Source organism: Thermobia domestica, chromosome 8 (assembly GCF_964235325.1).
Source record: "Thermobia domestica chromosome 8, izTheDome1.hap1.1, whole genome shotgun sequence".
NCBI classification, from domain to species: Eukaryota; Metazoa; Arthropoda; class Insecta; order Zygentoma; family Lepismatidae; genus Thermobia; species Thermobia domestica.
In genome coordinates this window covers 155,000,015-155,072,103 of record NC_137461.1, presented here as the reverse complement: position 1 = coordinate 155,072,103, position 72,089 = coordinate 155,000,015, and the positions used below count along the sequence as shown (strand labels likewise).

General features: G+C 35.5%; 1 protein-coding gene across 1 annotated transcript; it reads left to right on the top strand.

Annotated features, from left to right (window-relative positions):
* Positions 1 to 22,275: 22,275 nt before the first annotated feature.
* Positions 22,276 to 39,610, top strand: LOC145692353 (uncharacterized). Its single transcript, XM_081767651.1, has 2 exons — positions 22,276 to 22,420; positions 38,790 to 39,610. Exons 1-2 carry the CDS (start codon positions 22,276 to 22,278, stop codon positions 39,608 to 39,610), a joined length of 966 nt encoding a protein of 321 aa, XP_081623777.1.
* The last annotated feature ends 32,479 nt before the right edge of the window (positions 39,611 to 72,089 follow it).

Below are 72,089 nucleotides of genomic sequence, written 5' to 3'. Positions count from 1 at the left end.
GTTAACTCTCGTCTCAGTTTTGTTTGATTTGTTTCAAGACGAGATGAGAAATTCCTCTTGTCGTGAGCAACACTAAACAAAACAAAAATATTCTAGCCACATGTTACATTTCTGGCTGTAATTGTATACACTGAGCGATAGTAAGCTCCTAGCTTTTAATCTTCTATGACATAATTATTATTACTATTAGTTTATTACTATTATTATCCCTGGAGATTTGATACTTCTAGTATTGAAACATCCGAGTATTCAAATATCAGAAGATAATAAAACGTGTGCCATCATCGATCAATCGCCACAAAAATATCTAATGTAAAAGAAAGTACAGGTCGTTAGTTGAGCAGACTCGATTCGACTACCTTCAAACTACTGGTCGAGCGCCTTGATCACTTAACCACGATTACTACGCAGCAATTAATTCGTCTTTAGTTTGTTTACCAGTACAATACACGCGCCATATTTGATTCAAAATAAAGGAGTTCTGTATTTTGTTTTTAAAAAGTCTGTAATGTTGATAACACTGGTCAACAAAATTTTCACTTTTTTTTTTTTTTTTTTTTTTTTTTTTTTTTTTTTTTTTTTTTTACAGAAACGAAAGTAGCCAATCTTTATACATTTCGAGGCGTTGAACACGAATATCACACTTAAAATTACCTGGTAGCTCAGGGTTACCAGTAAATGTGGAATTTAACTTTAAAAATTCATGTTTTTCACATTTATTTTGTTAGGTTTTACTCAGGAACTTATAATTACGTCCCTATTTATCCTTGTGGAATGTGTTATACCTCTTTCTATTTGTCGATGACCGTAATTTCTGAAAATTTAACAATCATTCCGGTAACCGGTACCGTTAGGAAATTATATACCCATGTATTCGGAAATATCCCTTTTTTTTAGAGGAAAATCCGATTTTTAATTTTTTTTTTACCGGAAACCCTGCAATAGTAAAATGATAATTTATATCTGAAAAGTAATATGTCAATAATGGGAATGTTTTCTGCAAAGGTCGTCATGATCAAAGCGAGCCTAACTGTGAAAAAAATATTATCCCTTGTACCAAAATGCCGAAATTTTCCCTACTTTTACAACATGTACATTAAAAATGTAATATTGACTTCCATATGCCAAATAGAGCTATAGGACAATACATTCAGACAATGTAACTATCATTTCGGTAGTCTGTACTGGGATGGGGGATTTTATGTACTGAAATATTGCACAAAAAATTCCCTTTCTGCAAAATTCCGACTTTTTTCTGCCTACAGCTGGCAATCCTGCAATAAATAACTGCACTGGCAATCCTCGGATAAATATAATCATAAAATATACGTTGACACAAACAATTTATATTCTATTTACATCCACACACAAAAAAATGTTTTTCCCATGGGATAACCGTATTGTCAAGAAATTTCGAAGGGGTAAATGTCACACGTACTTAGGATACAAATGAATTGCGTTGTTATTATAATAGCAATATACAAAGAAGTGTAACAACGGTGTTGCTGCCGTCGCTAAGCAAGTTGTACTTGTTGGATCTGGCAACAATGCGTAAAGCTCACTCATGTGCCCACGATCCAATCACCTGATCATTCGACAGGCTGAAACTTGTTGGCGGCGTGCGTGTGTGTGTGTCCGCGCTTTCTTTAACAGTACTGTTTGTGTCTTAGTTGAGAGGTGGTTCGTGGTGAATGTATATACAGTAAAGTATTTGAATTAAACTGTGAGTGTTTGTGTTATTTGAACGAGTGTCGGTTTTAATGAAAATGCCCCGCACCTGCAAGAACAATCCAGACAACTTTTGTTACATTTGTGCAGACGCTATTTGTGGTAATAGAAGGCGACCACTTACTGATGCAGTAAGGAAAGCCTATTCATTGTATTTCGGTTGTCGACTGGGAGACCAAGACAAATCTTGGGCTACATACGTGTGTTGTACGTCGGTGTTCTTCCTTACTTAATGCTTGGATGCATGGGAAAAACGTCTCCATGAAGTTTGGCGTGCCTGCTGTTTTGCGTGAACCCACAAATCATGTGTCTGATTGCTATTTTTGTATGACACCGCCCTTGAAGAAAGTAATCAATACCAAAAGGAAGAGAAATATCGAATACCCTGACATCCCATCTGTAATTCTCCCTGTGCCTCATGGACAAGGACTGCCAGTTCCTGTTCCCCCAAACTCAACAACATCAAGCAGTGACAGCGAGAATACTGATCCTACACATCCAGCCGAAGAAGTGCATCCATCCCCCAGTGTTCTTGATCATTCATTTACGCCATCTTCATCCAGCGAAACACACAAAATCACACAACGTGAACTCAGTGATCTGATTAGGGACTTAGACCTCCCGAAGTGTAAAGCTGAAGTGTTAGCCTCATGACTGCAGCAGTGGAACCTTCTAGCTGAAACAGTGCAAGTGTCAGTTTTTCGGGATCGTCAGAAAGAACTTGAGAACCATTTCAGTACTGAAGGTGACATTACATTCTGCAGTGATGTTGAAGGTTTGTTTCATGACCTACATATTTCATACAAACCAGACGAGTGGAGACTATTCATAGGTGGTTCCAAAACAAGCCTGAAGGGTGTACTGTTCAATAATAATAACGAAAGACCGCCCATCCCTGTCGCATATGCTAGTTTAACGAAAGAAACGTACTCTACGTTGAAATCTGTTTTCCACGCGTCATTAGTTACAATCAGCATGAATGGCTAGTATGTGGAGATTTCAAAGTAATTTCGATTTTGTTGGGTTTGCAAGGAGGTTATACTAAGTGTTATTGTTATATATGTGAGTAGGACAGTCGCGCAAGAGATAAACATTATACATAAAAGGAGTGGCCTTTAAGAACAGCTCTGATTCCTGGCTAAATCAATATTGTCAACGAACCTCTAGTGAATCCTCAGAAAATTGTTTTGCCACCACTGCATATTAAGTTGGGACTTATGACAGCGTTTGTAAAGGCAGTTAACACGAATGAAGCAGCATTCGGGTATTTGTGCATGAAGTTTCCACGATTAAGTACAGAGAAGATCAAACAGGGAATATTCATTGGTCCAAAGATACGCCACCTCCTAAATGACCCCGACTTTGAGGGCACTCTAACCCCTGATCAGCTGCACGCGTGGCGTTGTTTCCGTAATTTGAAAACATTGTTCTTGGGAAACAAGAGAGCCGACAATTACAGGGACCTTGTAGATGAATTAATTCATGCTTATCAAAACATTGTCTGCAACATGACACTGAAAATGCAATTTCTTCACTCACACCTCGATGTTTTCCCAGAGAACTGTGGTGCTTTCAGTGATGAACACGGAGAAAGATTTCACAGGGATATTTCTCTCATGGAACATCGATACACGGGTCGGTGGACAGCTGCAATGTTGGCTGACTTCTGCTGGACGCTACAGAGGGATGCTCCAGACACAGCCTACAAGAGGAAGGCAAAGAAACGGCGCATTCATTGAAGATGAGTGCATTCATTTATCCTAGGCAATAAATGTGTGTACAATTTACTTTTGTGCAGCAATAAGGAAGGTCCGAGGACCAATTTCTTTTTTGGCCAAAAATGAAGTAGACAGGGGAAATTTGCGGTATTTCTGTTCAAAGGATAATATTTATTCTCAGTTCGGTCTTCTTGATGGCACATAATGTTACCAGTCTTAGAATAACTTTTCCAGCATTTTTTCCAGTTATTTATTGCAGGATTGCCAGCTGTAGGCAGAAAAAAGTCGGAATTTTGCAGAAAGGGAATTTTTTGTGCAATATTTCAGTACATAAAATCCCCTAACCCAGTACAGACTACCGAAATGATAGTTACATTGTCTGAATGTATTGTCTTATAGTTCTGTTCGGCATGCGGAAGTCAATATTACATTTTTAATGTGCATGTTGTAAAGGTAGGGAAAATTTCGGCATTTTGGTACAAGGGAGAATATTTTTTTCACAGTTAGGCTCGCTTTGATCATGACGACATTTGCAGAAAACATTCCCAATATTGACATATTACTTTTCAAATATAAATTATAATTTCACTATTGCAGGGTTTCCGGTAAAAAAAAAATTAAAAATCGGATTTTCCTCTAAAAAAAAGGGATATTTCCGAATACATGGGTATATAATTTCCTAACGGTACCGGTTACCGGAATGATCTTTACATTTTCAGAAAGTACAGTCATCGACGAATAGAAAGAGGCATAACACATTCCGCAACGATAAATAGGGACATAATTATACGTTCCTGAGTAAAACCTAACAAAATAAATGTGAAAAACATGAATGTTTTAGGTAAATTCCACATTTACTGGCAACCCTGAGCTACCATCTAATTTTAAGTGTGATATTCGTGTTCAGCGCCTCCTCGAAATGTATAAAGATTGGCTACTTTCGTTTCTGTAAAAAAAATCCACTGTAGACCAGTGTAATTTAATGAATACAGTGAAACAATGCCCCCCAAGTCCTCAATTACATATTGGTGTGTTTTACCAGTCAATCTGACAACTAACAAGCTGCTGTTTTGAGCAAACAGTAAAGGCTCTTTATTTAGGCGAGTCGGAAGAAGTAACGTTTTAGATGAGTGGTTAGCCTTATAGTTTCGTAATCCGGCAATGCGTGTTCGATTCTCGCTTTCGCCGTTGAAGCTTTTAAAAATATTTTATTTACAAGGCTGAGCTCCAGTTGGATGCTGCTAAATGAAAGATAATCTGCAGTGGTGATATTCAGTGATGATGTAATAATGAAAATAAAGCAAGAAGAATGAATGGAGAAAACGAGTTACAGAGTTAATTCTGTTAATTGTTCTGTGTTTGATATTAACCGTTAATTTGGTGAATTTTTAAATGGTTGTTTATTGACATTATATTCTCCTCTTTTCTCCTTATGTCTCAGTGTGTAAATTTGCACTAATATTAAAGAAATCACGAACCCTCAGTTATATTTGCAAGCTAAGGGGAAAGACGCTTAGTACGGATAAGTTTTACATCTCGTTTAAGTGTTATCAAATTTTACATTTTTAATATTTACAAATAAATTACTGCATAACAATATTTAGCATTTTCAGAAGTCATTTAACGAATAATGAAATCAGACAAGTTGTTCTTTCGAAGTAACATTACCTGTCAATCAGTGGCACCGGAACCTAGGAGCTCAGGCCTGTTAGATCCCCAAAATTTTCATTAGGGGCTGGGTTCTTCCCCTGAATGATCACTCCATACTTTAATTGATTTTGCAGGTAGGACTACTGTTAATAGTTTTAAAACTCAGCGCAATTCTAAGATTTATTATAAGATTATTTGAGTTAATTATAATATTATTTAAGTCCCCTGACAGTTATCTTCTCATAGGCGCTTCTGTTGTATATATATATATATATATATATATATATATATATATATATATATATATATATATATATATATATATATATATATATATTTGGTACTGTGCTCTGTACTGTGATTACAAGTATGCAAGGACTCCATTCTGTCGTTTCGTCAGCCAGCGTTTTGCCTCACTCCTGTATAAAAACACTTTTTACGATTTGTTCTTTTCAACACTGGAGGAAACTGCATGCGGCTGTTCTAGCTACTCTACCAGGCGCAATTAATCTTCGAGAGGGTGTTAGTTGTGTGGTCTAACTAAAGGATTTTGTACGTCAAGAATTTATGTCGCTCACTGTACATCTTCTGGAATCAGCGGGCAATATTCCCTACTGACTTCTATATTCGTTATATTCAGTGCTGGGTAAGTTAAATGTAAAACTGTAACGCGTTAGAAGTTACTTTACTTTCTCTTAAAATGTAACGCGTTACTTGCGACAAAAAAGTAACTGTTACTTTACTTCGAAAGTAACGCGTTATTTTTAGGTCCGAAACTTTAAAATGTGAAAAAAATTATGACTTCCATTTTCCGTACTACTATTACTACCGCTATTATTATTACTATTACTATTATTATTATTATTATTATTATTATTATTATTATTATTATTATTATTATTATTATTATTATTATTATTATTATTGCACATTCTGAATCGCTTTATGTAAGTGCAAGGACAAACTTTTATTTGATATATGAACATTTTCATATAATGTAAGATTGTTAAAATGCCATACTGCGTTACTCGTAGGGATGGACACGAGCGAGTTTTCTTTGAAACTCGATTCGACTAGAAACAGACATCTTTGAGCTCGAACCGAGAACTAGGCTCGAAAAATTTCCTCCAACTCGACTCGAATTGGGGTCGAGTTTCGAGTCGAGTCGAGCCAAATCCGGTGTGTAGTTTCGAGTACATTCTTCAAGTATATTACATAGACAGTATTATCAATGACACTACTACTACTACTACTACTTATATTATTATTATTATTATTATTATTATTATTATTATTATTATTATTATTATTATTATTATTATTATTATTATTATTATTATTATTATTATTATTAATTATAACAACACTGTATATAAACATGAAAGACAGGCGGTTTGTATTTGAATACTAAAAAACTAGTTGATTGCCAACCTCGGTAGTAGTGAAGTCTAGGAGTCAAGGACATTGTTCACTAGCTTCTGAATTTGGGTTGAGGGTCTAGGTTGAGTATTCGGGCTCGAGCCAAACACTATTAAAAGTTATAGGTCACTGGCCAAATATCTTCAAAACTGCTCGGGGCGGGTTTAGAATTGTCAACGACTCGAGCAGCTCGGCTCACAGCTAATTCACTATCGACCCGAACCGAGAAGTGAGCTGAGCCAACAGCTCACCCAACCGACTCGGCTAGAGCCCTCAGCTCAGTTGAGCCGAACCGAGCAGATGGCTCATCCCTAGCAAGCCAGCTCGAGCCGATGGTTCACACCAAGTGACCCGGCTCGAGCCATCTTCTCAGTTGAGCCAAGCCGAGCTGAGATTGTTATAAAAAATCTCTTGTGGTCTCACTATCGAGTCGAGACGAGATGTGAGCAGTGTCCCCTCTCGTGAGCAACACTAAAAGTATTACATATTACTGTTTAGCTTACATTTCTCATGGCTTTCGTTTTCCAGTGTAATCAGGCCAAGATTTCAAGACGAGTTAAAACGAACGAGCCATTTATCACACTCGACTGGACTCGTAACTCAACGCGAAAAACTGAATCGGCTCGGAACTCGACTCGAGGATATTACCTTTGACTTGATTCGAACCTCGACTTGAATTCGAGTCGAATCGAGTTTTAGCTTGACTCATGCTCATCCCCATGCGTTAGAAAAAAATGGTTGCTTATTATTATTCTCCTAAACTAATTATATAATAATAAAAATGTTGTTATGTAAAATTAAAAATACAGAATAAGATTATAGAGAAACATTACAGTACAACTAATAAAATGAGAACACATGAACTGGGAGTGAATCAAAACTTGCCAGTAACTCTAAAATCGATACATACTTTTTAAAGCTAGTTTCAAACTCTATAATCAACGGGACTCTAGGATAAGAAAACTTATCTGAAAGAACTCCAATATTACATACCATCAGCAAACTATTTTCTAGTAATAAAGTAGGCCTGCTCATCAGAACACAGTTTATTCATATTGACCTCTTACTGTAAATCGTTAATTATGGCACCCTAGTTGTTGATAAATATTTTCCGCCGGGACACTTCAAACACTACTTTTAAATTCTGTCCACCATCATCCTCAGTTCTTAAGAAAAATTATTCTTTAAATTGTTTCAACGGTAAAATATTTTCGTTCTCCATCTTTATAAAAACAACACCAATCAAAGTAAAATAGACTACCGGTATCACTGCACTCCTAGTTCACTCACTGAATGTATTGATTTGGAGCTGTCAAAATCTACGACAAAATCTTTCAGTTACTTGCAATAAGTACACGTGATTTCCCTAAGGCTGTCCTCATCTTCAAAAAACAGCAAGTGGCACTACGAGCTTATCTGTTTCTCAATGTGTCTGTGACTGTCGGTCACTGACATACGTAGTTCATGCTCGATTGTTTCATTCTGAGAAATTCACTTACAGGAAAGAAACATTAGTTTCCGAAAAAAATATACATATATTGTATTTACTCCGAAATATAACGCGAAAAAAGTAACGCAAACGCCACTTCAAAATTTGTAACGCGTTACCGTTACAGTTACTTTGGAAAAAATGTAACGCGTTACTAGGAAACATTACTTAAGAAGTAACGCGTTACTTGCGTTACGTTACTTCCCAAGACTGCTTATATTAGACAGAACTAGATCTAATACAGGATTATTTTCGTTCGGCATGTTATTTAATGATTGCAGATTATAATAAGACATAAATTCATATAAATTCTTACATTTACAAGAGCTTGTTTAAAAATTAAATCACGTACCGTTTATTTCCGATAAATTGAAATTACCAATCAGGAGAACAGAACAATATTGAGAGCAATTAATTTCAAGGCGAGTAAATATGTCATTATACAATTCAATATTAGATTCCGGTGAGAAATACACAACACAAATATATATGGTTTTTCTCTCACTGTTTATTTTGGCAATCAAGCAGTCATAATTATCACCATACTTGTCCAATAAGAACATGGAATGTTTAGTTATTGCTGCAATAAGAACACCACCACCCCTTGTTTTACAAGTTTTGATAGAGTTTTTGTCTTGTCTCAGCACAGTATATCTGTTATCAAATAATTCAGCATCATAATTAGATTCGTTAATCCATGTCTCAGTGATTGCAATTAGATCATAATTATTAGTAGTTAATACACCACAAAAGAAATCACATGTTCGACCTCGCAAGCTATGAGCATTTTGATAAAATTGTTAGGGAGTCTATTATTTATAAGAAAAGTTGCTATTTTTGAACTAGACAAACACATTTCTTCGAGATCAGATGTAGATAACTTACCACATGTTCCCTTGCATTCCTTTGTTAGTAACACTGCTTCTTTGTGGGTGTGGCAAGGTGCCTGGGTGATCTTCCTTCCTCTTTTGTTATCGGACGATGAGGTCAGTACACAGGTCAGTACACTCACTGAAATCGGAGTTTGCTTAACCACCGGGATTGTTGCAAATTCTATATTCACTTTCTTGGCAATTCCCTCTTGCTTTTATGGCGTCGCACTATTTTCTTGCAGTTCTTCAAGAGTAAATGTCTTATTATTTATAACTAATCTGTTATACTGAAGCTTTGCATGGTCACCTTTGGAACTCGTATCCCACATGAAGACAGTTCTTTGCGAATTTGACGAACTGAGGCAGATAAATCTCCGGTAAGTGAGGCTGGGGTTCCCTTAGAATGCTATGCAATTTTCAATATTAGATTCTTCTTCTTGTAGGAAGAGAAATTCACAATGATGGATCTGTTATGTCCGCGGCCTAGACAATGGGCTTTTTCTATTTCACTCGCGTTCAGATCCACTTTCAGTTGCTCTGTGGCAAACTTTAAAACACGTTTCTCAGATTCTTTCAATGTTTTCGCACCTTCACTCTCGCCAATGTTTTGAAATATTAGATTTTTTCTTAGCCGTCGACTGAATTTTTAGTTCTTTATTCTCCTTTTCTACAGGATTAAGTTCATTCATCACTATTTGCAACTGATTATTTAGGTCATTAATCACACTGTATATTCCATTTATCTTTGGGTGAATTTCTTCTAGCTTTTTGTACAAATCATTTAATGACTTAGAGCCTGAATTTACTTCAACTCCACTAATTACAAGTAGCACTGCAATTATTAAACCAAAAACGAAAGTTTAAACACTGGACCACAAATTTCAGAATTTGAAACACTACAACTTATCTCTCACAGCAAATAACTCTATCCAAGTTCTCCAAGTTGAAGTATCTACTCCCATCTAGACACGGATGACTGACTCCTGGAGCGATGTTAACTCACGTCCGAACGCTACGGCTGCTATTCATTGAGTTCCTGCACGTCAAAATAGTTTGAATGAAAATGGATGCAGATAAACCATTTTTTTAGACTGGCATAAAACATCAGCTAGTTCAGTAAAAGTATTACAATATTTTATTACCTGATAAATGTAACCACACTATTAGGTATAACTTTCCGCAACGATGATGGTCTACTTTTAGAGGTGGCGTGACTGCAAGTTTGTTAGCTGTTTGAATAGAGGTTTCACACACGATACGTTTGATCGGACCCCAGGAAAATTAATCTAATGATGTAATGTCAGTGAGACAAGGGCAACATCGAAAGCAAACTACAAACGATCTACAGTACGTTCATAGTAACACTTCTTGACTTCCAAATAAAACTATGAAGATGCACTATGATGCTCGTATCTTTATCAGTCTAATTGTTAATTGTACCTTCTCTGCAAATTCTGACAAGGTAATACACAGAATTATCGAATATTTTCATGTATAAACAAGTGTAGAGAAAAGAATCTATTGTGTAATTGTTTGTTTTAAAAACACCCATCTGGAGCGAAGCATCTCAGGTTTGATCGTAGGCCATGTGCTTCTTGCTGAATAACATCACGTCTGGACATTTTCTGGACATTCCCATTTTCCCTGACATTCATATTTTTTATTTCTTGATAAACATACACTCTTGTTAATTATCTTTCTATGAGAAATCAAATTAAAGTACTCATTTTATTTCTAAAACATTTATGACAGTCAGGTAGACAATAATACACAATAATAACATGAAAATTTCGAACATCCCATAGGAGACCAGTATATGGGTGGCCAATATGGCCAACTTTCTCCCATATGTTGATGTACTTTGAAAATATTACTAAATATTACTAAATTCAATTTTCGGTCTGTACATAATATAAAAATTCAGTGCGTATAATTGCATTTTCCTTCACTATAATGGAGCTAATGTGTAGAATTCAAACCTTTCTAACTATTACATGTTTCTCATTATTAACATGATATCTCCCTTCTTTAAATATTAATTTGCTGATTAATTACACTAGTTAACAAATTTAAACTTTTTGTTTGTTACATGAGAAAAATCACCTGATCTTAAAGGAACTTTTTGCGCTGAATTCGAATATGCACTCGGTTTCTCTCCATCACGTACAGTTTTCCCGTAACAGAGGGATTTTCGGGAAATTTCCTCAAAAATTTCCCTTTTTCAGATATTTTATTCCCCTAGCTCCTGTCCCCTTACATATAGTAACATAGATATTATACCTAAGTATACCTTGATTTATATTTAATAAACCCTAAAAGTTTCGTAAAAATCGCTTTGTTCTTTCCAGAGAAATAAATATATTTGTATGTATACTGTGTGCACTGTTTATTGCACCTGATAGTAATGCTTTCAGATCTCCTGAGTTGGGGTAAGAACGATTTGCTTTATTACTACAAACACAAACATAAAAATGAATATTTACAATAGTCAACAACACACTTGTATTGCTCTCTGTAAATTAGAAACGTGTATAAAAATAGAATGTACTTCCAACGTATATTTTTTTTAAACGTACAGTATATGTATATCTTAATACATATATATACAATTCTCCAAGGTAGTTGGTATTTTATTAGGACTGCAGTGCGGTTACACGAAGTACCAATGTTTTTATGTTTATGGGATAGCCGAGCTGATGACAAACATTATGAAGTGAAGGAATGGGAACCTAGAGTGAATTACGTACCTGGAGAATGCAACGTCAAATACGCTCCTTTGGTAGATCCTAATAAGATATTACTACCGCCACTTCATATCAAGTTAGGACTTATCAAAAACTTTGTCAAAGCCATGGACACATCTGGTGAAGGTTTCAAGTATTTGCGAGATAAGTTCCCTAACCTGAGTGATGCTAAGATTTCAGCGGGAGTGTTTATTGGTCCCCAAATTAGGAAATTAATGCTTGATGATAGCTTTGACAGCAAGTTAAACAGTGCTGAGCTAGCTGCCTGGACAGCATTTAAGTGTGTTGTGCGCAACTTTCTGGGCAATAACAAAGCTGAGAGTTACACAGAAATCGTACAGGACATGATACAGAAATACAAAGAGTTGGGTTGTAGGATGTCTTTAAAAATCCACTTTTTGCACTCCCACCTCAGCTTCTTTGCTGCTAACCTAGGTGCTCTCAGCGACGAACAGGGGGAAAGATTCCATCAAGATATAATGGCAATGGAGAAAAGGTACCAGGGACGATGGGATCCTTCAATGATGGGGGACTATTGTTGGGGTCTTGTTAGAGAATGCAACATTTCTTACAAAAGAAGGAAGTAGTGTACGTTTTTGTAACCCAATGGAAGTTTCATATATTGTGATAGTTTTGATTGTCTTTTCATGACCTTTTGGTACATTTGTATTATTGTTTATTTGTAAATTGTCACACTTGTGAATTATATTGTATTATATTTTATATATGTGTTTGTGGTAATAAAGCAAAATGTTTTACCTCAACTTAAGAGATCTGAAAGCATTACTATAAGGTGCAATAAACAGTACACACAGTATACATACAAACATATTTATTTCTCTAGAAAGAATAAAGCGATTATTACGAAACTTGGAGGGTTTGTTAAATATGAATCAAAGTATACTTAGGTATAATTTCTATGTTAGTATATGCAAGGGGACAAGATCTTGGGGTGTAAAATAAACGAAAAGGGAAATTTTTGAGGGATTTTCCCGAAAATCCCTCTGTTACGGGAAAATCGTACGTGATGGAGAAAAACCGAGTGCATATTCGAATTCAGCGCAAAAAGTTCCTTTAAGAACAGGTATTTCCTTTTATGTAACAAAACCTTTGTTAACTAGTGTTATCTATCCAACTGAATGTATAGGGGAAAATATCTACACAATACACTATGAATGATTAGTGATAGAGATGTTAAATTGGACCACTTTTAAGCCAAGCGGTCTAACTTCAAAAAATGAAGTATGGTCTAATGATTTCATTCACGTCTATGGATGGGTCCATTTTCTATTTTTTCTACATAGTAAATTATGAACCCATCATAGTTACGATTTTGGTTACAAATATAACAGTAAGATACATTGTTCATATTTTGAACTTTCAATTTCACTTATGGAAGTTTTCAACTTCAGTGTTATACCACTTAACACAGAGGCAGTTCAACTTGACCTAACACAGTCAAGATTAAGCTATCCTTCTCGCGTCGAACATATTTATGTGAGCTATATTGTGTACTTAAGGAATAAGTAACATTTGTGAATTAATATAAATAAGTTATTCAACATTTAAAAAATTAAAACATTGGCCATTAAATGTGACATGTATGTTTATTGATAATAATATTTTGGGTGTTACAGAGGACAACATATTACTTTCTTTTCTGAGACAGTGTAAGTTCAGACTTGAAAGAGCAAAACAAAAATTAGACATGAATTTTACACTCAGAGGGATAATGAATGATTGGTTTGATAACGAATCCTGTTTCAAACCACCAACTAGTGAAATCATAAAAAACTGGTAAGTGTTGAAAATAATAAATAATTATTGTTAAATGTATTTACCTAATACGTTTTTAATAAAAATGGTAAAATGCTTAAAATATTTTACTGCTTGTCACTAACAATACGCATTCTTAAGGTCATTTTAATTTTAGAATTCGATAGCTAAGTAGCAACACGCTTCGACACACTAGAGTAGATATTATAAGTGGTTCGAAAATGCTGTGAGCTGAATTGAATGAATGAAGTATGTTATTTGTGTTAATGGTTATATGGTTCAGAAGTTAGGTCTTTTGGAATGACTATATTTTAGCATTTTCAAGCTCCTTCATGAATACATTTATAAGCAAGTATCACGAGAGGTTTCTGTTCGACTCGCGGCGAAGTTCATGTAGTTCTGACTACCACATTGAGGTGATTATCTACGTCTCATATAGCGTCAGTGGTGAAAGGGCCATAAACGGGAAACTAATTAAATTTACGCTCTTTCCGCATTGCTTGTAGTTATATTCAAATAAATGAACAAGTATGATAAACAGTTTCCCTGTGCTACAAAAGATACCAATATTGTGCTGAATTTTTACAAAATGGACAATTCTGCTGTCATTGACACTTCTATATTTAAAATAGTAGATATTGAAGGCCTGTGCATATTTTCGGTGTCGTGCAAGGAGGATATTGCTCGGTGCAAGGTAAAAGCACGTCATCTTTGAGTACAATAGCAAGGGCAGTACAACGTTCTGCCGCAATCGTAAATAACATAATTGTGGAATACTTATACACGGTAAAGAAGCATAATGTTCTAGTTCGTATCCTGGGTTCCTTGTGTATCACGGAAGGGCTAACAGTCGAAAGCTATATGCATTTCATCTCGTACCGGACCGACGGAAGTTTGTAATGACATTAAATGGAATAATGATGTATCAGTCGGAAACAGATAACAGTAAAGGTTGCAATTTTCTATCATCTTCGTAAATTCAGAGATCATTCTGAGTAGGTACGAGAATGTGCAAAAACTTTTCCTCCTGCTTTAACACATGCTGACCGTTACTGCTGTAATGGCAAATTTAAGCTACCCAAAGTGGTCATAAAGGTAAAATACAGTTACTTATAAGCAACCCATCAATTTCTTGCACTGTACTGTCAGAACATTACATCCATACATAGCTGTGGCATATTTCATATTGTCATTCTCTAGCATAGGATGACCACCTAGAGTATAAACATTGCGATGCATGGAACAGATTGTGCGTGTAAGGGGAATTCACGCATTAACTGATACAGTATTAATATAATGTCCCTGATGCATCCTCGTGGACTTTTTGTTTTGTATTTGCTGTCGAGAGGTAAGTTGAAACGTCAATAGCCATGCACACTATTGACTGCTTTGAAAGGTTCATCTATAGGAATTAAACATACATGCTGAAATTGTGGTTTAACAGTCTACATCAGTGGAAACTAAGATGCAGAGCGGTAGATAACCATTTTTTGCATGTCAAGCTTAACCATTTGTAGTGTCGCAGTACTTTTGATTTTGGTAAAATTACCAAATGGGCTGCCATATATCAAAAATGACTTTCTATATATAAAAATGTAATTTTAAACTACCATAACGAATTTGAACCTTCGGTCGAGCCGGATATAATACAAATTTTCTGTTTCAGGTTACAATATTTAACACATTTTCAGAAGTTAGAGGCTATGATGAGAAGCTTTTTTTGTTTTTTGCTGAACACGAAAATGACACTTATATTGACTGAAGATGCTCTTTTCGAGATAATTATATTATGTGTTGAGTGAGCGAAGTCTTTGTTGCTATAATATGAGTTTTTTTCTTTTTGCGTGATTGTCCGCCTCACAGGTTTTTGAGAAATACCCACTAACTTTTCACGGTGTTGCAGTTCAAAATGAGAAAGATTCTAACGTGTATTTTTTTAACACATGGAGAGATTCATAACCACATAAACAAATTCTCACTTTTGCTCACATATCATATACTGTTAGAAAATCTTGATAGAGATTTGCACATTAATAGAAATCAATAACTGAGTTTTTGTATGCTAAATATAAAATATTAATCTTAAGGTTTGTTCTTTTGGGCTGGTCTGGAATCGTGCAATTAGTATTGCGTTTATTTTAAATATTAAATGAGATTCTATATTCTGCAAATGATGCTTCTTGCCATCCGTTAAATGATCACGTTACACAGCAGCACTCGTTCTCATTTTCTTTCTTATCATCATTTCATTATCTTGGTATAGGGTCTAATCACTTACCATTTCCGTCGTTTGCGTCGTCAGTTTGGTACCCAGATATATTTTCAAAGAAGTACTATTTTTAATGGGTTGAAATTTTCCGCTATGTTGCTTCCAGGAAAAGAATTCGAAATGTTCTTAACATTCTGCCAAGCTTCTTTCTTTGTGGCCCTTGACATAGATTCAAACGGTTTATATTCTCTGATTTATGTACTGATAATCACGCCTACTTTAAATACTTGAAGCTGAACTAGGGCAATATTTATGTAAGTAAGTGCTGAACCATTTACATCTATGGCTTCTATAAAATTCCTCATCAGTTCTATTTCTGTATGCAGTGCAGAAATCAAAATTTTCTTTGGCTTTATCAATGGTTCGTGTACAGCATACATTTTTAAAAAAAGTGTGTTAATGATCCTCACTGCGCTGATTTTTTTCTAGCACAATGGTTGTCAGTGGGATGGATATCATAGTTGCAATTCTAACAACATGGCTGGTATTCATACTAAAGTACACATAACGGTTCACAATTTTAATTTGTTTCAGGGCCATTCAACAGAATGACACACACAGAAATAATAATCAGTGGTGTGATGGCAGGCTTCTTTCAAACCATGGGTACTGTAGACGACTCGTAATGTAATGTTCCATTCATCCACGAATTCTGTTTCGACCAACATGTAATGCGGCAAAAATGTGCTTTTTATCTTTTTCATCCCCTATCTAACAGCCGAAATACAAGAAATATGCATGTTATAAATGTGGCACAAGTGAGTACTTTGTCGAAGCAAGTATCACTCCAGAATGAACATAGCAGGTTATTTAGCTTATCGGCATTTCCGATTATGTTTCTGATTGTCTATAACAGAGGAATGCTAACTGAAATGGGCATAACACGATTGTCAAGAACGTGCTTGGAGACGTACTTGCACTATGCCATAATTACAGTACATATTTGCTTCATTAGTCATAAGTAGTGTAGCAAGATTTTTCTGGATACAAAGATACGTACACAATCGATTTTAGTGAAAATTGTTGAAATCATTTAAATAAGGGAATACTATCTGCTATAAAATATCTTTACATAAAAAAGATTAACATTTAAACTAATACTTTTCTGTTCTAAAATTAATATTTTCATAGCTACAACAGTTCACACTATTTAACGGAAGCATTGCACTGAAATCATTTTTTCCTTTTCTTCTTTGTAGGCTTAAATGATTGTTTCACCACATGATATAATTATTAACGTATTTAGCACAGTAACATAAATAAGATCTAAGGTGCTTCAAGTCTATGTCTGTGATTGGGTTTTCAATGCGAAATTTCTTGTCCAGGGTTAGAAATAACATATTCTCAGGTTTACCAAGAGGCTTTTCCACGTCGTTCATAATTCTCCGCACCGTTCGTAAACTCAAAGACTGCTGCGATTCTTTTAAAGGGGCCGCATTCTATTAAATGCATTTCCACGTATCTTTAAAATGAAAGATTAAAAAACTCCGCATTATTCTTGGTGAGCATTGGATCATCAGTGAGAAAATAGTAAATAATTAATATACTTTCCCAGTCCAAAAAAAATCGAACATTTTCTCCGTATGTAGGAGTATGATACGGATACAAACACCAGTCATAAAGTACGAATTATCCACATAAAATACGGGCTTCTGATACTCTTATTCATAACTATTGAAAATCCTCATTAAACTACAATTTAGTTACCATATAATAAGAACATGTGCACTTCCGTTGCCAAAAGTTAAGGATACCGTATTACCAAAAATATAATACGCTTTTGCAATGTTTCGAACTGCCAAAAATCAGTGTAAACGCAGTACTTTTTAGGCCGTTACTGAAATTGAAATTTTAGAGCTTGATATTAAGAGCACAGTGCTATTTTTCGTAGCAGTCACAACTCTGCCGTGAAAAAAAAAAAAAAATATATATATATATATATATATATATATATATATATATATATATATATATATATATATATTATTATTATTATTATTATTATTATTATTATTATTATTATTATTATTATTATACTTTAACCGTACTTTTGCACTTGAGCGGCGCAATTATTACATAATATGTTAATATTTCTGTAATTATTCCCTAATTTTATGTTATTACGTTTATTAGTGGACACTGATTTTCCTACAGGTCAGGTCATCGAATAAATGAATATCGGAAGGTACTTTGGTGTAAATTAAATTACAGGAAGAAGCCGGTTAGTTCCAACAATCAACCCTGAATATCGTAAAGTTTAACCTATGGTTTTAGTTGGCAAGATGGAGTTGGGGTAGGTGTCTAAGGTCGCTTCTATTTACCCTTGCACTCAATAACTAATATGCATTAACGTGTAAATCTCCCAATCATCTCCCTCCACCAAGATAAGTAACATGCTTTACCAACTATCAAACTTGGGAGAATTTGAGTGAGAGTTGGTACGCAACGTGGTCGGTCGTGTTCGAGCTATCTGTGTGTAATAATTAACCCTATAAGTTCTCTTTTTACCTTTTGGACTTGGTGCGAGGGATAGCTCACTGCTACTGCAAATTATCAGAAAGCACGTACCACAACCTACGTTCTCGCGGTATGAAGGATTGTCAGATTCAATGTTAAATGATTACGCCGGTTACATATACATTTAAATGGTAATATTTCAATCTCAAAATTATCTAAATTACATATTTCTCTAACTGCTTCAGTTAAGTCATCTCACATGCACATCAGAACACAATAAGAAATACATTGAGATTTTACAACAGGAACTACTTATGCGGCCGTGAAAATATTAAATAAACTCTGTTGTCCAAACTAAAATCTTTTTCGTTTCTTTACTTAAAGATTGATTAAACCAAAATACGTAAATTTAACTTTCGACGCAAGTAGCTTATTACACAAAATAATATGTGTAATCAATCTTACAAATTCGTAGTAGGCGTGCTGGCTATTTGAATGATCTTCGATTTTAATACAATTGAAGAAACATAACTCTCGCGAGAGATAATTCACTGAATATTCCTGTCGCTATCTCAGAACAAAATTGGCATTTTACTTAGAGCTTCATCCAGGTGAAATTCCATAGAATAACGTGTCCTGTCGAGATGTATGATGAAATGGTCCTCTGACGATTTGGTATCCTCCCAACAAAAGTTCTCTGCACTCTAAGACTACAGACAAGTGTCTTCTGCCTGATGACCAAGAGAGATACTTTCCTCTTTGTAGAATCACAAAATGACATATTCAAAACCACCAAAATAATGTTCGTCTTAACCTGTGGTTCGGCTAAACCACTTAACTTAATCTTCCACTATTCGTAATCGTCCACTCTACACAACCTCTCCGTTGTGGAGGTTTCAATGTTCGTCGCCCCAATCGCTTTGCCCGAGTTCCCTCCATGACGGAGGTTTCGATGTTCGTCATTGGACTGATTTGCGCCTATTCTGGTCACCGTGGGTCACGTGATTAGTAATCACTCACCCAATATAACATTGTCCACGATTGATTGATTACCAAAAATTGTCCAATCGAAAATTAGTTTAAATGTCACTTAGGCAAATGAGATAACTTGCTAATTTTTGTTTTCATGGGAACTGAAGTAGAAAAAGTCTCTCAGCAACGTTTCAAACAAAGAATTATTGTTCTACGCACACACATATATAAAGACAAAGTTAATTTTGGCGTCTTTAAGTCGAAAATGATGATAAGATGGATTTCACCGTTACCAACTCGTGTCTTTTTTACTAAAATTGGTTGGCAAAACTAATAAAATAAACGTTTTAATTTTCTTGCTTCGATGAGCCTACCGCTGTTGATATAAATATCGTAATATTTAACCTATGGTTTTAATTGGCAAGATGGTGTTGGGGTAACGTGTGTAACTGATGAGTAGTACAGCAAATCAAGCTTCGTTCAAATCATATTCAAGCCAAAGTTAGATTTTTTAAAGAGATCGTGAAGAATCGAGAGTGACTTCTCATTCCTAAAATGAGATCACATACCCAATATTGATCTAAACTACCCACTTCCCTTGTTCTTAGAAAGAAACACTATACTATATTTAAAAAATTTCGGTTACAGTAATCTGTGGACTATCAATAACGTGCTCGACTTTCAACTGGAAAATCTCGGTTTGATTTCCCCACAAGGTAGTATCTTTTTCGCATAAAGTAATGGCTGCACACAGAGTTAGATTCATCTGCAGTTAGATAACTTACAAAGCAATACTGACGAGTGTGTGGGGTTCCTTATCATACAGTCTAATGATCTGTAGTTTTCATATTTATATTCATCTCTCTCTCTCTGTGTGTGTGTGTGTATTTCTTGACGTTTTCTTATTAATCAAGGCTCTGTCCATGAAAGTTGTAGAAAAGCAGGGGATGAGCACAGATCTCTTCAGAACCTGTTGGATGGTTGTCAGAAAATGAAAAGATCGAAGATAACACTTTCGCAAACAGGGCCTTTATTGTGAAACTCAATATTCAAAATGGCGGAGGGGCAAGTACACAATTATATTTAGACTGAAATATCTTCTCACACAAACAAACTAAAAACTTCGTTCCTGCATCAAATTAAAAATAATTGAAAGTAGAAGTAAGACAACTGGGTATATTGTAAAATTTGGCCGCCATATTTAAAAGTAATGGTCATTTGGGCCAAAACTTAGTTTTTCCCGCTTCTCTTTTTCATTTCATGACAAATAACAATGAAGCTATTACAAATATGTAAACGCAACCCAAAATAATTGAAGGAGCATAAACTTAGCTTTCTATCGTTACTGATATCGTTAGTAGATTTTAAAAGATGACGGAACTGGTTAAGTTTAAGTGGTGCAGGGTGGAATGTTTTCTGGAGAGTCGGAGAGGTATTGAGGGAGAATTTGGGGACAGTCAGGAACTTCATTAGTCCTGGTCAACAACTAGAATTCCTCAATCTGTTTTGGATCTCCTAGCAAAATTGCTGCAAGTGGACAAGCGGAATATCATATCTGCGGAGGTAAGTGAAGATCTACGTATCACTGACGAAGAAAGTGAAAATAATCTTGAAGAATTTTCCGACCAATAGAATATAAATTTCCAAAATCTATTGAAGTAAATTTTCCAGATTTTATTCTATAATGTACATCGTGGTAGGAAAGCAATCCGCATGCATTGATGGTGGCATATTCAATTCATGAGAAATGCAAAAGCAGGCATAATCTCAACTATGAACAAGTTAGGTGTATTAGTTGGTTATAAAGAAATCATGTAAGCACGAAGCAATCTTTGCACAATACACATTTAAAATCTGTTCCTTCACTTTGTGTCTTCCAAGCCACTTTCAGGGTGATTGTTTCACGGTAGGAACTATGGACAATTTCGACTACGAAGAGCCTACTCTGTTAGGAATCCATGGTAGTCACGATACAGTCATGATACTTTTCCAGGAGGTGCTAACAAGTTCCCACTTCACGATTTGGGGCCCCCTTATAGGTTGAGGCCTCCCCGCAATGCGGGGTCTGCGGGGCCCTTATTTACGCCCCTGCTTGGTTCTATCTCAGTAATTTAAGAAATATGAAAGAAAGTTAAACCTATTTCCATTCGAAACACGCTGACAGTTTTTTTCTAAACTATATGATTTGGACATTTATAATCTGCATCAGACGGAGTTAACTCAAGACATAATGTACACTACGTATGAGCTAGAAACTAAAGAATTTCCTCTAACGTTGTGTGCTGTGAATGCCATTATAATGGATTCAAGTGTTTCGAAGAAAAAAGTTGGCTTTCTTCGAGTACTGCCGTATTCAGCAACGAAATACGATAGTGTATACACAGCAATGAAAAACATTCAGGGCGTACTTATACACTTAAACCAGTCTTCAATGCCCGTAGTATGTGATAAATGGGTGTATTACATTGCTGCTGAAATTCGGCTTACAAGAAATGAATTTCCCAACATTATTCTCATGCTAGGATCATTCCATATGACAAAAGTCTTTCTTGCCTCCATAGGAAAGTACATTTCTGGTGGTGGTTTGGAGTCTATTTTCATAGAAAATTCTGTTTTTGTGCCCAAAGTGACCGAGAGTATTCTAAAGGGAACAAACTATATTAGGAGAATGAGAGACATGTTTATCATTACAGATGTTGTGTTTATGTTAAAGTGGAAGACTTTTCTGGAAGAAGCTGAATGTTATACGTGTGTCATCCAGCAGTTCATTGACACTGTGACTATTACGAAAGAAAGACAAGTTGAACGTTTTCCATATCAGTTCATGGAGTTTGCCAGTGATTCAGAAGGAATATAGAAGGCTTTCCAGAAATTTTCAGAGAAACTCAGCTCAATTTCAGAGTTGTGCCGCCACCATGAACAGTTTCTACATCTAATATTTCTGCTGAGAAGCATTGTAAGAGCTGACCGAGAAGGACACTGCCACTGCATCTGTATACTGTACAGCAGTTGAATCCGTTTGTCATGTCAGTTAATCGAATCAATTACCTGGTTGGGTGTCCCTCTATCTTGAACAAATGGGGAATTTAGAGACTCAAACCTAGAAATAAACGCTCAGTTCATGAATGGCCACTTCGTAGTCAGAAAATCGAACAATGTATTCAGCCCAGTTGGTACTGATATGGCATTGGAACAAACTATAAATAGATCTAAGAAATTATCGGCTGTTATCGTGGATCAGACGCGCAGAAAGGACTATATTACGGAGTGGGAACCGTCGTACAACGATGCTCTTTCGACACGCCAAACCTTCAGTCAGATTCTTGGTATATCACAAACAAATTATGACTTGCAAATTCATCATGAGTTCTTTGGCAATGCCGGTGAAAATATTCGTAACTCTTAACAGAAAAGTAGAATTTATGGTGCGCATGAAAAACCCGTACAAGGTACACAGTCCTATGAAATTGTACCATTTTATGTCGCATAAAGTTGTACTAGATTCTAATGCAAAAGAAATCCTGAATTGCCTAACGCATGGCGATGTACCATTCCGAAACGCGCGATTTTTGTACAAAACAACACCGTTGTCGAAGACCATTCACAGAGAAAAGCTTTAACTATTTCGCCAAGAAAATAAAGTAGTGTCACCTTCCACTTCTTCCAAGATGTCACCTGTCAAATCGTTGACTTCTGCGTAGAGACTGGTAGACATTGCTAATGAGAGGGAACTTTTTTTAGATAACATATTGAAAAATGACCTGTGTTACTCCACCACATTGCTGGACAATTTGGGTGCAACCACCAAGACGAGAAATCGGAAATAAGCCTATTTTGCAAAAGTTGTTGAAACGGTAGGTCTTCGAAGAGCATTCAGCAATTACATACAGCAATTATTGTTAATGTCATGAACCAACTTTGTAAATCTCGTTGAAAGGTTTACAAACTTTTGCTAATCCTGTTTGATGTATTTTTAGGAACTGAGGCAGTATTTACACATGAATTCATGAGGATTTTGTAGTTAATAGATATTTTGCCACCTCAGTGACCAATGTGGAAAGACAGCGAAGTGTAACCGCTTCATCTATACTACTAACAAATCTGTCACATACCATATCCCTACCGATGCAAATGGTCAGATTTTGGGCTTCCTCGGGAAGCAAAATTTAAATTCAAGGTGTCATAAAATACTACCTCTCCACAAAAGCAAAGATGTTATCTGAGTGGATTACTACTTGGAAATGGTGCAACTCCTGCTATATCTGTTACTGCTTTTTCAATTGTTCCAAAATCACATGAAGAGTTAAAATGGTCAATAGAGGAAGCAGATTTGAGAATAAGTCTTCACATCGAGCATTGTGTCAAGAATAATATTCCACGTACTGTAGTGATTTCCAATTTCACATATGTTCGTGTATACCTGTTATATTATTTCTCAATCTTTGAAATCCAAGGATTGGCAGAGCTATGGATGAAGAAATATGCATAAAAAATTATTCCTCTCTATATATTTTCTAAAAATGGCAGGTCACTTGAGCAAAGTCTTTATTGCTACCCATTATTTTACAGGCCCCGATGTCACAAGTCAAAAAGGTACAAAATCAACAGCTAAAAAAGCAGATCCTGTTAAATTCTTCGAAACTTCGAATAACAGAAGTCTGAAGAGCCGGAATACTTTGAGAATGCAGAAAAGTACCTTGTTCAAGTTATAAAATTTAGGAGTTTTTAAAAATCATTTGACGAACTTTGATCAGAACTGATTACGCACTCAAAAACGGCCAATTTGTTAACTATTCTACCCACAAGCTCTTCTCTTGGGAGTCACTTGCAGAGGTCATTCTTCATGGTACACACTTGTTTAAATGTGCTTGATGGAAGTGCGCCTCTCAATCCGTTGGAGTGTGGCTGGCAACTGGGCGAAGACAAACCACTAGTTCCCAGTGCAATACTCAACTGTTTGCCAGAGCGTGTTATAAGTGTATGTGGATGTAGAAGTTCCAGAAAAGAAGATGTAAGTGTCGAAAACGTGATGTAGATTGTGTTTCATACTGCAAATACAGTGCCTAGTGTATGGATACGTCCTTTAGTTCATAGAAAAGAATGTGATCTAAACAAATTGAGAACGTAGAAGAATGAACCATAGTATTCCATATATTAAATACCTAGAAATAATTACTAATGAAGTTATTGGAAATATTACACAATAGTAATTATTTCCCCCGTTTTTCGTAGATGATTAATTAAAAACACATTTTAGCATTATTTGTAAGCGATTTCCTTATTATTGCTTTTAGGTGAATAGAAATGTTCACATCATCTTATTGGTTTGAGAATTTTTTGTCTGTAATTTTACTTTGTGTTCCGAAAACAAATTTATTAAAAAAATAATTATATTAAGATGCATTTCTTAAAAAATGAATCTTATTATTTTAATAACTTTATGCTGTTGAGTGTAAGTAGTTTTACTTTATCCTGTAACTTATCTATTTACAAGAAATATACAAATATTACTCTCAAGCAAAGCTAGAAATTTACAAAATATTGAACATTACTTTGAATATTTAATGTTGATTATCAGTAATTTTACATTATATTCTGAAAAGAAATATGTAAATATTCTCTCAACCACACACAAAGTCATGTATGTAAAAGGTTATAAACTAAAAAGAATAAAACCTTCCGTTAAATTTTACTAGCTCTCACAATCACAAATTATGTTATTATCAAATTAAAATAAATTCTCATGATACCAGAGTCTGCAAAGTACTTCTAAACAAGTATAATAATTACATTAACTACATATTATAAGAACAAACATGTTAATAATAATACTTAGCAAAACCAATAACATTATTATTTCATTTTCTGCAACACAGTAATAGTAATAGCTTTGAAAATTTTGCGTGTAGTGTGTTTTCTTTTCGGCAATTTATTACAGTCCAAAAACCGCTACAAACTGCGCCACTTAAACTTAACTAGCTCAGTCATCTTTTAAAATCTACTAAAGATATTAGTAACGAGAGAAAGCTAAGATAATGTTCCTTTAATTATTTTGTGTTGCTTTCACATATTTGTAATAGCGCAGGCACGTAGCCAGGATTTCGTAATAGGGGGGGGGTCCGAGACATGAAATACTGTGGTTCACACCAGAGTTCGATTATTCTAAACTAATTTACTAGTAACATATATTGGTTCGTTTAGTCAGGATTTCGTGATGGGGGGGGGGGAGTATGATGTGAAATATTGTGGTTATCACACCAGGGGCCTGATCAATTTAAACATTTTACTAGCAACATATATTGGTATGTTAAGACTAAAATTATGACATGTTAGTAAGGGCGCCTATTTCTGTGTAAATTTTGGGAGGTCCATTCAGATGCAGAAGGCATATATGAAGATTTTAAGACAAATTGCATTCAAATCATGTCAATACATTGTATATTCATAAATACAACAAGGGGGCCCACATGACCTTTGGGAGGACGGCCCCCCAGGATCGGCGCCCATGCATATTAGTAAGTGTTTTAGTAACAAACTATGAAGAAATCTCGAATAAAAGAATATTTAAAAAAATATTTTAAAAATTTTTACAATATCTACTTTCCTTCTTTTGTTCATCCAAATATAACAATTTTCCTTTCATTATGCTCTCAACTATTTAAAAAAGTACGTATCCAATAATGTCTTGTAAAATATTTTATAATATCTGCGTTCCTTTCTCTGTTGAATCAAATGTTAACAGGACTTGCTTTCCACATAACTTTTTTGTTTTATTATTCCGTCAATTACCGTCTGTTCCAAATGACAAGTTAAAGGAGCAGTAGAAAACCTTTTCTGAAATAACATGTTTGATACTGCAAGAATGCGATGACAAAAAATTATTTTTATTTTTAGCTTTATTTTTATATTTATAGTTTATCTTTATTTTTAACGCTGATTCTTCCTATTTCTTGTTTCTTTTTGTTTCGTTCTTCCTTAATTTTTTAATTTCTGGTCTCGAAGGGGGGGAGTCCGGACCCCCCGGACCCACCCCTTGGCTACGTGCCTGAATAGCTTCACAGTTATTTGCCATAAAATGAAAAAAAAGAAACGGTGAACAACTATTCTTAATCAAATTACCATTATTTATAAATATGACGGCAACATGTATACAAAATACCCAGTTTTCTTACTTATATTATCAATTATCTTTAATTTAGTACAAGAACGAACTTTCTAATTTGCTTCTGTGAGAAGTTATTGCCGTTTAAATAAAATTTGATACTTGCGCGCGGGCGCCATCTTGAATATTGAAATTCACAACAAAGGCCCGGATCCGGAAGTGTTACCTTCCATTTTTTCATTGTTTGATCACCGTCTACCAGGTTCTGAAGAGGTCTGCTGTCATCCTCTACTTTTCTACAGCTCTTATGAACAGAGCCTAGACTATATCATGTCTTAGCCTCTTTCTCTTCTTCTCTTTCTGTCTCTCCCTCCTTCTCTATCTCTCTCTCTCACACACACGCTTTTCGCGTGTTATAGAGGTAAAACCGAGCCACTTTCGATGGTCTGATGACTATCCGTAACCCAAACAGAACTGTCCCAGACTAAACCTTTACTCGAATTGCCTGTTCGACCCGGTATCGAAAATAAGTAAAACACATGCAAATAAGTAAAATTTCTTTTTTGTCCTTTGGATCATTGGCTCAGTACAGGTTCGAATTCTAGACCATGTGAACAGTCCATAACCTAAACACATCACCGACTGACGATGACGTGTTTCACCTCTGGCATGTTTATTCAATCTGGACGTTATGTTCACAATAGGTGAAATTAAGAATGTATATTCGGAACATAAATCTTCAAAGATGACTAACAAATAACCTTTTTTATTATTATTTTAAGAGAAGATTCTATTTATATTCGTTTGGTACAAAATTCGATTCCATCCTATAATTTATCTCCACATAACCTACTTAAATATATTTATTTATTTTTCGCATTTGCAATGTGAAACATGCAAAGTCTGTCACGTCTAAGGGAACATCCTCATTTACTTTTGTACGTTTGTTAGTTTTCATTTTGATACAGTTCGCACTTCTAACATTCACTCTTTCTGATAAACAATTTAGATGAAAAATGGCACTAGTTCAATTTTCCTTATTCCCTTTGCATTTTTAGTCTGAATGTTAAGTTATGATCTACTATACCTATTGGATCTATTACAACATAAGTAACCATGAAAATTCTGTCTTTTTCCACCTACCACCTTCGAACGTCGATATGTCACCTAAGACGTACCTGGAAGACCCGAACTAGTCCCCTGAGCTCCTTCGTGGCTAAGCGATTAGCGTACGCGCCTTTGGCGTGGGAGACCCGGGTTCGATTCCCGGCGGGAGCTCATGTGGTTCGGATTCCACGTTAATCAGTAGGTCCACGTCTCATATAGCCTCGCTGCTGAACGGGACGTAAAAAACAAAATCACCTCATCTCACCAAATTAGTCCCCATCAGTATCGACGACCATCTACCAACGTTCCGGAAGAACATGGATTTCATCGGGGCCGTGAAGCAAAGAAGGTATCAACTGCATTTTGCACCTCTACTAGGGATTTAAACTTTCATCCTCTAAGGTGATTGTCCAAGGAATGGGACAAATGATAAACGGAGGGTGCAATGTCCGGGTAGTATGGTGGATGCAAAAGTGTTTCTCATCCAAGGCGTAGAACGGTGTCACGGGTCATCCTAGCCACTTGAGGTTTAGCGTTCCCCTGTAACACGACCCCTTTGCGATTCAGAAGTGCTGGCTCCAGCGTTTAGAATTCTCTAGAACACAGCTAAACTGCTGCCAGTACATAGTTGCATTGATGCTCTGATCAGCTAGATGCACGATGAAGCGAGCAGTACACCAAACACTTAGGAGGACATTCTTCTTGTACAGTGCTAGTTTCGGCTGTTTTGGAACCGGTTTTCGGGATGCTAACCAATAATGACGGCGCCGTGAAACTTCGTACAGTACCCATTTCTCATCACATGTCAGCACCATGTCTATAAATGGCTCTTTCCTCACACGAGACAGCAAAGAAACACAAGTGTCTTCTTGCCTTGACTTCTGGCCCGGACTCAAATGATGTTGGGACCCATCGACCCACCTTGTAGTGCTTCCCAAGTTTATGGAGGTGCTTCCAAATAGTTTCTGCATTCACACTGAATTGTAGTCCCAGTTCCTCACATGTCTGGCCTCGGTTAGCCTCAATTGCAGCTTGAAGATCTTTGTTTAATACGTGTGTTGGTATTCCAGCACGTGGTGTATCTTCGAGTGTTTCGTCACTTGTTAAACCACCGCTGCACTGTCCGCGTAGTCACGATGTTCTTACCAAAGGCCTGGCATATATTCCCTGTTTGACCCCAGTTTGACCTCGTTGAGCGTACACGCCCTTATGACGCTCTGTGGAGGTCCCATGTTCACTCTGTCCTTACGCAAGTTCACAGAGTAACTTAAGTGTCACAACGAGGTAGTATGTTGGATATACCTATACCAACAACTGACCTTCGCCTTATCTCCATTCGCATTCAACCCACGTTGTGAGGGCCAATTGAACACGGACCTCCACAAAAAGCAAGTGCACTATCTTGGTTACCTTTATATATTAAGGATCACACGTTCAATGAACTCCACCGAATTTGCAACCGAGCCACGAGCAAAAATAGCATGTGTGGTAAAATTCTGACATTTTGAGTACCTCTGGATATCTCTCAGAACTCTAGAGTTCTATTTTAAATAAGGTATTTAATTTGACTACCAAGTATAATCTTCATTTCGCACATGACTTAGTGAGTCATTCTAACATCCTCTGTATGGTATAGTAATAACCCTAAACAACACAAAATCCAAACATTAGTGTATAGTGCTGTAGGATTTCCGAGAACGGAACTTTAGAATATAAAGTTATTTATACTATGTTTAAATTCCATTTTTTTTTCTGTGCTCCCTTTTTTCTTCTTCTTCTTCTGCTTCTACTACTACTACTACTACTACTGTCTGTGTGACTTCTGACCGCTGAATAACAGACGTCCATCGATTTCAATTTATCATTGTGTGTGTCAGTTCCTCCCTCCATCACCTTATCAATCTTGTTTCGTTTCACTTTTATTCTTTCATTTTATCGATAATAATACATGTCCCTTTTGAAATTAGAATTGCGCTGATGCTGTTTGCTGATTTTAGTATGGGAAACATGAAAGAAGGAGAGAGAAAGGGATATCTTTACCAGACACGATTATGGGATATGAAGGTGTCAATTGGGCGCCCTAACTGCTCGCTGTTTCTCTCACAATTTTATTGATGCAAAGTGTACATTGTTTGTAACACTTCTTTAATAGTGGCATGAGTATACATATGAATGGAGGTTGATTTAAGCTTTGTTTCTGATTCGTGTAAATCTCGATCAAACTTTCAATATAGATAAGGTTCGGGCCTGGGATGTTTTCTTCATTCCGCTTTTACAGTGCAACGAAGGGAAGGGGAGGGGGAGATATATGTAAAAAAAATAATAATAAAAGTGACTGTCTTTGTGACTTCCTCACGCTTAAACTACCCGACCGATCTTTTTAAAAAGTTCAAAATACATGAGGTTCGGACCTGGGGTGTTTTTTATCATATCATTTTAACGGTAGATCTAAGAAGAGGGGAAAGGGAGGGGCGAAATCTATTAAAATAAATTAAACTTAATAACTCTTGAACCACCAGACCTATCTTGATAAAACTTTCAATGTAGATAAGGCTCGGGCCTGGGATGTTTTCATTATTTCACTTTTACGGCGGAACCTAGGGGAGGGGGAGAAATATGTAAAAAGAATAAAAATAAAAGTGACCGTCTTTTCGAGTTCATCACGCTTTAACCACAGAACCGATCTTAATCAAATTTTCAATATGGATGAAGTTCGGACCTGCGGTGGTGTTTATCATATCACTTTGACGGTATACCTTAGTGGAGGGGGAGGGGAGGGGACAAATACATAAAACTTAACTTTTGAACCACCCAACCGATCTCGATCAAATTTTGAACATAGATGACGTTCGGGCTTGGGATAATTTTTATCATTTAACTTTGACGGTGCAACGTAGGGATCGGGAGGGAGAGGCGGAGATCTACGTAAAAAATTAAAAATGAAAATGACTGTCTATGTGACTTCACTCTTGAACCACCTGACCGAACACGGTCAAATTTTCAACTTAGATGAGGTTTGGGCCTGGGATGGTATTTATCTATTCGCTTTGACAATAGAAATTAGGGGAGGAGGTAGGAGAGGGAGATATATGAAAATAAAAAGAACTTAATAACTCTCGAACCACCGGACCGATCTCGATCAAATTTTCAACCTGGATTAAGTTCGAACATGTTTTAGTCATATCACTTTGACGATGTAACTTAAAGGAGGGGAAAGACATTTACAAATGATCGAAAATGACTTATATTAGTGTCGAATCTATAGTTTTTGAGGTCACTGACGAGGAAACCGATTCAAGTGTGACAGGAAATTGTGGATGAGTTTATGAGCAAACAAAGTGTTTTTGTGTACAATTAAACCCATTAGAGAAAAAAAAACTCGATCTTAACCGTTCCGGAGATATAGAGGAATAAGGGGAAGGCTGCTGTTCCAAATTTTGCAAATTTTTGAATATGTAGCGATAGTAGGTCTACAAGTAAAAGAGACTTTTGAAAATGAAGAATTCCTTCATTCACGAAACTATAGTAATACGTCGTCTTAGAAGTAAATAAAAATTCTAGTGGAGGAATGTTTTGGACGAGGAAGGCGAAAGTTCCGGCGTTCCATTGTTGCCTAGAATGGGCACGTAAGGTGTCTATGTACAGGTTTCTTGGCACGCTGAATCGAGTAAAAGCATCATCAGTCAAATAGGATCAAAAAAGTTTTTTTTTTTTTTTTTTTTTTTAAATGGTGGCCATCCGAACTTACCAATCATTTATAATTTCTACAATCTTTTACCGATCGGAATTGTATATGATATACAGTATATAAGGCATACCGGTACATGTTTTCGGTTCCTAAGTGGAAGATACTATTTTTGTTTATTGATTCACACATTGCGTTTTAATTTATGTTACAGAACTACACACTGTAGTACTTAGGTTTGAAACAATATGTGTTTCTGTTTCAAATTATTTGATTTGTTTTTCTATAGCGCTTTTGCACAGAATATGACCTTGTATTTTTGTTCACATAATAACGTCTCTGTTCCTTTGGCAATATAATTAATACTTTTTCATATTACGTTTTCTCATTTTCTATGAACTAAAGACATGATATATTTGCAAGTAATATCATACAATATTGTTCTTCGTGTCAATGGCATTTATTATTTCTCATCGCCCCTTCTTTCTCCGGTCCCGGGTAAAAGCTTCACCACTCACATCAACATTCAACAACACTTTAATTGGCTCTGATGCATCTTTCTTAACATTTAAATGCCATTTTCAAACATATTCACTCGCAACACAGCTGGAAATACACAAAATATCAGAGCGTCAGATTTCCCCTTACCCTCCTATATGTCCGGAACGGTTTAGATAGAGGGTTTTTCCCTCTAATGCGTTTAATTGTACACAAAAACACTTCGTTTGCTCATAAACTCGTCCACGATTTCGTGTAACACTTACATCGGTTTCCTCGTGAGATGAACACTGACACTTCTGATACGATTTAATCCAAAAAGTTACTGACTAACCAAAGATATTACTATTTTTTCCTAATTTAACCCAGCGAAGCGGGTAATTGATGCTAGTAGCAAATAAATTTTACAACTGTGAATAGTTAAGTAATTTTCAAAGTAACCTTCTCTAGTTAATTCTGACATGAAAGTGGATGAGTCATGATTTTAATTTAATTTAATTATTTTTCATAATTGCTTTCTTGTGATATATATATATATATATATATATATATATATATATATTGACTCAGGGATGTTTTCTACCCGACCTATTTCAAAATCATGTAAGATATTCTTATCTAATATAAGTTGCAATAACGCAGAAATAAATACAGTATAAGGGAATAATTTCTATATATATTTGGTCTAGTAGTTAATTCGTGCGGTTTTTAATAAAAATTGAAGCTTTATTTCAAAAACAAAGTAAATGAATACGTTAACAAAAATATTGTCCATCGCTAGCCACTACTTTCTCCCATCTTTCAGGCAATTTCCGGATTCCGTGTCGAAAGAATTCCTCATCCTTTGACGCAATCTAATCAAAGATCCATTTTTCGATATTTTCTGAAGAAGTGAACCGCTGTCCAATCAAATCGTTATTCATGCAATCGATCAAGTAGTAGTCAGACGGAGCAGTGTCTGGTGAATATCGCGGGTGGAGTAACACTTTCCATCCGACATTTTCCAAAAGGGTTTTGACCGGTTTTGCGACATGTGGTCGAGCGTTATCATCTTGATAAATAAGTTTATTATGCCTGTTATTCCATTCTGGTCGTTTTCAGGCCAGAGCTTGCTTCAAACGCATTAATTGTTGTCGATAGCGGTGTCCATTAATAGTTTCACCAAGTTTCAGAAGTTTATAGTACACCACACGTTTCAAATCCCACCATATATACAGCATAATCTTTGCACAATGAATATCTCGTTTCGGTTGTGAAGGACCTGGTTCACCTTGCTTCACCCAGGCCTTTTTTCGTTTAGGATTCTCGTAATGAATCCACTTCTCATCACCAGTTACAATTCGATGCAAAAATCCCTTCCTTTTCTGTCTTTGAAGCAGCAATTCGCAAACGGTTTTTCTTCTTTCAACGTCTTTCTTTTCAATTCATGTGAAACCCAATAAGACATCTTTTGAATCATTCCTATGGCTTTGAGACGTTTGGAAACTGTTGTTTGCTCAACTCCAAATGCTTCTGCAAGTTCGTCCTGCGTTTGACACGAATCCTGATCAAGCAATGCTCTCAATTGTTCATCTTCAAATTCTTTTGGCTGTCCAAATTGCTTTTGGTCTTCCAAGCTGAAATCACCACCTTTAAAGCGTGCAAACCACTTCTGACACGTTCGCTCAGCTAGAGCATGGTCACCAAATACTTCCACTAAAATATGATGACTTGCGGTAGCACTTTTCTTCATGTTAAAGCAATGAAGAATAACTCCCCGCAAAAACACTTTATCAGGCACAAAATGCGCCGTTTTCAGTTGAAGAAAAAATGTTGTTGTTTCCGCTTCAAGCAACTGACATATACTAAACAAGATGCTCAATGACAGTAGTTTTCAACGCATGTTTGGATCAACGAAACTATGGGACAATAAGCTAGTTACGCCATCTTTTGTAAAACCGCACGAATTAATTCCTAGACCAAATAGTAATCAATCTTGAAGAATAAAAATGATGTTCTACATTATACACTTTTCCTGCATCATGCACCAAGCATAAGTGTTACGTATTCTATATAAATTTTGATATATATTTTGTGTGTGAGTGTGTGTGTGTGTGTTGGTAGGTGTGAGTATAAGATAAAGCAATTTTATTTTTAAATTGATTTTCCAATTAGCTGTTTTGATTTTTCAGCATTTTCTTTCCACTCAGAAATCTGTCCTTTGAAGGATGTTTGATAAGGATAATTAAACTCAAAACTGATGTCGAATTTGATCCAAATTCCTATGCAAGACGAGCTTTTATGACACTTGATTTGTTGCATAGTATAGCGACACCATATACAGGATGCATTTTGATACTAGATGCATCAGATTTTACCATTTCACACAGTTTGAAATTTTCCTTTCCATTAGTAAAAAAACTATCAGCATGCTTTCTGGTAAGTATATACGCTGTATTATTAATGAAGTAGAGGAGTAAAATTCATAGTTGAAATAGAATTTAAAAAAAAAATATGTTCATAATTGAACATGCCATAAGATTTATATCGTAGAATTTCTTTATTTATTTATCATTTATTATGATCGGAATAACGGCCAGTGTGCGAGCACGTGAGTTTAAGTGGTTTCGGGTCCGATTCTCGTTAGGAGTTTAACACTTTACAGTGGCTCATAATTGGACTTAAATTCTAACTTCATTTTCAAAAATCCTCGGTGCTAAAACAGACAGTAAATTCCAATGAAACTGATCATTTTCAAACGAATCTATCTGCATATCTGTTTAACTTCGTAGAGAAATATTAATTGTTACTGCATTCGTAAGAAGGAAACAATCGTTAAAGTATTATGTAAAGTTATATCCTTTACACAATAATTTTTAACGTTATTGAAGTTGATATAACTCTATAGAGATATACCATAGCTTTCCTAATGTAGTTCATATAATTATTTACTTGTAATCATCACTCACAATGTACTTTTTTCTGAAGTCTAAAGATATCTCTAAATCTTGAAGTATATGTTACTGAAAGAACAACCTTGAACCAACGTATTTTCAGCAATAATTGCATATTTAACGACATTGAAAGAATATATGGTATCACATATCGTTTCTTTTCTTACAGTTCAAATTAGAGATATATATACAAAAGAAATAGTATGTTCAAGGTTCCAATGAATTATGTAATTCATAACCTCTTCTTTACAAGAACTTCATATTCAGTTACTTGTCCGTATGTTCGCTTGTCTATCAGTTGAATACCCAATCGACTATGATTAACTTACTTTAACGATGGCAACCAAATTGACTTCCCTTTGCTAGTTGTTCCAAAATTTGATTCCTCAAATTGCAGTTCCTGATGGCGTGCATTTTATTTTAAAATGGGTAATAATTTGAAAAAATAAATACTATTTAAATAATAATAATAATAATAAATACACAGTCCACCGTTGGTGATTCATGATCACTAGCTATGCACATTCATAATTTAAAAAACACACACACTTTTCATCTCATGTGACAATGTACATGACATGAAACGCACATAACGAAAATTTCGCAGCAGTTATCGGCACATATCAAGTCTACTCTGGGCACCAACTTAAGTCTATTCATATGGCAGCTCTTGATGGTTTTCCTCAATTCGTAAAAATGAGGCACTACAGTGAATTCGGATATGTCTAATTGGATTGACAAGCTTTCTGCGCTTGTTGATGTTCAGTGGCGTGTCATATGACCCCGGAATCTCTTATTCTTTTGAGTCTGGACTTTCGCTGTTAGTCGTAATTTGAAGACTACACGAAATTTCTGGAACTGACAAGTTGCTGCTGAGTAGTTCATTGTGTGTTTACCTTTTGCATAATAAATATTTTGAGTTGCTGGTGTAATGTTATGAACGAGTTTGAACTCATACAGTAAAACCTTCATAGAGATCTTGTTAAGCACTCATTCTCGCTGCCAATAAAGACTGACTGAAAATGCTGATGGAAAAGTTACCTTGTTTCTAAATTGTCCGCTTCCAACATTACTTCTTGGACAATTATTTTGACGGTATAATTACGGTCGATCACAGCGCATACACGCGCTTGCTGTTTGGGCAATGGAAATGACAAAACACATGACTAAGTCTAATAAAAATACAAAAAATCCACAATGGTACACTGAAAAATATCTTTAATCTCTCCTGCAGTTAATTATTATTTTCATTATAAGTGAATTGTAATGGAAGTGTAATTGAATGAATGTAAATTTAGTTTTTACTTTTTCTTTTTTTCATTTAGGGAGGATATCCTGATAGATACAACAAAGTATTCGTAGTAAACATGAACCCAACACTAGAAAATTTTGCAAATTTTATTTTCAAGTTCGTTCCAAAGAAACTTGCTGCAAGGGTAAGTTATCGCACAATGTTTCTTCTTACATTATTATGTCAATATATATAAAGTGTGTTATATACAAATTGGTCGATGACAAAAAGTATAGAATGGATGTATGTACTGTCTATTATTGACTTCGAAATTGTTGAAGAAGAAGATGGCCAGGTAAAGGTAACATTTTTGCACTCTTCTGGACCATCACCTTCATTTCTTCATCTAAGTAAGATGAACGTACTATGAGTTGAGTCACGAGACATTCTATGCAAAGTGAGTCCAGTGACACCTACTGGTCGTGTTTACCATATTCCTCAAAACAACAAAGAAAACTACGAATAGCTCAATAAGTTCTGATAATGGCTTCTAAAGAGTTTCCAATACATATATCCACAGACAACCATTGACGAAAAGTCACAGTTTTTCCTCTAGGGCGTCTTCCAGCAAAGTTTTGATGACATCAGTTTCTGAGCGAAACCAGGTAGTTCCTGTAGAACAGTCCTCAGACACAGGTTCACATGTCATGAAGTGTAGATAGTCCCTGTAAGTTGTTACGGAATTATTGAGTTCATTTTGAGTTTAACATCCTGTTCAGTAGCGACGCTATATGAGACATGCGCCCACTGATTAACGTGGAATCTGAATCACATGAGCTCCCGCCGGGAATCAAACCCATTATGGAATCATTGGTGAGAGTTTGTAACTTGACATTTTCTGTCATTACCTTCACGTTTTGATGTGTCGTACAAACTCAAACAGTGTGCGTTCCATTAGCTCCAGGTAACACAACAGTTTTTAGGCGAAGCCCTGCAAATTTGGAAAACCCTATGTTCATATCGTCCCTTTTCGGCATTAATGCAGTAAGCGACATTTTGAAAATTTTATAGGAGACCCGAAAAACTGATATTTTGATACTTTTTCTTGAATAACTTTTTTGTTTTCTGGACTATTTTCGTAAGAAAAATACAGCTAATATAATTAAACAAGCTCCGTCAAATAGGACAGTGACGTATATAATAGCTTAAAAATATTAACTTATTTTGTCGCTTAATTCATTTTTGCTTACAAATTTTTTAACAAATCAATGCTTCAAACGACATTCATTCAAATGTACTAATGCATTAAGGCACACGGTGCCATAGCGAGATTGCGTTAAGCGACATTTAGGGAAAAAAATAAATGGTAATAAATTGCTGATTCGTTAATTGAAGAATGTTAGTTGTATACTGATCGGTAAAATACTGAACGCTTCTTGAAATAATGCTGCTTAAAATAAATTTGTCAAGAAAAATGCTTTGGCTTACCTCTCCTTTATATGTAAAAATTAATCTAATCTTCTGAATAGTTAAGTTAATAATAACTGACACCATTATTTAGTTTTTTTTTTTCATTTATTTTTAGCGTTTATTAATTTATTAAAGCTTAGAATATTGCAAATTATTACTGATTTGTTAAGCTTACTGATACAATGAAAATTTGCATCATTCATTTACTAAATACATGCAAATTGTTGAAACTTCACAAAACTGTAACTTTATCAATTTTTAACTATTGCAAGAAAAAATTTAAAAGGATGACAACGTGTTTAAGTCTTGAATTTTTTCTTCATATTCATCTGTCTCAGGGAGGGTATCTTGTGCTTCTCCCGTGTGTGGTAACTGCTGGCAGAATCCGTGTAGATGCTTTGGTAGAATATTCTGATTACACAATTTGACAAGATCATGGTACTTGGTCTTACTGATAGGGATGGCTGCTGCATAAAGTTTGCTTGGCTGCTTTTGTCCTTGTGGGCGAAGTTTTAGTGTAAGATACACTGCGTCCTTAGTCATTGAATACTTAACTTTGGCAAATTCACTATTTTTTGAAAAAATGACAACTCTCATTTTTGACAGCAAGAAAGGTTCCCCTGACTCATGTTTCTTAGCACTGAATATTTCGGCTGCCAAAGTTGACCAATTGCTAAAAGAACCATGCTTCCATAATTCATGGATGTTGCTTTGTTCTTGCCATTCTCATGACGGCAATCCACTCGGATGGACTTTCAACTTTTGATTATGAGATGCTTTCTCAATTTGACTATGCACACTGTCCACAGGCATATATGTGTGACCTGTTACCAACTAATTGATATGGGTTCGTTGTAAGTTTTTGGATTTTGCAAGTTCATATTTCAATATGGCCAAAATATTTATATTTTTGTTTTGACCGGCACAGTTATCGCAATACAGGATTACAGTTGAAACATTATCTCGTTCGTCCACTACATCTATATACCTCGAAAGGATAGAAGCGATTTCACTCTAACCTCGTTTACCTTCGCTCTCACCCCATACATAATTGTTCTGCTTTTTGATTCATATATCGAGAGATTGTATACGGAATACTTTCGTCTGTAGTACAAAAGCATGGAATCGCCATGCGGTACACTCAAAACTTGCGACAAGTGGTCCTTCCTGACTACCACTCACTCTGCTGTTTTTTGAAACGAGCCTTCATGTCGGGCGAGGAAATGTTAGGCCAGGATAAATCAGGTTAGGTCTGCTGAACAATCTTTCAGCTGGAAAACGAACCATAATAGTATAGGGAGCTAGCTTGTTTACCAGCGAGGGCTGAGGTAGAGGGGGGAAAATTCCAACATGCTTTCTGCCTGACTCTTGTGACACTCTCTTACCCTCCTTCTATATGTCAGCGTTGCCAGGGGTAGAAAATTGTCACGTGAATGTCATTCTGAAGAGTTCGTGTGAGTTGGTTATTTATTGAGTGCTGTTGTGGTTGCGGTTTTATTGCTTATTGGTCATTTGACAATGGCTTCACAGCGTAAGAGAGGGCAAACTATACACAGCGAAGCTAGGGAAGTAATAAGGAAGGTCATAGTGCAGTGCGACGAAGAAGCGAGGGAGAAAAAACTGAAGCATTTATTATCAAATCCTAATTTGCCTGTGTCCACGTATACAGGGATCTCTGTGCGAAGTGTGACAAACATACGGAAAGAAGAGGGACTGGACGCAGGTGAATCATCACTCATCACTCCAGGTAAAAAACGACCTAAAGCGGAAAAGTATAGGTTTCATTGTGATGAATTTGACAGGTGCGTTATACGTGATATTATACAAGACTTCTATTTGCGGAAGAAAATTGTTCCAAGTGCACCAAAGTTATTGTCAGTCATCAAACAAAAAGTTGATTTCCCGTGCAAGGTTCACACTTTACGGCGGTTGCTTCACAGTATGGGGTTTCAGTGGAAAAGATGCAGGAGTAATAGGAAGATTCTCATCGAGCGTCTAAATATTGTGAATTGGAGGGGAAGGTATTTGAGGGCCATTAGAAATTACAGGTCGCAAAATAGAAATATCCTTTACATAGACGAAAGTTGGGTAGACAACAATCTGACTTTTGGGAAATGCTGGCAGAGTGAAACTTTACACGGTATGTCTTCAAACCCAAGTTCTTCGAACAGGTTGATCTTAGTGAATGCTGGAGCAAGTAGTGGGTTTATTGATGGGACAAGTTTAACTTTTAGAGCAGGACGAGCTTCTGGGGACTACCACGGACAAATGAACTCACTTAATTTTGAGAAATGGGTTACGGAAAAACTTGTCCCGAATGTTCCTAAAGAAAGTATCATTGTTCTTGATAATGCTCCCTACTACAACATACAAATTAACAAACCACCATCAAAGTATGCTGTAAAACAGGAGATGATGAACTGGCTTCAAGACAACCAAATTCCCTTTTCCCAAAATATGAAGAAGTTTGAAATACAGTACATCAGCTGACTGAACAACATAAGCCACAGGAGAAAGTATATCGCATTGATGAATTATTGAAGATCAATGGTCATAACGTACTACGCCTTCCGCCTTACATGTGTGAACTTAATGCCATTGAACTAGCTTGGGCAAAAATCAAAAGAATTGTTAGGGAAAATAATCCAACAGGGGATTTGCCTTTGACTAGATTGGAGGAAGTGACCAGAGATGCTCTGAAGTCTGTCACACCGGAGGATTGGGAGGGGTACAACAAACACGTGATTAGAGTGGAGCAGCAGTTCTGGGAGAAAGATGGATTAATAGAGGATACCATTAGATAATTTTGAAATTGAACTGGGTGGTATTGACAGTGATGATGATGATGATATAAGCGAAGAGGACAAAAATTCGTCTTCGGATTCTGAACTTGCTCAGCGTATGTCCGATAGTGATGATTAGAGACCGGATGTTAGACGAAATGTCTATTCTTTAATATTAAAAATATAATCAAAAATAACGTTTTGAAGTTTAAATCGGAGGTTATAGTTTCAATTTAAGACAATTTTATTTTGCCTATATTGCCTATTTCGCCAGTTCCTGCCTAAATAATTGCTTTAGTGCCTAATATTGCCTATTCTATGAATTTTCTTCCAAATTAGACTTTACTGGGAGAAAGTATATAATTTAGAATTTCAAGAAAGGATTCTGCCCCTTCCGAGAAATATAAGTGTTGTTTATATTGATAAGATGCCGTAAAACTTTGGACTGCTATGCGTACTGATAAAGTGCTGTAAAAGTTTGGACTGCTGTGTGTACTGATAAATATATAAAATTTGAACTGTTATGTATAGTGAAAGAGTGCAGTAGAGAATGTATTTACCAAATATACTCGGAATAAATGCAAGCTTCGTTTTCATATATACAGGAAAAGAAGATATTCACAAACAGGCAGCCTATGTTTCTATATTCTTTGAACATTATCTATGACTTGAATTTATTTTTTAATTGTATTGAGTATGTATCTTCATTATTTTGAGTTACATTTTAGTGCCTATTTTATAAATTTTAAGTGCCTATTTACCTACCTATTTTCCAGGTTTTTAATGCCTAAACAGCTGGTCTCTAGTGATAATGATTAAGTGAACGTAAACATAAAACAGACCGGTATATTCTTCATTGCACTTGTAAACTGTTACGTGTTAATAAGAATGTATATAATTTATTTATTTCAAGTGTTATATATAAGCTCTGTGATTAGGTTGTAAATAGATATATTATACAAAGACAATGCTATTTTTAGAGCCAACAAAATATCTTCGAAAGAGCGGAATACTCTTAGATATAATAATTATTAATAAGAATTAAAATTATTATTATTATTAATATTATTATTATTAATTATTTATAAGAATTAACGCTCTAAACGAGCTTAGAAGCTTCTAAATGTAAAACCTACAGTTTTTCTTGCATAAAGTGGGATTTGAACCATTCCATTCAGCTGTCCCCAGCGGAATTGACCCCTTTATATTGGAATCGGAGACTAAAGTGCTAGACCACTCCGCCACGCGGGTGGCTATAAAATATAGAAGTGAATAATATGCAAAATGTACCCAAATACGGTAACTGCTTATGCAAATTTGTAAATGACGAGTTAAAAAAAATCTTTCGATAGCGATTGCATGATTTGCATAAACTCTTTCAATTAAGTGAGTATTAGGTGATTTTTTATAACGAACTGGCAACCCTGCCCAGGACCGTCGAGTGACCGTTTCGTGGTGACGTGGGTGGGGCACCTGTCAATCAACTCTGAGTTCCTCAGCCTCGCATTAAAGCTAGCTCCCTATATTACGAATTAGGGATGCACGCGAGACGAGACGAGACGAGAAATGGAAAAGTCTCATCTCGTCTCCCAGCCTCAAATGTTGGTCTCGTCTCGCGTCTCGTCTCGTCTCGCAAATGTGAAGTCTCGTCTCACGTCTCGCATAAAATTTTGAGCCTCATCTCGCGTCTCGCGCGAGACTTTCTCGCATGGTCTCGCAGTCTAGCATATATTCTGGGTCAAAATTTTGCAATGTGTTATTCTATGGCTGTTAATGAATGATGATGTGATATTCTGTCCGAAGGCAGGTATTTGACCTAAAAGTCCCTTCGCAAGGTGAATCCATGGTGGTTTGTCATTGCTTTCCATGGGATGAATATTCATAACATCCTAAGGAGACGGAACTCAGAGTTCAACATGGTATCCGAACTTGTGTTCCCTCCGCTCCAAACTAAAAGAAAAGTTGTGCTGGAATTTGATTGCTGGACTATTAATTTTCGTCAAATTAATAGCATAATTTACTGCAAAACCAGCATAAATTGTTGCTCGATCCAACATTGTTTTTCAGCTTAGAGGTTTCCGGCAATATTTGGCTCTTCTAAAATATCGTCGCCACTATCAACATTTACACGTTTTGGTCGTTTTCTTGAAGGGTGATTTTCCATTATAAAGATGTTTTTATACCACCAAAAGCGCTTGTAGACAACAAAAGAACTCCTCACAACACAATACGACCCAATTATTTCGGTTCGTTCGTGCTTGTAGCAATGTTGCATTATCGCATTTTATCAACTTTCGCTTTCAACTTATATAGTGTTGCCAGATCTAGAAACTAAAATTACTGACAGATATAGGGCCATTCCTACCATCTCCCACCAAACCTATAGGGCCATCCTATCAAACCAGTGTTTGAATTAAACTTCCGAACTAGAGGGGAGTGTTTTTGATAAAGATATAGAAAGAAAATACTTATTCCATGTAAAAATATCATGTTATTTCTGCGAGCCGGGCCGGGGATAAACTTTTACGAGAAGGGATTTCCCCGCCATCCCCCAACATTAATCGCTAGTAGTAATGTGAAAAAGACAGAAACAACAGAAATATTACATTTCGCAGCAATACGGAGTCTTTTTCGCTTTTCAGACCAAAAACACAAGTTCATGTATTCGTGCGGGCCCACGTGTATGTGTTTGTGTCGCAAAATAAAGTCCTAAATCGATGTTGTAATAAATTTCCAATTTACAAAACTTTTTTTGTTTTAGAAACTAAAGAAGGCTTTAATTCTGAAAATCAACCTTGAATAATAAGAAATCTCATAAAATGTATATTGCCCCAATCACTTTGTTGTTCCTGGAGGCATTAACGCTCAACTTAGAAAACTCAATAAATGTAAAATCACTAAATATACAATTAAATGTAATTCATAAATGTTGCGAGACTACGAGAAGTCTCGCGATACTTCTCGTGCGAGACTTAACCGAGTCTCGTCGCGCGTCTCGTCTCGCATAAAATTTTTACTCTCGTCTCGCAAATGCGAGACGAGACGAGACTTCTCGCGTGCATCCCTATTACGAATGCACAAGCTTAGCTCAGGAAAGGCTGAAAGCTAATCTCAACAGGCCTCTAAAATAACAACTTCAAAATTATGTATGCGTAATTAATGCACTGAATATAACCCAACCTAAGCAAAAACTCAAAAATTGTTTTATCAAAGTTTATAACTTAATATGCGTCACATCAAATGAATATCAATAATATAGTGCGTAGTAGATCGGTGTGATGGTAGGATTATGAAAAAACTACGTTAGGGTAAAGAATAAAATACAATCTGACTTTAAAGTAAAAGTCGTCCGTGATTGCTTCTTCTCAATAAAACGGAAATGGATTCTAGGAAATTCGATATTTAATTGTCGCCAGAAAACATACAAGGAGCAAAACAAAACAAACATGGCAAGCCTAACTAATTCTGTCGCTCTAGTTCCTTCCTATTTACAATAACCTCCTCTTTAATAGACAGGTTAGGTTAGCCTCAAATATTTTCTAATAGTTCGGAAGTTTAATTCAAACACTGGTTTTATAGGATGGCCCTATAGGTTTGGTGGGAGATGGTAGGAATGGCCTACCTTATAGACGACAGACGACAATCCTGGCTTTGACTTCACGTAGCTACATTAATCATTCGGCATGAAAGGTTTTCACTAAAAACCACCGGCGCCGACACTCTGAATCAGTAGCTTCTTCTTACTCTATATATCGCTTTTATTTTTGTAAGTGGCTATCGTCCCAACGCAAATTGTTCCCCAAAAGAGTTGTATAGGTTCTTTTCTCAATATTTTATCAGAAATAGTGAGCCTTAATTGTAACAAAGCAAAACAGTATTGTAAGCTAAGGATAAGTAAAAATTCCATTTCATAAAAATTAAATATCCAAATAGCAAAGTTGTTTTCTTCTTTTATTTTCTCTCAGAGACTATTCGAAAGGTATATAATCAAAACGTTATTTGGACCGACACTCATGTGAGAGTTTGGCTTCCACCTTTCTACCTCTTTAATCTGTCTATTAACTTCCTCTGTATTAGAGTAGAATGAAAGTGCTAGTATCTCGAGATAGACAAATGACTACGCGAAACGAAGGAAAGAGAAATTTGAAGAATGAAGCTCTCAAATTTTATATCTATCCACAAAATACAACCTAATACATATAGTCACAAAACCAAAGTATATTGAAGTAATTTTAAATTTACAGTAATTCAAGTAATTTATTGTTAAGTATTCTTCCAGTAATTTAAATATTTATGAAGTTCACTGAGTATCCAAACTCCTGGGCCTGGGTATCCAAGTGCTGGGCCTAGGTATCCATTTGGATACGAAAAGGTAGCTTAAAAAATGCCCTGTCATGTCGTACATCTAACGCAACCTTAATGAGAAGCTTTCTTCGGTAGTCTATCGGAAGACAAATAAAGAAAAATATTGTTAGAAAATCGTGTATACCTGCAATATTTATAATTAATTAATTTATTGATTAATAACAGTTGTAGTGAAGAAAAACTTATTATAATAATACTAATATATTAAAATGTATTATATAAATCATATTATATTATTTATTTTGGAATTATCGGTATAGAACAGAAATGCATACTTACCGGAGCAAGTTCTAACATCATAAAAACACATGTGTTACCATATCACGAATGACCTGAAAGGAAATAAAAAATACTGAAATATGTAAAAGAGAAATGAAACATAACATATATAGTTAACAAGGTCGCATTTACTTTTAGATTATCATATCTAAAAGCAACAATGCGTCTACCTAACCTAACTACATATCAAGGATGTTATAAAATAGAGGATCTGCCCATACGTATCTTAATCCTATGAACTCAATGAAGCCAAAAAACAAACTGAGCATCGTGTGAGCCGGCACGTCTGTTTGGCTACTCTCGTTTCCGCCATGTTTGTTGGTTCGAAACATTGCGATCCTAGTGGCGCGGAGTGGGCAGAGTAGGTGTGGCGAAGCTGTGACGTATGGCTTCACGATTTTGTTCTATGGGCAGATCCTCTATTTTATAACATCCTTGCTACATATAAACTAAAATACAGTCAACAATGAAAGTTATTTCCATTTGATGAAATTAATTTCGTACATAACTTCAGACTCGAAGGACTATTTGAGTACGGTCTTTAGTAAATTAAAAGAATGTAATTTTCTGTACGTTCCAGCCATACCATCGTTGTGTTCCTGCTATACCACCGTTATTCCCAAAATATATTTTACCAAACGAAATAATTTTGTCACGGACTATACAAACTAACTAAGAGACACATGTCAGAAAGGGTAATACAACAAAACCAAGAAAATGATAGGTGACAATTTTATTGTGATTGATAATTAAGTACATACTTTGCTTTTTTTTCCACTTAGTCACCATAATTCACAGACATTTGTGGTAACAGACACAAGCTTTCGTATAATCTCTGTGTAAACATCTCCCCTTTGAGAGTGCAGCCAGAGTATGTTTCTTGAGTTTCACGTTGTTAAAACGCTTCGATGGAAGTCACATTTTAGGGCTTTTAATTAGAAAAATAAAGAAATCCTTGGGGACAAGGCCGGAACTGTAATGGGGATGAATGATAGTTTCCATCGAAATCATTGATTTATCTCTATAACTTTGTGTAGAGTTTGTAGACAAGAGTTTCGTGGACAAGAAGAGTTCTAGAACGTAGCATTCCTCCCAGATTGTGGATGATACGTCGCAGATTACTCAGGGTCTGGTAATATATATCTGCTGGAATTGCAATCCCTAGTTCCAAGAGTAGGACAAGAATCTCACTTTTTTTTTTTTTTTTTTTTTGTCTCAAAACACGGTTACCATGATTTTGTAAACTGGTGGTATTTGTTTGGTTCTTCGCTTTAGGAGAACAGAGTGCCGTCATTCCATTAACTGTTGCTTCGACTTTGAACTACGATATTCAAATTTCATACTCCGACACTATGTGAGAAAAGAGGTCACTGCTATCAAATCAGGAGCGTCATTTAAGGGGGGGGCACGAGGGGGCAATTGTCCACCAAGAGTTTGAGGAATACATATGCTTTAATCGATTCTCTACTTATATACCAGTACAAAACGTGAAAGTCTTATGTCGGGGGTGCTCTTGCCCCCCTCAAGCGAAGTCTGAAATGACACCCCCTGTATCAAACTACGGAGTTGTAAAATGACAATAGTATGTAAATACACATTATTTGATGCTCAGATACGAGAGTAAAGTTGACAAATTTGTCGACACATCTTGGCTACGGATAAACCTTTGGCTTACTTATAAGAACCATTCTTGAAACGCAAATTCAATGAGGTAAACTTCCTGTACATAGTTATCCAAATATAGTGCACCCAGTGCAAGACAGAGTTTTGAATATGGAGTTCATTGCGGTATTCATCAACGAAATCATTCTGAAATGTAAGCACGTTACGGGATCCGGATGATGCAGTTTACTCCTACAATTTCCTACAAACAGATCTCTTTTTGAACTTAGGGAAACGTTGCTCGATATTGTCACTTATCAGAATGCTAAAGGTGTGAAATATTTCCAGCTTCCTGTAATTGGAGGAAGAGATTAATCTCTCGCGTTCATCTTATATGAAACTGTGCAATAATTATTTAATTGCCAATATGTAAGACCAATTTGCAGAAAGCATAACAACATTGGACAGCCATAATCGGGGTCTTATTGTGATCCCTTGAACCATCGATGAAAATGGAAGTGCTCATTATGTACCTTGAGACATATGATAGCAGACTTAGCGAGCAATACGCTTAAGTAATTTAATTATTATTTCTAATGCCAAGTAAAATTTAGGAGTATTCCTACGACTTTCTATTTAGATAGCGTAGCTCTAAATATCTAAGAATTATTATTGTTTTCATTCTCCATTGAGTCACTAGAGGGGAAGCACATGAGCTGACGAAACGACGATAAGACAAATTTTTATTGGATAACGCTCATTCATATAGTCTTAATTCAATCATTGTGGAGCAGCTAGAATGAAAATATGAGTGCCGTCAAACGACACGGCAAATACGTATTACGTAATATAGTTCGATATCTACACCAGAAGGACATAACAGTGATTCAGTTAATTAGCATGAGTAGGCAATGGATAAATACACGAGTAACGCAGAGTATTTAAAAGACTTAACGACGAGAATAGCCAAGGATGAAAATATATGACGGCAAATAACTTTGATGAGCACGTAATTCATGTGATTCGTGAAAGGGGTACATGGTTTCTGAAGTGTTTGATCTTGAAATTTCAGGGAACTCAGCAGCCACCCGGATAAATCGACTTTAGTTTACACATTCTGTGGACGCTTCAGTTACAAACGGTATGTTTACACGTGTAAACAACTCGTCTTATCTCAGTTTCATCACCACAAGCGGATCTCTTCTGGTTGGTTAACGGAGAAAATATCCCCCGTATATTAGTAGACAACTGTGGTAGCAGTTAAACATCTTAATCTTTTTCTTTTGTTTTCATATTTACATTATTTCTTGTAAAGATTCTATTATCATACCTACTATTATATGATAGTGATTCAGGTAGTTATTGCAAGATTATCTTATCTTCTATAGAAGTAAACTATTTAAAGATCATGTAGTGTACAAGAAACATCTTTGTTTCTCGTAGGTCCAGTTTCTCGGTGATAACTACAGTGCGTTACATGAGGAAATCCCGACTTGTATATTGCCAAACGAGTATGAGGGAACAGGAGGTCCATTGGAGAAAATGAATGGTAATTATATTTTAAAATTATACCATTCAAATTAATATGTATTATCTGAACTAACACTGTCTAGAAAGTAGCCTATCATTCTAATACGAGTAGGAGTCTTCTTTCCACTTCATCACTTCATCTGTACATATCCTTCTGTAGGCAAAAGTGAAGGACGGAAAGACTCATAAAAAGAGGGAATTGCTTTAGTTACAAGAAGTTCCAAGTATAACATTTTTTGATTAAATGAGACACAATTATTCTTTGAAGTTGCCATCATGCAATAAATTTGGCCATTCAGATGAAGCAAAACGCCTGCAATGTCCGTGAAACTGTTAAACGCAGGGATAAAAGTGCAGGGGAACGCGGGGGAGGCCGTCTTTTCACCGTGAAAGAACATGTACAGCGTCCTCTCAGTTCCTAAACAAATTACAATGGGCAAAGATAGGCAGGGTGAACGGCGTAACGTCATGCTGCTACCTACCGTCCCCCACCTTTTCAGATCCACTTTTACCCCTGGTTATACGTGTATATTCTAATGTTTGCCTAGCACAATGATATATCCTTAGTAAAGCCTTAGCAACAAAAGCTTATGGATTCCGAGATCTCATTATCGAGAGGAATTAGCCACGGAAATACACAAAACTCACTACATGATGTTGCCTCCACTTCTGAGTTCCACCCACACCCTTCTCAACCATCCAGCCATTCAAGGTGATGAAATTTACTTTTTCTTCCATTTCTAGCATAACTTACTATTTAGAAGTCAAACTTCTTATTGAAATCTGCATTACAGAGCGAGACACGACTTTAGTCCTAATAAAACCATCTCTGTTTAAGGAGCCACACAGTTTTGTAGGAGTCTCTATTACAAGTTTCACTCATCTTCCTACGGACTGCGTGTGACATGGAAATTTTACGTAGTCAAACTGGCAGTTTCTTCATCTTTAGAAATGACAAAATACTCTCTGTTGCTACACGAGCTATCATTGATGATGAAGAAAGTTTACAGGTTGACCAATTTATCAATTCTGTATAGCCAGTTGCTTGAAAATTAAGATCAGGTGGCAAAAAAGAAAAAAAATCTCAATCTTTTACATAATGATGTTTGATTCCTAGATTTTAAACCTTCAGAAAGCCAACTCTCTTATGTGTTTATGTTCATTCTTTACATTGCCACAAGAAGATTTTGACAATGTTCACAATTTTGGAAGCTCAAAGAAAGTGTTCATCTGTACTACGTGTATGAAAGGAAATATGTATGGTAAGTCATGGAAATTAAAGTTTTTTGATTAGGAAGTCAAAAGTGTTAGCAAACTGCCCACAATTGACATTAATTGCTACGTACTGAAAATATCCTGTAAGTTGGTATAAGAAAATTTTAAATGTTTTCAAAGCAAGTAAAACTCAAATATAAAATTTATGTACTTACTTTCACATTGTTTACATAATGAAACAAAGGTACAGAGTAAGAATTCATACGCATAGTGACTGCTTAGCGCTACAAGATTGTCAAGGGATAACATATCAGAAATATTTCACATAACCTATTTTCATTCACATGCTGTTGTAGCGGAGTTAACTATTCATGTGAAAAAATCTTAAGCTTTGAACATGAAGCTCGATATATAAACTCCGCATTATATATATATATATATATGGGATGGGCAAAATCGGTTTTTATAAACACCGAAAACCGGTTTCTGTAAAAACCGAAACACCGACATTTCGGTTTTCACCGGGACCGGTTTCGGTTTTCTCAAAAACCGGTTAGGTTTTCTCCAAAACAGGTTCGGTTTTCAAAACTTTCCGAAAACACATGAAACTATTTCTGTGGAAATGGATTCGGTTTCCGGAGAACAACGAAATACCATTCTGGTCAGAAATAGAACAAATTTTGGAACAAAACGGAATCGGTTTTGAATAAAACCGAAACCGGATCAGGTGAAAAAACGAACCGGTTTTGAAGAAAACCGATAACCGGTTTAGGAGAAAACTGAACCGGTTTTGAAGAAAACCGAAACCGGTTTCGGTGAAAACCGAAAAACCGGTTTTTGTGCCTACCACTAATATATATAGGTATAGAGTACCGTATAGGTATAGAGTATATATAGGTATAGAGTACCGTACTAATCAGCTCATTGCATTTTATATCATTTCATATTGTTATCTACAAGGTAGACTTAGCTTCTTTATTATTTATTCTCAATGTCTTTTTACTTACACGTTAAGCTCGGAAGAGCCGAAGCAAATAAACCCATAAACTAGAATGTTATACTAAATCAATGCAGGGGTTTATACCTACTTTTGTGCCACCCTGTATATATATATATATATATATATATATATATATATATATATATATATATACCATGTGACGAACAACTAAAGGGTCCAAATGGATGAATCGAGTTGCGGGATGAGACTAAGTGCGTCTGATAGAGGATGTGGAAATATGTGTATGTGCAAAGTTATAGTGGCTGAGCGCCATAAGAAACAGAGGGGGAGGGGGTCAAAGTTGGTGGGAGAAGGGCTATGCTATGTTATTGAAATACACCAAACAAACTGTTGAATCATAAAAATTGTGAAAGATAGACAATCTAAACGGTGGTAGTTTCACATATTGGCAAAAGAAGAATGGGCAGAGAAAATATGAACCTCCGATGCCATCTTGAAATCCGCCATTTAGAAATCTGTGTCTTTTTGAAATGGAAAGGTAGTCATGTGATATATCAATTAGAGCCAGCATGTTGTCAAAAAGTCAATTATGAACTATAGTGATCGTTATGTGTACTTATTTGGAACATTTAGAATTATCATTTACGAAAATCTAGGAGACTGATACTCGTATGCTGAAAGTCTGGATTATCACGAAAACACATGTGAATTAAACATATCTACAAGGATAAAAAAGCTAACGGTGAAATTTGATATTCAAGTTGTATATTGTTACATTATTATTATAAAATTTCACTGTCGGATATCAGATTCCACTGTTAGTTTTCTTGGCGCTTTCCTGATAATCCAAACTTTCCACATGCGGGTATCAATCTCCTAGGTTTTCCTAAATAACTGTAAAGATAAATTCTAAATGTTCCAAATAAGTACAGAGAACGACCACAAAAGTTCATAATTGACTTTTTGAAAACATGCTGGCCCTAATTGATATATCACATGATTGCATTTCCATTTCAAATAATATCAGAGATTTCAAAATGGTGGATTTCGAGATGACGGCGGACTTTCGTATTATCTCTGCCCATTCGTCTTTTGCCAATATGTGAAACTACCACCGTTTACATTGTCTATCTTTCACAATTTCTATAATTCAAGAGTTTGTTTGGTGTATTTCAATAACATACCATAGCTAGGGATGCATACGAGACGAGACGAGTCGTGACAAGATTTTCCTAACAAAATTCGAGTCGAGACACGTCTCTTCCAATAGAGAAATATAAATTTTTCTAGTCGTGACATCACTTTTACAGCACATTTTCGAGACGAGAAAGCCACAAATCTTGTCTCGTGCGCATCCCTAAGCATAGCCCTACTCTCGCCAACTTTGACCTCCTCCCCCTTTGTTTCTTATGGCGCTCAGCCGCTATAACTTTGCATATACATATATTTTCACATCCTCTATCAGACGTACTAAGTCTCATCCCGCAACTCGATTCATCCATTTGGACTCTTTACTTGTAAGTGATTTTTTTTAATTCTTTTAGGGGAACAAGGAGCCATCTTATACCTACACTGAAAAAAATGTAGGTGGCGTACTTAAAAAGCTAGGTTACATGCGTAATTCCTGTAGTTTCTGGACTTAACGTACAACAGACTTATAACTGAAAACGCATGTTTTATAATACTTTATGTAAAAGTGTTCCATTTATACGTACTTTCCGTATGAAACAATATAGGCGGTCAGGATCTCACATACAAATGGACGTATATAACATATAGTTGACGAAGGTATCATAAGTATATGCATGTGATATACGGAAAACTGTTAGATGTCAGACATCCTGCAACGGCATGATGTAACATCTAATGGCAGTGCCTATGTAGCATATGGATAACGTATGCTCCATACTGATTTCTGTAGTAAGCAAAAGGATATTTGTACGATTTACCGTTGTCCGGAGAAGAATTTTCTCAGTGTATATTACTTACAAATATATGTATTAAGTATGTTCTTGCATAACTCTGAAATGTCTAAAGCAAGTTCCCACATATAGAATATAAATGATTTACAATCTAGAAACAAATATGTTTATTTTTGGGGATAAGATATGCGTTATACTCCCAGAGAGCTTCGGAAGGGATGACATTTAGAAATAACTAGCATCAGTTACCCACTTCGCTAGGTTAAATTATGAAAGAGTAGTAGTATGTTCTGTTTGTCGGTCATATATATACTTCCTCCTATTCTCCCAAGTTGTGGTGCTGAATTTAGATTTAAACGGGAACGGACGTGTCACTGTTTATCGCAGTAACCTCGAAAACAATGGTTTCGACACTTATATTGGTCACTTTCGATCATTTTATGTATCTCCTCCCTCCCTCCACAAAGTTGCAGGACTGAATTTCGACGTAAACGGGATCGGAAGTGTCACTGATTATCTCAATGACCACGTAAACTATTTGACACTAATATTGATCATTTTCAGTCAATTCCATATATATATATCTAAATGTATATCTATCTTCGCAAAGTTGTGGTGCTGAATTTGGATTTAAACGGGATCGGATGTCACTGTTCATCTCAATGAACCCAAGTACTATGGATTCGACATTAATATCGGTCATTTTCGATCATTTCCAAATTATCTCCCCTCCTCCTCCCTTAAGCTACACCATCAAAGTGATATAATAAAAAACATTTCAGGCCCGAACTGAATCTATGTTGAAAATTTGATGGAGATCGGTCACGTGGTTCAAGATTTATGAATATATATATAATAATATATATATATATATATATATAATATATATAATATATATATATATATATATATATATATATATATATATATATATATATATATATATATATATATATATATATATAAAACTCACCCTCCTTTCCCGTACCCGAAGGTGTACCGTCAGAATGATAGGATAGAAACAATTTCAGGTCTGAACCTAATCTATGTTCAAAATTTGATTGAGATCGGTCGGGTGGTTGAAGAGACTAGGAGTCACACACATAGTCACTTTCAATTTTATAATATAGATAAAGAACACGATCAGTATTAATGTCGAATCCACAATTTTCGGAGCTGATATGAATAATAACACTTTCAATTTCTTGTTTTGTCGGAAAGATATTCCTATTAAGAGGGAGAGATGACTTGTAAAAATAATCGAAAATGATCGATATTAGTGTTGCATCTAAGTTTTTGAGATCGCTAAGATGAATAATGACACTACTGATGCCGTTTAGGTCAACGTTCAGCTCCATTGGAATGGTAGTGAGAAGCGGTAGAGGAGAGGGGTGACTTTATGGGATTTATCATTACACATTCGTTGAAATGCGTATCCTAAGGTACATAATTTTCAAATATTATACATGAAATATTCTTCAAGTGTGAAGGTCGGGCATTTCAGCTAGTCAATAGCAAAAAAGGGGAAAACATGAAAAGTACTTTCTGGGACATTTGGCCAAGTGTAGCTATAATCGCAGAAGTCGAGTGGATAAATTGACAAAATTCTACAAGCACCGTAATTCTAAACAATAATGGTAACCATGGGTCTACCCTCCTAATTATTTACGTAAGCATAATGCTTCCGTTAAGGGCGAATAACATCCGTTTCCCTCACACGTGACCATAAGTTTAAAATGTGATTAGTAAGAAAAAAATAACGATTTTCTTAGGTAAGTTTTCAAACTTCTCTTTCTTACAGACGAATGGTGGCAAACATTGGTTGATAACAAAGAATGGTTGATAGCTCACGGAAGAAAGAAGACAGACGAAGGTAAAAGACTTGGAAAATCCAAAACATACGATGACATCTTCGGAATGGAAGGAAGCTTTCGGTCTCTCAATGTAGATTGAGGCATTTTGTCTTGAAAACTACATTGCCCTGAACCTACCAATACAAGTCGTATTATGAAACCACCAATAGCACTTACACTGAATTTTGTCTACCGATTCCATATAATATTTAGTTATTAAGTTTTGTGTAGGTAAACTCAAAATGGTTTTAGCAATACATTAAAATATATATTTCGTAAGATGTGTAAACGAAAATATAAAATTAAAATAAATTGAAACTTCGCTATTTTTTTGTTATTGCTGTTCTCTGGCTGGTCTAGCCATGGTAAGTGACTAAGTAAAATTTTGTTATTTCTATATTTTATTATTATTATTATTATTATTATTATTATTATTATTATTATTATTATTATTATTATTATTATTATTATTATTATTATTCAACATTGTCATAATAACTGGAATAAACGATTAGATTCATTTCGCTTTTATCATGGTTATTTTTTTTTTTTTTTAAATATTTACATAATCAAGCACTTATACGTTAATGGTTGTGGTTCTACAACTGCGGTGTTCTAAAGAATCATTACATATCTTTTTCCTTTTTTATTATTTTATTTAGTTTTTCTTTTATTTTTACTGTAGAAAAGTAGAACATTCTTCCTTGGACCGAAACTGAAATTGTGAAGCATTTAAAATCTGGACTGAACAGACATGACTTCAAATTCCATCTTCTACACATCTCGGCATTATAGATACCGATTAGAGAACAGGACTAGTCTTTTTAGAATCAGGGAAGACTCAAGATAACACAGAACACCATTAACGGAATCAAATATAATACACAACAACCGAACAATAACAAACAAACAAGTGTTGCGCAACGGAATTTCTATGTTCATTTGGCCGAAATTTGTCATAATTTAAAAGAATACTAAACGGTTTCAAATTATTGTCAGGGGCAGAACTCCCCCGTGCATTGGATCATTGCTTTCTTCGTTCAGCACAACGAAATTTCATTTCGTTTCAGTAGTACCTAATATTTGAGTTTTACTGTATATTAGTTAAGTAATTCAATGCACTAATACCTACGAAATGATGAAAAAAAAAACTTTAGCTTCATTTCCAGATTATTTTTAATTATAATTTGGTTTATTAATTGGAACTACAAACTGATATCTCAGACATAGTACATCCGCGGAAAGAAAAAAAATCCTGTCATACAACTTTCAGTAAATATTAGAAACTTCTGGATAATCAGATTAACAAAATATTTATGTAGAATACTCAAACAAATTCTATAATATTGAATCATCACATTTAAAGTTTCATAGTTACGTTAATAGATTCTTTTTTGATTGATTCACATGCATTACTTGGTTATTATAATATAAACACATGCATAATTACACAAAACAATGCTTAACAGGAAATGAAATGAAATCTTTGAGTTTTACGTCCCACGGATATGCCGGTAAGTCTAAAGGAGACGGTGATGATGAGTAATGAAAGAAATGGTGGAATGAAGACAGTAGGAGGAAACGGGAGAACCCCGAGAAAACCCACGCACACGGTATTTGTCCACCACAAGGTTCACTTGGCGGGGGCTGGGATTGAACCCGAGACCCCAAGCACCAGAGGTGAACGCTCTACCACTGAGTCACCGCGGCCCCCCTTAACCTGACAGGCACTGTAATTAGTGAATATGGGGAAAGTGATATGTACAACTACTCTACTTATAGCACACAGAAAGAAATAGAACACACTAATTGTTGGGTACTTCTTATTGCAGTAGCTAGCTTCCGGACTTCTATTGTCCTCCTTCGCTTTACGCACTGGATATACATTTACAGTCTGAATACAGGCATTCCATTACTCTTGGGAATTACCTCTAGTATTCTTTCAATGGACTACGTATAATCTTCTAGTAAAGTGTGCATGCATATGTTTCCACAATTAACATCTTGACTTGCACACATATTGCTTACTAATAGCATTGGCTAGTAGCTAGTTATACAAAAGTAAACACTCATGAATATTCATGAGTGTTTACTTTTCTGACATTGTAAGAATTCGTAATACACGTGCGGTTGACAGTTTGAAGAATGGATACACCTTTTTTCCGCATACTAATGACACATAATGTATGTAAGTGCGGCCGGAGGTTGTATAGAGAACATGACACATAATAAATGTTTTCCGGTGAAAAGAAATGTTAATTGGACAAGCAGAATACAGAAAAGACCTTTCGAAAATAAAATATGCAGATCACGCACGTAGAACAAGGTAATAGATAGTTTGATTCATTAATATGCAACATATGCATCGCGGCAGCTGCTGTTGGAGAATATTCTGTAATTGTGATCGTTGGAATGAGTGAAAGAAAGCACTGGAAACTTCGTGATCTTTTTGAAAATTTATTATTGTTGGAATAGGGGAAAGAACACACTCGAAACTTCTGGAAAGATTGAAGGGTATATAAATAATGATGCATTTGCATGATGTGTACATTTAGAAAGAAGACAGCAGGAACATCAAGTGTTAAGTTTGCGAAGAAGATATTTTACTACTAGGAGAGACTGGAAGATTGGTAAGTACTAACGTTGTAGTTTTCTTGTATTATACTTGTTTACTTTTATATGGGAGAGGGACATATTGTAATTGTCTGGAGCAGCGTTTCCCAACCTTTTTCAACTTGCGGCACACTACAAGTGTAATTTAAATTCTCGCGGCACACCCATATATATATATATATATATATATATATATATATATATATATATATATATATATATATATATATATATTACTATTATTATTGATAATATAAAATCATTGATATTATTGATAATCATTTTTATGTGATTACTGATATTCTTCTTCCAAAGAAGAAAGCTCGATCACTGATTTTTTCCCGTGGTAAATAATTATGCTTATTTTTCATCCTAATTTTAAATTAGAAAATAATTGCAATGACATATAGGACTTGGGTTTTTAAAAATCCACTTTCTCTTTCGAAAACTGTATCTAACCTTTATCTAAAAGGGAAGATCACTATATAACGAACAAATAAATAAATATACTTTTAAAACACAAATGTAGGTAATTTGTATGCATGTTTACTTTGTTGAATTTATTGAATGATATATTAAAATTTCAAGTTACGAAATAGTCTGCAACAATAAAGAAGCAATAATGGTCATGACAATGATAAATACGTTTTTCAACATTAAAAATGTACAGAAAAGTAACACAGCATGAAACTTAAAATTGTACATTTATAGTACAGGTTCATAGTAATGAGAAATACAAATATACATTTTTCCCTATGTCTTGCAATTTGGTTCCTATAAAATTAATAATTTGTTTCGATTTCCTCGCGGCACACCAGTGTGCCGCGGCACACCGGTTGGGAAACGCTGGTCTGGAGTATAAGGAGGACGGAATTGTTTGGTTTTATCGGAAATTGATTGCGGATTTTCCGGCATTGAAAATGATATGACTTGGTGTACTTTTATGGAATTATAACTTGACTAAGATATAGTATAATGTAATATGGAGGGTAGATGGAATCATCATTAATGATTGCACCGGGAATCGAACCAGGACTCTTCAACGTGAAAAACCGTACAATAAACCTTTTGCTTAACAGGTATTGTTGCTTTTATGTAGCTATGAATTGTATAAGACGTATAACTGGTATTTAGAAAGTATATTGTAAGAAGGACGTTTTATTGAGCAGGGAGCCATGACACTGCCCGAACTCGAACCAGGGTTGTCCCACGTGGAGAACCGCACGCTTGCTTGCATTGTAGACTTTTCTCAGTTATAAATAGTATATTTTTACTGTGTATGAACAAACTTATATTGGATAGGTAGTTAACAAAATCTGCACCGCGAATCGAACCATGGCTCTCTTACATGCAAAGCCAATATGGTTGAGAACGTTAGTTCTACGTTGAATATCATATTTTGTAATTTGAAAAGTTGTAATACGGTAACTGATTGCATTTTTTAATTTTCTGTTTTAGGTGCTGAAGTAAGTAATAAGTGATAGAAGCGAGAAAAAGCAGACAGCAACGAAAGACGTGGATTTGAATTGGATCATTACTTAAACAGAGATAAACTAGTATTCGGTAAGTATTATTATTATTATTATTATTATTATTATTATTATTATTATTATTATTATTATTATTATTATTATTATTATTATTATTATTACTATTATTATTTTCAAAATTTTGTTTGTTTTCAGGTTTTTAGTCATTGTATACATATATTGATTGCACTTTTTTGCCTTGTATTTTACAGAAAAAATGGAGTTTTACTTCGAAGAATTTAACGTTATTGATTAAACCATTTTCCAGGGAAGATTGAGAGGCTTGGATAGTGCTGATCGTGTTTTACATACGTGGCAACAAGTAGTAGACCTGCAAGCAGCAGGGTATATTGGATCGTCTGAAATTGTAAGTGATCTACTATCGCTTTTGTACTTATATTTTAAAAATAATCAATATATCATACTGAATAATGTTCGCTCAGCCGCGGACATTATAGAGCTCTTTGACCACGGACTTTTCCGTGAAGATCGACTGTATGATGCGGCATTTATGTCATATTTAAATTATATGGCCTCTGAGAAGGGGCAGTTAGAGCGAGTGAGTGACAAAAGTGTATTCGCGTTTTTTTCATTTACGGGAAATCGTGAAAATGTTCAATCAGAACATAATGATGATGATGATGAATCATTACATATTGATTGGGCACTATTAAATGAAATTAATTTGGATGAACCATTAGAAATTCAAAATTCCGAAACTGACTTTACTAGATGTTGTGGCAAAAATTGCAAGAAATTGAGGAAGAAAATGCGCGTGTTGATCGTCTGAGTAATGTGCAATAATGTGCGACCCACAACTTCTCAGCACCCTCCATTGCGAGGGTATGGAGGGAATGAAAGAGAGTGTAATATGTTTGAAATTGTGGGGAGAAATGTGAGAGAGTACCCGCGTTTTAATATGAAAGGGGTGGAAATTATTGTAAAACCAACTGTACAACATGTAATTACAAATCCCATGGATTATATTACGTCCATGATGGATTATGCGCTCTCTACCTTTCTGAGGGATACACGTCCCCACGATTTTGTTGGTTTAAGAATAAATTCCGACAGAGATCTCCTGAATAAAGAAGTGTTTGTTCCATGGTGAAAACGTCAAAATTTGAATACCAATGTGGTTCTTAGAACGGTGGAGAACGTATTAAATAGCAACGAATCATTTCTTTTAGGGAATCAATTAGAATTCCGGTTTGACATCATTGATGGATTACACGGACAGGGTATACCTAAACGCGCAGCGGTAAGAAAATATGCAGAAATGAGTATTTTTCTCAAGGATCATGTGGTGGCCACAAAGGCTAGTGATTTTCTTTGTCTGCCAAAATCCATAGTATATTGGATTACAAAACATTAACAAAGTAAGCAGGCTTTATACACTATGACCTTGCCTACACGCAAAACTTGGAAAAATAAAGCACAAAAATTATGTAATGATGCAAAAATGTACGTTGAACGGAAACAGGGATTTGATTTGGAAGATGTAGTTGCTTTTCAAAATTATTTAGTGAAAAAGAATTATCAAATTGTAGTATATGAATTACCGGAAAATTCCAGAACACCTGTGGTACGCTACCCAGGAATAAATGCGGAAAAAAGATATTTATTCTGTATCAGAGATGGGATACTGTGAGCCACTTTCAACCCATTAAGAATATTACTTCGTTTATGGGTAAGACAAGTTTTTACTTTTCGTGCTTGGAAGGATTTTATGAAACACGTGCGGCTCACCAATGTCAGATGAGATGTTCGTACTGTGAACATTCTCATAGTGAAGAAACTAACGCGAAACTAGTACATTGTACACAATGTAATAGAAACTTTGCTGAAGGCACTTGCTTTAATAACCATTTAACACTAAATAAAGTAAAGAAATCCACGTGTGATTACGTGAAATTGTGTAACACATGTGGTGTAATTTACGATGTGAGAAAAAGAAAATCTCCTCATGTATGCGGCGACTACTATTGTAATCTTTGCAAAGTGCACGTAACTGTTGGCCATCGATGTTTCGTTCAAAAGTGTAAGCTAAAATGCACTGAACGGTTTTTGTACATTATATTTGAGGTGGAAACCATGCTATTAGCACCAAATGAGAAAGATGGACGGGAGCATGCCGTAAATTTGTGTTGTTGTTTGAATGTATGTTTCCACTGCATAAATACTGGAGTAGATAGTTTGTGTTTCAAGTGCGGAGGTAAAATAACCGTATGTTTTCTTTCACAACCATGGAGGCATTTATTGAACATGTGCTTATGGAAAGACCAGAGTATCAGATCATTGTGGCACTTGCTCACAATAATTCGCGATATGGTGGTCTATTTTGTGTTCGGACACTTATTGAAAAACAAAAAATAACTCCACATGTTCTTATGCACGGTCAAAAGATATTTCAAATTAGTATTAGTAATCATTTTTATTTTCGGAACACTTTTCTTTATCTTGGTGTAAAATTTCCAAATTACCGAAAACCTTAGGATTGAATGTTGAATTGAAAAAGGGAGATTTTCCATAGCTCTTTAATACAGAGGAACATCAAAATTATGTTGGAGAATGACCGGCATTGCATTATTATGACCCGGACTCACGTAGTACGCCAGACCGGGCAGAACTTTTGCTGTGGCATGAAGAGCGAGTACGGAATGGTGATACTTTTGATTTTCAGAAAGAATTGTTGGAGTACTGCCGGAATGATGTGCGTATATTGGCGGAGGCTGTAATTAAATTTACCTCCATGATTGAAGAGAAAACAAATGGTATTCAATGTTTTATTTCCAGCACGACGATCGCTAGTCTAGCAATGTTGATGTACCGATGTCATCACTTGATTGAAAACACAATTCCAGATATTACTTCAAACGGGTTCCAACTTACTCAACAACAGAGTATTAAAGCATTAAAATGGTTGAACTATATGGAACACGTAACAAAGAGATCTATTGTTACTTCGAATAATTCGTTGGAGGAACGGTTTAGCAGATATAAAGTTGATGGTTTTTACGCTAAAACAAACACTATATACCAGTTCATGGAATGTTACTGGCATTCCTGTAGAAGCTGCTATAAAGATAATAGAAATAGCATTTTATGCAAAGAAAATGGTGCGTACAACACTTTTGAAAAGAGATACGAACAAATAGTGCACTGCCACAACTATTTGAAAAAATTAGGTTATAATTTAATAGAAATTTGGGAATGTGAACGGGATGCAATGGTAAAACGTGATAAACATATACAGAATATCCTCGAACAACGGTGCAAACATATTTGTGATCCTCTCATTCCGACATCTGCCTATCAAGGAGGTAGAACAGAAAATTCTAAGTTATATGTAGACTGTGCAGAGGACGAATACGTGGTTTACGTAGATGTCACTTCGCTTTATTCCGCAACAATTTGTAAACGAGGCATGCCTGTGAATGTACCTAAAGTACACAATGGTCCCAATTTCCCCAATGTTCGAAACATTCATGGACTTGTAAAATGCAGTGTTCTTCCACCCTCCCATTTATATTTTCCAATCCTCCCTTATGTTACGGGAGGAAGATTAATGTTTGGATTATGTAAATCGTGCATGTATGAACAAAATGATGATGAATGTACGTACATAGATCTTGAACGTATCATTAAATGTACTTTTTGTACCCCCGAACTGCACAAAGCATTAGACAATGGGTATGAGCTAATTGAAATTCATGAAATATGGGAGTTTGATTTATTAGTCCCGGAAAAAGATGTTTATGAAGGATTATTTGGGTCATATGTGAAATCCTTTTTACAAATGAAACAAGAAGCTTCAGGCTTTCCTGCTGAATGCACTACAAAAGAAGAGCAGGAAAAGTACATTGAAGAATTTTTCAGGCATGAGGGAATACAGTTAAATTATGAGAACATCGAATATAATCCAGGCCTGCGCAGTACAACGAAACTGTTTTTGAATTCGCTGTACGGGAAATGGGTGCAAAGAACAGACCTTTCACAGTGCACAATGGTTGATACAGCAGAGGATTTTTTGAAAATTTTAACAGATCCTAAATATGAAATTCAAGCTGTAACACCAGTTGGTGAAACTCATTTAATTGTTCAATATAAAGACTGTGAGAGTGAAAATATCCCATTAGCATTTTCAAATGTTGTACTTGCGGCGTTTATAACAACATGGGCACGACTGTGGTTGTATGATCTATTAACAAGTGTTGGAGGACAGAATGTAATCTATTGCGATACGGACAGTATCATGTTTATACAAAGAAAAGATGAGCAACTCCCATTAAAATTAAGTTCGTATTTGGGTGGGTTAACAAATGAAGTTCCCGAAGGTTGGGAAATACGTAAAGTAATTGCATTAGGTGCAAAGAATTACGCCTACGCTTTACGCTATGCTAGTGGGGAAATGAAATATGTATATAAAATTCGTGGAATAACATTAAATCACAGAACAAGTGATAAAATTAATTTTGATAGTTTTTATGATTTAGTGACGGGGAATCGGGAGGCAACTGTAATCGAAATGCCATCCAAAATTGTTTGGACACCAGATTTGCGCATCTGTTCTCGAAGAGAACTAAAGACACATCGAATGGTGACCAGTAAACGCAGACGAATAGACGCTGATATTGTGACTGACGTACCAAAAAGTGTTACTGTTCCGTATGGCTATAGATCTCATAAATGACTGGCCAGAGACTCGCTTTTTGGGGAATAAAAAGCAGAGTTTCTATCACATTGTGTCATTTGCAACGAAGATGTTACGTTTTGAACATCCGGGCATTATTCTCATAGCTGGTCCATCCCGTACTGGTAAAACCCACTTTGTGAATCGATTAATCAAAGAAAGAAATGATATGTTTAATGTTTCCTTTAAAGAAATTGTATGGTGTTATGGCGCAGTTATACCAAACTTAGACGTTGATGCAAAAATACATTTTCTGAAAGGAATCCCCGATATAAATACTTTTGATATAAGTGAAAATTCATTACTCATATTAGATGATTTAATGTCAGAAACAAATGACAATGTGGCCACATTATTTACCAAGTACACTCACCACAAGAAATTAACCGCAATATTTATTGTTCAAAATTTATTTCCAAAAAAACGGCATGCTCGAGATATTAGTTTAAATGCATATTATACAGTGGTATTTAAGAATCCACGTGATAAGTTACAAATTGAATATTTAGCGAGACAAATTATGCCTCGTGAAAGCAAACAACTCGTAAATGTCTTTGAGGAAATTACACAAAAACCACACACGTAATTATTGTTTGATCTTACACAACAAACACGTGATGCCCTACGAATGAGAACAAATATATTTCCCGGAGAAATAATGCATGTGTACAGTAGTGTTAAAAACACGGCCACACCGTTTTATGTTTAGTTGGCATCAAGATGTTGAAGGTAAAACATCATTATAATACGCTCTGCACGCTTGCGAAATGCAAACCATCCGATCGGAAAGTTATTCTTCAAAACGCACCGTGTGATTTGATTCGTACCATATCACAAGTAGCAAAAAATACTATAAAAGGAAATATCCCCATATCATTAATTCAGAAGCAAAGGCTCCGTAGACATAAGAAGATCTTACGTGCTCTCTCCCCAAAACTTTCTCTTAAAAAGAAAAAGAAATTATTACTACAGAAAGGTGGTGCATTACTTCCATTAATTTTCGGGCCACTCATTGGTGCCTTAGCCTCAACAATTTTTGGAAGATAACATGTCGGAATTTCGTAAAATGCTATTAGTTCCAGAAAATGCACTTCATAGAATACAATCTAATTTAAAGACGCATGAAGCACATCAATCAAGACTAGATAAAGATATGAGCGAAATCTTACAACGTACAGATTTGAGTAGAGAACAAAAATGGAAATTGTATCAGCAAGTATTACATCAATATTTACATTATAGATCGGGTCCCACACCGGAAAACCCTATTGCCTTACCCGTTGTTGGCTCAGAAAATGCAAGTAGTCGTAAAGATAGTGGTATTTTAACTCTTGTACCCGATATATTACAATCAGTACCAAAAACACTTCGAAGGAAAACGGATTTATTACTTAAGCAACTCATTAATTCACAGAAAATCTCGTGGGATCAAACAGGTACAGTGGCTATCGATGGAGATATCATTCCCGGTTCCAATATTATCGATTTAGTAAATGATGTCTTTCGTGCACGGAAATATTCAACACAACCAGTAGGATTACAGTCGTTTAAAACGTTATTGGATGATATTAATGTTCCTCGGGAATTTATTAGTTCAAGTACACCAGGACCGCCTTCACCTGCTTTTACAACCCCGAAAGTGACTGGCAGTAAAATTCGAAAACGGCATTCTTCTTCGACTGCAGTATCTCCCGCAATTGCAGCTAACGTATTTCGGTATTGGAAAGAATATAAAATGTAAATAAGAAATGACAAAATTATCAAAAATCTATTACAAGCATTCAGATCCTGCATCTTTACCCAGTGTTAGTACATTAGAACGTAATACAAAATTATCCCGAAAGAAAATTGAAAAATGTTTAGCATCACAAGATGCATATACAATGGACGCTCCAATACGAAAAACATTTCCACGGAAACAATATTATGTTAGTGGTCCTAATGAAACATTACAATGCGATTTGGCGGACATGCAAAATATTGCAATGTAAGTATAATGACGGATATCGCTATATTTTATGTGCAATTGACATTTTTTCGCGGTACTTGTATTGCATTCCTGTGAAAACAAAGAAAGGGCCTGAAATGGCTAATGCAATAACTTCAATTTTAAACAAAGTGCCATTACTGGTTCACGTTCAAACTGACTTAGGGTCAGAATTTTATAATCGCTATGTAAAGAAAGCGTTTAAAGATTTTGGGATTAATCATTATAGTGTACATTCGGAAATGAAATGTGCGTTAGTAGAAAGAGCAATTCGTACCATTAAAAGTAAAATATATCGTTATTTTACTGCAGAAAATACGTATCGGTACATTGATGTGTTGGATCAAATTGTACACAATTATAATCATAGTTATCATTCAACTATTAAAATGGCACCCGCAGAAGTAAATGATTCAAATATCAATCAAGTGTGGAATACGCTGTACGGAAAGACTGTTCATAAGAAATTAACTTGTAAATTTCAAGCAGGAGATTATATTCGCATTATTAAATATGAACATAAACTTGAAAAAGGTTATTTGCCAAATTAATCTCGAGAAATATTTCTCGTTGGTAAGTGTATAAAATCAAATTCTGTAACTTATAAATTAAAAGACTGGAATGGTGATAAAATTAAAAGGAATATTTTATGCTGAAGAATTACAAAAAATATTTCTAAGCTCAAACAAAACCTATTTAATTGAAAAAGTTCTTCAACTTAAGAAGGGGTGGGTTTTCGTAAACTGGTTAAGGTACCCAGAAAGTATGAATTCGTGGATTCAAGTATCTAGTATTCAGTCTGCATAATGAATTCGTCATTGAAACACGGTTTTTACGTGACGTTACCCTCCAACGCAAGTAGTACACTTTTTGATAATACAACATCCTCATTTCGAGTAAAACTTGGAAGGGCCATAGATTTAACGGACGGAGAGTGGGTTGTGGGCTTAACACAAATTAATATACCGTGCAGTTTTTATAATGTTGGTCCGGGTGAACAAATAACAATCGATACATTTATTGATGGTGAATATATTCGATATCCTGTTAAAGTAACGGAGGGATATTATGCATCCATTAAAGCCATCTTAAATCTAATTCCCGAGAAAGTACGTATAATAAAATATAATTATTTTAAGAATCAAGTGTATATTCAACATTCCTTCCGGTCACGTGATCGGTGTATTTTGGACATAACAAAAAGTTTACAACATATACTCGGTTTTATGAATGAAAATTCAATTTTTTATAATTCAGTGGTGTATATAAAAGATCAACACAGGGAACAATTTCTGGCTCCTCAGGGAAAATATCCCTGTAACCTTGATTATAATATTCCAACAGAAGTTAACGTATGTGTGGATATTGTAAAACAACAAGAAGAAATTGGACCTTTACTTCGTAAAATTAGTATATTTTACGAGCGGTATGGACGAATCAAAAATATTTTATTTCATAACCCGCAGTACGTGAAAGTTGAAAAGAAATAATTTGATACGATAGAAGTGAACTTAAAAGATGAACTCGGTATAAACTTACCATTTCGTTTTGGAACTTCGAACTTGACACTTCACTTTAAACGAAAATGATTTCTGAAAGCATAGAAGACAGCTTCTACATTACACTGGTTTCAAATGCAAGTACAGACGTTTATCCTAAAAATAGTCCAACACATTTCATTAATGATTTGAAAAATACTGTACGTTTAACAGAAACGGATTGGTGTGTCGGATTAAGTGAAATACATATTCCTTTAACGTGTCATGTCACCGAAGATGAAAATATCGTTTGGTACAAATTAGAAGGTCATGAAATTATGAAAAGTAAAATTGCTCCTGGATATTATGCAAACATTGAACACATACTGGAAGAATTAAATAAAGTTTCAGAATTTATACGATTTAACGCTTCCAATATTATTCATGTTACTTCAGAACCAAACGTTGAATTCATAACACTTTCACCTACTTTGGCTATACAACTAGGTTTTCATGAAAAAAATGATCTCGTTATTCAAAAACAGGGATTTAAACAACCATACTTAGATATTGGATATCCTTTTCAATTTTTTGTGTATACTGATCTTATTCAATATCAATTGGTGGGATATACGCAAGCTCCCTTACTACGTATTGCAACTGTTGGCAATATGACTTATGGAAAAGTTCAAACGTTACGATATCAAGATATTCACTATATACCACTCTCTAAATTTTGCTTTAACAGTGTTGAAATACTACTAAAGGACCACGCAGGACAAAAATTTACCATTTCGTTCCGGTACATTGACAGTGACACTTCATTTTAAACGTTCTCCTGGAAAATGAAAAAGCAACATACGTATTATCAGCAGGGATGTGGCCTTCCTTTCTTTTCAGGTCCAGTTTATCAACGGGGTCATGGGATTGGTAGTTTCTTTAAATGTTTATTTCGTTTTGCATGGCTTTTGTTAAAGCAAGGTGTCAAAGCTGTAGGCCGGCAAGCGTTACAAACAGGAATACAAGTTGCAGGTGATGTACTAGAAGACCGTCTATTTAAAGAATCCGTTCGTGCTCGCGTAGAAGAAGCTGGAGAAACATTAAAAACTAAAGCTGCAAATAAACTTAGTCAGTTGTTAACCGGTAGTGGTAAGAGACGTCCACGAAAACGTAAGGCTCCTGCTATTGTACGATTCGGTCCTCCGGTCAAACGTAATCGAAAATATTCCGGTGATATATTTAGTTAATCATGGCTTTACTCAGTGGAAGTAGTCCTGAATGTTGTACAAGTGAACTTGATTTGTTTACTATTCCAATAACTCAAACAGCTATTGAGTCATCTTCCACTGTTGAATATCGTCCAGTTTCTATTTTATCGTCAGAAGGACCAATTGAATTTGTTGTACCTGGTGAAACTGGTGATTTTATTCACACTGCATACTTGTATCTCTGTGTAAAATGTAAAATTACAAAAAACGATAATACAAATTTAGTTGCGGCGGATATTGTTGCACCTGTAAATAATTTTCTTCATTCGTTATTTAATTAAGTTGATGTTTTATTAAGCGATAAATTAATTAGTTCATCATCTGGTTCATATCCGTACCGTGCTTATATCGAAACATTATTAAATTATGGTAGTGATGCCGCTCGATCCCATTTAACTGGGGGATTATGGTATAAAGATACTGCAAACCAATTTAATGTATTAGGTAATGCAAATACTGGATTTACAAATCGTGCCCAGTATGTTAGAAATAGTGCATCATTCGATATGTATGGCCGTATCCATGCTGGTATTGCCGGTGTGAGATGTATGCTTCCTAATAAAGTAAGCTTACGTGTAAAATTACATCGTACAGAAGATACGTTTTGTTTAATGCCTGTTGAAAATACAGCATATAAAGTCAAACTTGAAAACGTAACATTTCACCTGCGGCGTCTAGATATTGCTGCCGACTTAGTTATGCAAATCAATGCTGGCATGGAACACATTCCGGCCAGCATACCTCTTACTCGTGTTGAAACTCGTACCTATACCATTCCCGCAGAAGTAAGTTCATATAATCTCGATAATTTATTTTTGGGTAAAGTACCAAAAGGTGTTGTTATAGGTTTTGTATCAAACGCTGCATTTAATGGTCAACCACATGTAAATCCTTTTGAATTTCAACATTTTAACGTTAACAAGCTGCAATTACAAGTTGGTTCAAAATCATTTCCACCGACACCCCTCACTCCTAATTTTGAAAATGGATTATATGTTCAAATATATTCCACTCTGTTTTCCGGTAACGGTATATATTATCAAGATCATTCACATACAATTTCCCGTGAAGAATTTCGACATGGATACACTTTGTACCCGTTCATTCTATCTCCAACAGGAACATTAGATGATTCTATGTGGGATGTCATACGTGATTCCCCTGTCAATTTAAAATTATCATTTTCTCAACCTCTACAAAATTCCATTACATGCATTGAGTACGCTCAATTTGACTCTCTCATTCAAATCGATAAAGACAGGAATGTATATACTGATCATACAATGTAAAATTTCGTCATTTGAGTGCCATGAGGGTTATTGTTCACTTCTCAGCGTTCAACGATAATGATGATCATATTATTATTAAGGAACTTGCAATTGTAAATCCTGATATCCCCTTTGTACAAAGCTGGATTTTTAAACCATCATATCCATTACATGAATTACGTGTGCCGCTCATACTTTCGAATAAACATCTAGTACAACATGATTATGGTATTGACGGGTACAATGGCGATGTAGATTACTCATTGTTACCTAGTATATTGAAACAATATTGTGCTAATACCTGTACCTTGTATACTTATGGTAAAACACGGCAGGGCTATCTGCAGCAACAATTGGAAAAGACTGTTGTGAATTTAGATTTACAGTGCCAAAAGCGTCTTCCTTGGGATTTCATGTTTACTCTTGTGCTTATTTAAAACATAGATTTGGACAATTTAAGTGTTGTGTGCGTGAAGCTTTATTATATGCCGAATACTTAAAAGTCTATGGTTATGTTTTATACGTAAATCCAAATAGTGCAATGTATGTTCTATCAAAAATAAAACAAGAGGAGGAAAGTAAGGATGAAATAGACTAATAAACATGTATAGTGATCAGTTATTACAAGTGTTACTAAAGGACTGTATTACAGGTGCAAATGTGACTGGAATTTATCCCATTGATCGTTTACCTATACTTGTTCAACACCCTGTAGGGCTGATTATTAATTTGGACAAGTCTGATTTACCTGGTAGCCATTTGGTAGCAATCTATATCAATAACAATAAACATGGGTACTATTTTGATTCTCTGGCACAGGGTGTGCCTAAACTAATTCAACAGTTTCTACAAAGGAATTGTAAACTCTATTTTATAAATACTGTACAAGTTCAAGATAATTATTCTATCATGTGTGGATATTTTATAATATTTTCTGTATTATATGATACGTGGTGTTGCATTTGACAAATGTATTGCAATGTTTAATCATAAAAAATTAAGAAGTAACGATAAGCTTGTCAAAAAACATGTAGAAAACATATGAAAAAGAAAAAAGTAGATGTTTGTAGATTTTTAGAAATAAATAAATACCAATTTTTTAAACTTTTATATTTTTATTTCTCCATAAAATATGTCTTTCTTTCAATAATTTTAAGATTACAATGAAAACATTAAACTTGCTATGCCCTTAGTAAGGGTTGTGGATCGCTCATTTTTCCACTAATAATTCAATTGTTGTGCATTTCGATATGCACATGCCGATTTTGATTCTACTTGCTTATGAAATGAACAAAGGACCCCGGACTTTTCTTATGGAAAGTGGCTTTCGGCTAATGTTGTTGAAACTTCGCTGGTTGATAGTTCTTAACATGTGGATCAAAAGTCTCAATGGGCACAAAGACCGAAATCCACTCCTTCCCCCCAAAAAACCGCCTCCAAGTAGCTGGGGGGGATTGAACTGATTTCAGCATGTAAAACAATTTGTTGTTTTAATCAACTCAACAAGGACCCCAAACAACCACATGTTAGACTATCAAACTACCCCACTTGACACCGCCCTTTGCCCCCACATTCCCCCCCCCCCCGCGAATTACCTTACGGATGTTCCATATTACTGTAGTTTATAGTTGCGCGTATGTGTTGAAATACCTGCAGTTTTGGTCTCACCGAGGATATAATGGGTTTCACGTATCGCTGATTACGAATCTGAGGTGAGAGTTCTAGAATTCAAGATGGATGATCAATATGGCGGATCAAAAACACGAAACTTCTGAATGTAGCCACAAATAGCTGTTTACTAGGGTATTTTGGGTCGTTGGTTACGAATCTGAGGTCAAAATTCTTGATTTCAAGATTGCAGATCCAATATGGTGGATAAAAACGTCGAAACCACAAATCGTAGTAGACTAGAGTGTTTTTAGATCGCTGTTTAAGTACGCAACATTCCTTGATACTTCAGCCACCATGTAGAATTATTCTGCACCCTTGCCCTTTACCAAAACCCACCACAGATATCTTAATGCTGAACGGTGTTAAAATAATTAATCAATTATCTGTTCATTATTTTCATCATTTCGGTTTGCAGCATTTAATGTGGTACTTAGCAATGAGTCATCGGGATATCTAATATTCTGTAAATGTCGTGCATGGCCTAAATACCACAAGACACTTGCAACGTGCGCACATGTACCTAATGTACGAGCATCGCTTTGACATGTACAGTAACCTTGAATAACATTTTGATCATAATCCTGGTCATTGTGTTAGTAGACAGAGGATACCGCGATGCAATTCCTTTACTGGAATATTTAGGAATTGATCATAGAATGCCCGCACTCCTACTACCACGTGAAAGAAAACTATCAACAGAAGAAGCGAATACTTCTCGACTAGTTACTAAAAGTCGATGGATACTCGAGGCAAGAAACGGGCATCTAAGATCTGTTTTTAAGTTTCTAGCACAGACGTTGAATCTGCAACATGCAAAGAAACTGAATAGTTTCTGTCGCATAGCTGGAGCTATTTTGAACAGATACCATCCCGTTATTTTCATGCAAGATGCAACCATTGAATTAGCTAGAGAAATGAGAAATAGGTCAATCATGCCGAGCATTGTTAAAGCAAGAGCGGAGGTAGATAATCTTATTAGAAGGAACGGTCAATGGGTACCGCTGAATGATCAGGGCCTAATTGATTTCTCTGTACTTAACTTAAACTACTTACGAGATTTGACTGTAGGCATATATCAAGTAGATCTCTCATCCTCTTACGTCCAAGATAAACTAATACGAGATAAGGATGAGCAATTCCAGCTTGACGAAAACGTAACTGAACCGGGATTCCTGCGCATACGTCTCTACTCAAGGTTCCGCAATGCAACTAAGCATCAAGTTTTCATAGCATATGTAGCCAATGATGAAGATGACCAGGATTATGATCAAAATGTTATTCAAGGTTACTATTGTACATGTCAAAGCGGTGCTCGTACATTAGGTACATGTGCGCACGTTGCAAGTGTCTTGTGGTATTTAGTCCATGCACGACATTTACAGAATATTAGATATTCCGATGACTCATTGCTAAGTACCACATTAAATGCTGCAAACCGAAATGATGAAAATAATGAACAGATAATTGATTAATTATTTTAACACCGTTCAGCATTAAGATATCTGTGGTGCGTTTTGGTAAAGAGCAAGGGTGCAGGATAATTCTACATGGTGGCTGAAGTATCAAGGAATGTTGCGTACTTAAACAGAGATCTAAAAATACTCTAGTCTACTACGATTTGTGGCTTCGACGTTTTTATCCACCATATTGGATCTGCAATCTTGAAATCAAGAATTTTGACCTCAGATTCGTAACCAACGACCCAAAATACCCTAGTAAACAGCTATTTGTGGCTACATTCAGGAGTTTCGTGTTTTTGATCCGCCATATTGATCATCCATCTTGAATTCTAGAACTCTCACCTCAGATTCGTAATCAGCGATACGTGAAACCCATTATATCGTCGGTGAGACCAAAACTGTAGGTATTTCAACACATACGCGCAACTATAAACTACAGTAATATGGAACATCCGTAAGGTAATTCGCGGGGGGGGGGGAATGTGGGGGGCA

What these genes read in the sequence shown, in the direction of transcription:
- LOC145692353 (XM_081767651.1), top strand. Translation starts at nt 22,276, where the DNA reads ATGGCATTGGAACAAACTATAAATAGATCTAAGAAATTATCGGCTGTT. An exon ending in AACCTTCAGTCAGATTCTTG is followed by an intron (nt 22,421 to 38,789) that starts GTATATCACAAA and finishes CCACGTATACAG; the next exon opens with GGATCTCTGTGCGAAGTGTG.